Raw genomic sequence first — 72,089 nt, forward strand, 5'->3', positions numbered from 1 at the left:
GAACTGCATTGTCTTCATGTTGGATAGTACATTAAATTCATTCCACACTCTGTAGCATGCTGTGCATTAAAAAGTCCAGTGTGTTGGTGTCAGAGCGGAGACAACGCCGGATCCTCCACCACATGTGAGTCCATGAGAGGATCTTCTCAGAACCTGGTCTTCTCAAAACCAGATCTTCTCAGAACCGGACCTCGGAATCGTCAGAATTGTCTTCCTTCAGGCTGATTCCTATCTGGAAAGACTGAGGGGACATTTACACTGGAGGTGTGAGCTGCTTGAAAAGTGAACTATATTCAGTGTTAGACATTCGGCTAACAGCACAGACAAACCGCCATCACCTCCAACATAAAGACGAATAAACTGGAGAGTCTCCGTTTTCAGACATGCATCCTACACTGTTTTATGTTGAAATCCTATCAGCAACCTTTTTTTTTCCAGCACTGGAAGATCAGCTCTGACAGAATCCTACACTTCCCCCCCTCTCTTATTCTCACAAACAGAAACATCCAAGGAGCCCTTATACCTTCAGTCTGTGCTGGACACATTTGTTCGTTGAGTGTGGGCAGCAGAAGTGTTCAGCCTTCAGCTATCTGCTATTTACGGTCGCCGCTGGCAGGACTTGAGGCCGCGGCCCAGACTCCGATTGCTGCAGGTGCTCTGAGTGGGCGAGTTTGTTCTACCTGGCAGCGCAGCGCAGGCAAGCTGTCCGCTTGTATCTTTTGCCCTTGAGCTATTTCGGCCTCCAACTGTGGCCCCTCCTTCGTAGTCATGCCACACGTTTCTACTGTTAGTGTGTGTGTGTGTGTGTGTGTGTGTGTGGTCATGAAAAAGACAAGTCACAGTGAAATTAAATACTAACTGACTTTAACACGTGAATTATGAAGGTAACTGCTTTATACCAGAATCCAGATGGATCCAGATCCAGTAAGGTTGCTTACCGGGCTGCTTGTGTTCATCAGATCCACCCGTCGCTCCTCCACAGTCCAAATATGGTCACTTCCTTTTACCGGTTGCAAAAATCCAAGAAGGCGACAACCAAAACGCTGAACTGAATGCTTCTAAACCAGAGTTCACAGAAGCCTGCATGTCGATTTGAAAGAGTTATTCAAATACAAAATTATTTCGTTGCAAAAATGCAATTTTGAAAGAGGATTGTGAGGTTTGTTTTGACACAATGAGGCAAATTCCACAGCGATGTTGTGTCAGCAATCATAAAAAAATATGCAAACCATTTGTCAACTAACCACTAATAAAGCAGAAATGAATTACACAATCATACAAGCTGTGCATTAAACAGATCCTTGTCGGTTTTCACTTTTTGGAGCCGGTGTATTCTATAACAGGAGGCATCTAGAGGAACAAAGAGGGGACATTCCTCCCGTGATTCAACACATGAGTCATGTGTTGATATGATGCACATTACATCAGATGTCCACATGCCACAGGGCAGCATGACAATACGTTGCCACCAACTTCTTCTTCTATTGCTATTAAGTTACGCACTCTATTAAGCTCATTTACACTTAATGGGATCCTGAGGGAGAACGGCTGTTCTGGAATATGTTTGTAGTGGCTGTAAATATTTTTACTGACGCTTGGTTGATGTTCATCTGAAACTCAGAGACATAGCCTTCTCTGAGGCGACTGTTGCAGTTAATTTAAACGTTACTGTGCAATTTATTTGCAGAAAAAATGTGTTTTCTATGTATGTTTTGAAAATATGCATTACCAAGATCCTGCTTTTCTCAGCAGCTTCTAAGAGTGCAGGAGAAGTAAAGCAAACACGCAGCATAAAACAGGATTTGTATTATTATGACATGTACATGAGTCATGTTGTTGCAGAGAAGTTTTTTTTTTTTTCTTTCTTTCATTTAAACGGAGTAGACACTCACACGTGGGTCATGTGGTGCAGCAGGAAGAGCAAAGCCCCCCCCCTGGTGTAATAGTTTTTGTTTTTACATGATTGAGATTTGAGCCACTGGGGCTCCCGTCACTGCAGGCACAGTCTGGTAGAACTAGTCACATGTCACTTTAACGTACAGAAACCGGTGGCGATTATATAAGATAATACACTGTAAACCACAACTTGTTGTTTCAATGTAAAAATTTGAGTGACCAGCCTTAAAATATGTTAAGACAATAAGTTAACTCAAATACATATTGCTATTTGACTCAACTCATCAGTCCATATAACTTGAAACCTTTAGTTTTTAGTTTATAACTTAACCTTAAGTCAATACTACTTAAAGTCACTAGTTTATTAAACTTCAATGGCATTATTAGTAACTTAAATTTTTTTGTTGATGTAACTGTAAAAGTTAGTTAGTTGTACTTAAATGTATCCACTGCTATAATATAACTGCCAATCAAGATTACTTATGGCTACTTGAGGCATTCTTTGTGGATATTGACTGAAATATCAACTTTGGACGGATTGCCATGAAAGTCTGGTATTCATGGTGCCCTGAGGATGAATCCTACTGATTTTGGCAGGAGCCAGATGGGGTGTCATCCTGTGGGGGGCACCAGTGAGTTTATATGTTTTTATTTGTGGTTAAAAACGGTCACTTTTCTTTTGCGTAATTTAACCTTGATTTACTGGAAAACCAGGTTATTTATTCATGTATTCTTTGCTAATATCTCTATATCCTTTTTTCTTCTTTTGCGGCCCTAGCTAACTGTGCTAGGTCCGATGCTAGACTTTAATCTAGTCCCATCGTCAGGTTAACGTTTTAATTTCTGCATTTCCAAACCTGCAAACCTCATATACCAAATATTAAACGACCAGTTACTTCAGTGAAACCAACGGTGTGACTGAAGCTAGGCGTGGACGTGAGGTGAGACCAGTCGATTGCCCTCGAAACAACCCGAACAGCACAGCAGCAGGAGGACACATCCTAATATTGTTGTATCCACATGCAAACAGTAGATGTTTTTTTTTAAGTTGAGTTCGACATTTTCCAAGTCACTGTTTTTCTGCAGAGATCAAGGCTGGAAACTTAGTCGGTGGTCGGACCTTGGGGGGAGGGCTGATCTGGCGTCTATGTGATTGCATTATACATCGTTGCATTATTCAGCCCCGGGGATGTTGTGTTCTAAAACCGATAAAGATAAAGTTGGGGGAAAAAGAGGAAGCTGAAAGCTAAATTAACATTTCAGTTTTCAAAAAGCTGTCCAAAAAGATAAACAGACGTCTGAAATCCCTTCAGGTGCATCCTCATCCCTTAATTACGCCCTGTGGTTAGAGAAGCATGACAAACTTTCCTTACCCCCCCCTGTTTACGCTGATGTTGAGCTCGAAGACCAAGAAGTGACATGAATATTTTGTTTCAAAGTGAATGCTTTCTTCTTCAGCTCTGGATTCAATGAGTCATCTGAGGAGAATGTAGAGTTCTCAGTGCGTCCTTGTCAAGAATTCCTGATCCCATCTGGGTTTCTGACGCTGCTTCACCTCTTCTAAGTTGGTAACTACGTTACAATGCCTTAAACGAAGGCACCAATTGAGCCTTTCTATTTTTGCATGTGTTAAAATGTGAGTAGATGTACACTCTTTGCTGCTTTGAAAGAGCCACTCAAATGGTGCATGTGTGCAGATCGAAAAATGATTGTGAGGTTTTGAGTTTCATTTCTACATAGAAGTGAGATGTATATCTCTAAATCTGCTTCTTATTTGGCTCGTGTGTCGAGTTTTGACACAACAAGCCAAATTCTGCACAAACAAGTGTAAAGCAGTCACACATTGTTAATCCACATAATTTTTTTTTTTTAATTATTCAGCTGATCAAGATTAATATCTTGGCTGTTTTTTTTTGTTATAACTCTGACACATAGTAATACCACTCTCATGAATAAATACAGATGTACGTCCTCGGTCAGAATAACAAAAGCAACGTGTGAAGAGGAGAGAGAGAACACGGCGGGGCGTACGAGCATCACAGGAAGCCTGATGGCCAGCACCTGTCTAAACAGATGAAGATGAAATACAATATAATCATCCGCTCCAAGATTAATAGACTCCTCTTTTTTAAAAACCTTCATCTGACCAGGCAGGTCAGTCAAGAGCATGCTCTTGTTTGCCCCCTGGGTCCGTAACAACTGGCTGGGTGATTCACAGCTTCGTCCTTTAGGGTGAACTGGGTTTGCTCCGAGAAGCGAATGAGCTGTTCTGTCAAACAGTGAGTCTCCGTTTTCCATTTTGCAAATGGTGCTGTTTTCAATGCGCCCGTGTGTGTGTGTGTGTGTGTGTGTGTGTGTGTGTGTGTGCAGGACAAGCAGTAAGGAGGATTCAGCATTATATTACAGCTAGCTAGCTTGCTTGCTTTATTTATTTTAGCTTTTTTAAACGCAACAAATATTAAACTCACTGTTTTTTTTTGTTTTTTTTTCAAATTTGTTTGTTAATTTTGGAAGATGTTGAAGCTGTTCAATTTGGGGGTAATTGGCAAAGAAAATATAAAATACATAAATAAATACAGTATAAAAAAAATCCTACTGCTCAGATTTACCATAATGAACCCTCTTCTGGATGAAAAGTATGTATGAATATTGCTCTATATTCTACATTTCATAAAACACAGTAGTATTCTGGGCTTTGCCTAAATTCATCGGGATGTCTACATGTAAATTACTTATTACGTGAGTACTAAGTAACATAAATAACATAATTAGTTTATTAATGCATCCTGCAACACGACAGTATAACATAGGCGCTCAGTACCAGCAGGTTTACTTACTGTGTGTGATATATTTCACACCCGAATCCACAAGAAACCGACAGGAACTCGTCCTCTTGCTCGGCGGAACCTTTTGTCTGCCTCCATGTCTACACGGACAACAATAACAGACGGTACCTTCACTCACTGCGCTTCCGTTACCCATGACACCGGAGCGAAGTTCTGACAGCTGATTCTCCGATCAGTTTATATCCACTCTGCGCCCCCTCCTCCCCCCTCCTCCCCTAAAATAATCACTTTTGAAGTTATTTTCAGCCGGAGCTGCCTCCCGTCACCTCCGGCTGGACACCGCCGCCGTGAACAGAGGAGGGCGGCCGATTATGGTGTTAGCACGGGGCGCTAGCTCCGAGACAGCAGGTAAAAAAAACACACACACAAGCTAACACTGGCTAGCATCGGCGCTTCATTAACAACTCGCTTGTGTCTTCGCTAATTAAACATTTCTTTCGTGAACCCGAGCACACGAGCACACGAGCTGGGACTGAGCCAGAGACGAGACCGGGGTTTCTTTTAACGCTCGGGCGTTGCGTCTAGCTAGCTGTGATTAGCGGCGTTAGCGGCTTGATGTTTAAGATTGGTTAACGAGCTAAAAAAAAAAAGTACAGCGACGAGGCGGTGCCTTAACTTGTAAAAGTAGCGTTATTTAGCATTAGCACGAATCCGAAGGTGTTGTCATGAGAGAGCTACTACGCACTTCCCCTTTTGTTTGACACTTTAGTTAGCTGGACTCATTTAGTTACACCCCTTTTTACTGAACTGTATGTGTTAGTCCAAGTTACTGTTGTTGTTGTGAGTATTCTGCGTGACATGACATCCAGGTAATCTGTGTCGGTGACTGACAGCCGAGGCAGGTGGGCTTTTCAGCTCACTGACACCTGACACCTCCACCCTCTGCACCCCCCACCCCCACAGAAAAATGAGCTCACCCTGGTGCTGAGACTGGACACACAGACTGCAGAGAAGCCAGTGAACTGCTCCCCTAGAGAGGTTGAAAGTCCTCTGCACCACCAGCAGTATTACAGTAATTACAGTGGGATCAGCACGACTGAGTTATATTATATTAAGTAAGTGCAGGGTGTCAAGGTGAGGCTGTATGGGTGCTGCTGCAGCAGGGAAGCTGCTTGCAGATGTCTTTGATAGTTTCCTGAATTCATGTTTTTAGATGACGTTGGTTCTGTATTATGTTTCTTTTCAAGCTGCCCTTTTTTCTTGATTTGCACCATATTCATTATACAGTGAATGCCCAGGAAATATGTAAACAACAGCACAGGGAAGAAACCCACTCAGATGGCCGTTGCGTGGTGTCAATAGTTGCACTAAGAGGTGTTTACAAGGAGCGAATGCCTTCATCTCTTGAGTTTTGACAATGTCGTGCCGTGGATGAAACTTCCTGCAGCATTGATTGATAGGAAAGTTGGCAGAGGCTTTGGGATTAAGTACTCTTTTGGCTTCTTATTAATTGTCTCTTACATTAGAGTCTGTTGAATATCATTTAGCGGTGGCAATATGCCGCTCATGCTATCAGATGATTTGTCACGCTCGTCTCCGTAGGCTCCCCTCTGTCTGCTACAATCTCTCTTTTTTTTAGATAATTAAACAGAGTGCCATGGATAAGATCCTTTTTTGTTATGAACTTCTGATTTCCCCGTTGCACGCAATGGTCCTGTTGCTGATTAGCCCCTATTGAAAACCACAGGACACAAGACTCATCACTCAAATTAAGGCTGTTAGACAACTTGTCTTTCCACAATAGGGAGTCAATTGCAATCGGCTCTTCTAATCATTTTCAAGCACTCCATTATTCCACCTGAATCAGTGTGTTTTCTCCTTTCTGGGGTTCTGCCCATGTCTTTGCTTTTCTCCATGCGTTTAGTGAAAGGTATTATTATTTGACCTTTAAAATGATTATTATTACTATGACTCAGCAGGTGAACCACATGTGGCCTCACACGTCTTTCCACAACAGGGAGTCTGCACATGGCTCTTCTATTCAATGTCAATCACTCTCAGATACTCCCTGGGAATTAAATGGTGTCAGTTGTTAGTGTATTACTATAGGCAGTATAGGAAGGGGTAGACCTTGTAATTCCTTTGCATCTCACCCATTAAACACTTGCCTTCTTTGTCGTCCTCTGCCATTAGAGTCATTCTGTAGACAGCCTGGATTGGTGTGGGTTGAAAACTTGATGTGTTGTTACTAGCGTGATGTGAAAAGGTCTCACGATCCATCAGTGCTTGGCAGCAGCACTGAACTTTGGCCTTGTAAGCAATTCATCTTGAAAGACCCGTTTTTCATCCATTCATTATCTATATCCACTCAATCTCTGCAGTGTTGTGAGGCAGAAAAGGTAGCACTGCAGCGTTGCAGCTGTTTGGAGTTGCAAGTTCACCTTTTGGCCTCGTCTTTGGACTGTGAGAGTGAATTATGAAATGATTATCATGAAAGTGCCCTCCTCCTCTCTATTTCATTATTTTTGTTCCGTGTGATCATCAGGCGTTTGAGCAGCAGTGCGGCGGAGCACAGAGCAGCGTGGGGCAGACCGAGGCAGATCACAGCAGCGAAGCCATGCTTACGTTGGCCAGTAAGCTGAAGAGGGACGATGGGGGAAAGACGGGCCGCGCCTCCGGAGCCTCCGACTCCACCCACAGGGTCTCCATCCGGGACCGCCTCCTTACCAAAGGTAACCACTTTGTTCATCGGGTATTTCATCACTTTCTTTTATACAGAAGCGAAACGAGCTCAATGTTTGAAGACATTGCAGACTTGTGTTCATGCTCCTCTTCCTCCGTGGATGTTTTGACTTCTATTTCTTTTCCTCTGCTTCTACCTCCCTCTATTCATTCCATGGTTGTGTGTCTTCATCCTTGGTTTTTATTCGTAGGTGTCGCTCTTTGCCTTGAGGTGCAGCTTTCAAATGGTTGACCTTCTCAGCCTTTGTCATCGTGTTTGTTCGTGTCATTCTCTCTCCTTATGCTCACCATCATGTTTCCTTTATTCTGCGGTCTCATCTGTCTTAGCTTTATTATTATTTTAGCCAATTATTATGACCAGTGAAATTAAGGTTATAGTTTGAGTTTTATAGCGACCTGGTTGGTTTACCCAACAGCCCTTTTTTGTTTAGAGGGATTTTGTAGCCAACAAGTACAAGTACCTACTGATACTGAGTACAGATAATACTTAATAATACTGTTGCAGTTCTAACAATAACTTTGAAAACACGTTTTATTTTTGTCAGATAATCCTCCCTTTCTGACTGTAATAAATTCCCAAAAATATTTATTTGTTAGATTTCAACATTCAGCTTTGTGTTCCTGATACAAAATGATTTTGAAGTAGGAATGTTAGTAATATATCATACAAAATGTAAACTCTTTCATGAGATCAGGTAATGCATCATGCATCTGGTCTATTTGAACATTGCACTGAGTTGATATTCAGAATTCTACATAAATCTGGTCGAGCATTTGTCAAATGCCCTCCAGTACATCATCAGAGTGACTTCTCTTTCTCTCTCTCTAAGATTGCTATTACTTTATTGAAGTTATATTTTTCCCCTCGAGGTGCTGAGGCAGTTTGATAATCACAAAGTCAAGTTCTGAGGCAGGGAAGCGCTAAATGACCTGGCTGAGGACCAGCACTTTATACCAGTCAAGTGGAGGATCATCACAGGCTTGTTGTAACGCTGATGTTTGACTAAAATCAGTCCACCTTGCGAGAGCACAGCAGGAATTGTAAAAATATGAACAGGCACCTGACATTTGTCAAGTGTGCTGCGGGGAACGGCGCTTCTTCTGATAAAAGACAGTTATTGGTCTCAAACGGTAACATCTGGGTATCATCCATGTACCTAATTACCTCCAAGAATGTGTTTGTTCACATGACTCTGGGAAATTCTCAGCATGACAACAGCAGAGGGGCCGAGCTCATTAAACCAGCAGACGCATACAAGCAGTGAAACGAGTGTCATCGATGTGAAGACGAACCGAGGGAACCTGAGCTTTTAAACGTGACCCAGAGGCAACAGAAGCTCAACAACCCTCTACTCTTTAAATGTCCTTCTGTCGGTTCTCTTCTTTCCTTCCTCCCTTGTGTTACCCACCGATCAAGTCATTCTGTGTGTGTGTGTGTGTCTGATTCTCTGCTCCCTTTTTCATGATTATTTTATTCTCTCAACAGAAGTTGCAGAACTTGAATCCAATCTCCCTAGTAAGTACACTTTCCACTTCAATACACACTGATCTCCTTTTACTCCGACTCTCACTTTGCATTCCTCTGCATGTTTACATGAGTGTTTATTCTTCTCCTATTTAATAAACAATTTCTACCATCATTCTTTCTGTTTAAGTATGGAGGGTTGTTGCTTAATGAGGATCAGCTGGGCTTGATGTAGGGGATGGAGATTTAATCGGGATAAAAACACCCGCAGGAAGTTGATGGTGGTGAATTTCCGTTATCGGGATAATAAATACATACAGTTTTGCAGGGAGAGCTTATGATTTATGATTATCTTATTATTTTCATAATGTGTCTTGTGTCAGTCTCTCTTTGAGTGGAGGCTTGCAAACAAAAAAAACTTTTTAGCTGCAGGTTATTTCCAACAACACTTTTAATTGTATTTTAGTGGTACAAAGCTATTCAGCCAAACTATATTTCTTCACAGAAAATTGAAAAATCTCTTATTTTTCTACTGCTTTGGATGCAAGTATTCATGAAAGCGTCGTCAGTCAGAATTATTGACTGCTTTTCATTAGATTAGAAATATCTCCCTGTAAAGCATTTCATCAAGGCGTAACACACCAAGATGTTTTAGATTTCCTCCTCTACTTTAAATGTTGTACTAACCTGGAGATGAGCCTATTAACACATGCACTTTGAGCCTTGGATGATATCATGCTCATTTTCATGCTCATTACACTTCTGGCCTCAGGACTTATTCATTCAAACAGACTGAATCCCCCAAACTACTGATGAGTTCTTGCTTGAATTTAAATGACGGTGTATCAGATCTTTATAACTCCGTTATCTGTGTGCTTTAGCTGAAGTTTGTTGTTTGTGGTCTGACGATTTTGCACGAGGAACACGGAAGCCAGAGAAGTAAACGATATATCCGTAACACGCAATGTTGACGAGGAAGTAAGAAAGCTGACAGGGTGTATGCTGGGAAATATTTAGTTTCGTACGTCTTCTAGTGTTAATCGACACAATATGGGCGAAAACAAAAAGACTACAATTAACTACACTGGTGTGCACTTTTCTGTGTGTATATACTGTGTAGATGTACCTCTGATTCTCAGAAAAACATCCCAGACAAAATAGTGTTGCGGTTGTTGGCCAGACTTGAACCCGTAGGGACCCGAGGTGAACAGCTGGGTGAAGGACTGTGAATGAGGGGGTGCACTGTTAAAAGAAAGCATCCTGTTCCCATGACGATAATGCTCATCCCGCCTGCTCTTCACTCCCAACAACAACAACAATGGAGTAGAGTCCTGTGGGAAGAGGGAAGGGATTGATTTGCTTTGTGGTGTGAATGTGGACCTTTAAGAAACGGCTGGATTTGTACCGTTCTGGGCAGACAGGAGCTCTAATAGTCTGCTCTGAATGAGCAGCGGTGCTGTCAAAACACCTCCATTAGCCTCATGGAAGAAGTGCTCCATGAGCTGATTTGTTCTTAAATTGCATCTATGATTTTGATTGAATTTGATGTCTCATTTCAGGCCTAATTGGTGTAACTGATGTGCAAGCTTTATGGAGAAAGTTTGGAAAAAAAACAACTAAAAATTAACTTTCAGATGTGCAGAAATGATCATCACTTGCTCTATTGAACATGCAGCCCACGGTAGCTCATCTGCTCTGCCTGATTAATAGCAGTAACTGTTGCACTTTTCATTCGCTGTTTGCTTGGCATTCATTACGGGTCTTACAACGAACAATATGTTTTTTATAAACACTGTTTGTTAAGTGTGTGATTTTACACAACAAAACAGGAAGGTAATTAATTCAAGAGCTGATGTGATGTTTTTTTTTAAACCATGCTCATGTGTAAGACGTTTTTTATCAAACCAAACGCTCTCCTTATGTGACGTCGTTAGCGCAGTACCTGTTGTTGAACACCAGGGGGGAATGTGGTGCCACAGGGAGTCCCAAGGCATAAATCCTGCAGTCTTTGTGGACAGCATGAACACTATGTGGCTCAGGGAGGATTTAATAAAACTACAATATATTATTGATGTTTAATATTGTTATTTGGCACAAAGGCAAGTCATAAAAATTAAAGCTGGAGCTTCATGCAGCTGCTTCTGGCTTCAACCTTTTGACTCTTAAAAACTAATAACCTTCCCCTCCCTTTGTTCTTCAGGTACATGTAAAGCCAGTTTCCCCGATGAGGACAAGCTGCATCATTTTCACCTGGCTGTGTCTCCTGGTAAGAGAAAAATCATCTTCTGTTCTTACACAGATAACTGCTTTAATCACGTCACAACTGCTTCGTTTATGGGACGCTGCAGTGTTATTTCTTTTGTGATGGGCTCTGAATTTAGTGTTCAGTTTCAAATCAACAATAATACAAAAAAAAAACAATCAAAATATAATTTACACAGACTTCCAACTAATAATTTGAGTTTGAAAACGGAGTACGATGAAGCGAAAGCTTATCGGGTGTAAAATAAATCTCATTTGAATCCAATTTAAGGTGTTAACTACAACTGACATTATGAATTCTGATTAGAAGTTTATGCAGCACTTTAATGCTTCTGATGTGGCAAATCTTTGAGTGCTCCCAGGTATGCATTCCTGTTGATTTGCATAAATCATTTTTATTGTACAGAACAATTATAAGTTCCTGAACATATTCCACAATCAGCTGATGGATTTATTAGTAGTTTAGCTTTTAAAATCGTGACATCCAGTGGTTGCTTCATTGGCTTTCACACCACAAATGAACCGAACCAGATTCCGTGTGATAGTGGACCATCTTTTTGGCCTTGCTTCGGTTGTTTGATTTAGCTTTTAAAAGTGCGAAAGCACCCCTTCGCCATGCAGCCACTGCCTTCTCATTTTGTTCTTTACCAGGAAATTATGCAGGTTTGAGTGTTGTGGGCGAGTGTGTCGTGTATGATGGAGTGGGAGACTGAAAATGTAAGTAAGCCTGTGTGTGTGTCCCTCGAAAAGGCACTCCAGCTTTCTCTCTGTTTCCACATTATTCCTCGAGTCCAATCTGCTTGCTCAGCAGTCTTCCAATCAAAATGGACCACCTGTCAAATATTTACCAACCGAGCACGCTGGTGTGGGATATCCGAACTCTCTGGAGAACTCTCTTGTTCCGCTCAATTCGTGCTCTCTAAAAAAAAAAAGTAATAATCCTGTTAATAATCCCTTGTAGCACCAATAAAGTGTGACAGATTCTTACAATGGAGTCTAAACGGTTATTTATTTTGTAACCTTCCGTACTTATGTAAAATGGTATGCATGTAAAGAGCACGTGTTGCTGGACATTCATAGGAAAACGCATGAAAAATGAGGACTAGCTTTTCGTAAGATATCGTAAGAACTGTGTGTGTGTGTGTGTCTGTGTGTGTGTCTGTGTGTGTGTGTGTGTGTGTGTGTGTGTGTGTGTGTGTGTGTGTGTGTGTCTGTGTGTCTGTGTGTGTGTGTGTGTGTGTGTGTGTGTGTGTGTGTGTGTGTGTGTGTGTGTGTGTCTCGTCTCCAGTCTAGTTTTCAGAAAGTAAGCAAAATCTGCAGAGAAAAGCAAAGATCAGCTATTAGAGAGACATTTTGGTGTCATGTTCTTGAAGAGGAGTTGATGAGGAGATTGAGCTGTCAGAGAAAGACTTACTCCTCAATTATTCACAACCTCTGTCTCTCCTAACTCACCCCTCCTCCTCCTCCTCCTCCTCCTCCTGCTCCCACACATCCCACCTTTTTCACTTGCTTTTGCTTTACTCCCGTAGTGTTTCTCTTCCTCATACCTTCTCTCTATTAACCTTCCATTACATCTGGTGTTCAGCCTGAGTTCATCATGTTTAAACTAACTGTGAACTGTGCTACTCTGGATTGAAACCCAATACGGTACATTAACAAAACGCAAACAGGCATGTAACTATGCGTGGGAACACAAATAAAGACATAGGAGCCGTTGTGTGACCTGTGAGAAGGAAAGTCTTTCTTTGGTCCGGTCTCTTTCTAAAACACTAATCAGGTAAATACATTACTTTACATCTCTCAGAAGTAGTAGAGGGGGAAAATACCACCTTGGTTGCGTGTCTGCTGTCTAATTTCCTTTCAGATTTGTAGTATGAGAAGATATATAAGATGCAAAGGCCTCAGGATGCAGTTATGTCCAATATCTCTTATATCCAAACCAATGTGAGGTAAACTTCATATGGAGACTTACGCTCAAGGCTAAGTGCTTATTTCCTGTGCCTTTTTTCTTTTGTATTGTCTTCTCTTTTTATAATCTAAATCTTAAGAAGCTCTGTTTACTTTACATCATTCATGAATCATGCTCCAGGTAATTTAAAGATTTGATTGACTGCCGTTGGTCCCCAAAAAGGCCCGTGTCAATAACAGAAACATGTCTAGCTTTGGATGTTTTTCAAGCTTTCTTGTTGGACTTCAGTTGGAAAGTCTCTTTTAGTTACTCAGACTTGTCTTTTTCCCATCATGCAACAGCTCTGTGGCGAACCCGTTGCTCTAGACCCCTGTGTCTCTGAGGAATGGGGACAGCAGCAACACCCCGGGGTGAACACATTCGTTTTGATCATTATAAAATATGGTAATGACAAAATAAATAAATAAGTTGCATTGTCTGTGTTTCAGACACGTTTCTAGTTGATTGGCTTAAGGATCATTAATGTGTTGTTGTGCACATTCCTGCTTGCTTCCTCTTTCATAGTGGCCATTTTTTAGGGGCAGCAAGATGTCAAGTTGTGTTGTTGGAAAAAGTAATACATAATGGCAGAAAGTATAGTTGAGTGCTTTTTTTTTGCAACTCTAGATGGCTCTTTTATTGACAAAATAATAGCATGTAGTCACTTCCTCTCTCAACACTTTGTACAAGGACTGATTTGAATTGTTTTTCTTCTCAAATATACAACAAACAGGAAAAGAACATATAACATTTAGGTTACAAACATAAACATTTCTGGATGAAGCTCATCATGGCCACCGATCTAGATACACCATGGGATTGATCAAGAGTGTCATCGTCATCAAGAGAACCAATCTACTGTTGGCAACTTTAATGTTGTCACTGTTACTGTATCCTGAAAATAGCACAAAGACAGATAATATGTGGAGAAAAAAATAAAGGTTCTTCTTCCTCCTCTTTGTGCTCCTAATGCCATTTAGGAAAAACAACCAATCAGAGCCAGGAAGAGTCTCTAACCCAGCTGTCAATCGCCGCAAACTCCAATCAAACTGTCAAACTAGGCAGCTCTTATCAAATATGAATAAAGATGCTGTTATTGTATTGCTTTTGTTCGTCAGATCCACCCGTTGCTCCTCCTCAGTCCAAATATGGTCACTTCCATTCACTGGTTGCAAAAATCCAAGAGGTCGACGCCCACTTCTTATAACCAGTCTGTGCTTTCAAGTCAATGGTAGTAAACCAATGGCCTTGCTGCACCAGTTCCAGTATCCGCTTGATGGTTAGTAGGCAGAACGTCTTGCAATGCATCGGTTTAGGATGCTGAGATCCGTAATGGGTCTGAACTCTCCCGAGGTCTTGGGAACCAGGAAGTATGCGGAGTAAAACCCTAACTGTCTGGTGTGAGCGGGGGCAACAGACAGTTCTTGTCATTGGTCTATTGCATTTGAATGTTGTCTGGCTACGTAGATGCTTGGTCTACGTAGCGGGCAATTAGTTTACCCAACACTTCTAGGTTTCAGTTATGATGCCAGTGTCGGAGCTCGCTTTGTTGGAGGTGTTGTTGTTTTTTCAGATGGAGGATGGCCAATGAGGCTAGCTACCGAGGCTACGTGGTCATCAGGAGTTCAGCTCTGCGCAGTAGTGTGTCACAGCTGCATGGGAGAGACAGATTCACACAGCTCTGCCAGCTTTCAGTATCATTTGTATTGCAGAGTTCAGCCGTATTGGGATAAACATGCTGCGATAGTGGTTGGTGATTGGTTTCCAGTTGGGCTGTGGTGGTTTAGCTTTTTTCCTATTAAATCTGGGTTACAAACAACAAACACGAGAAAAAATAAAGATAACAAAGCCCCTCATAGGGCAACTTTATTATTCTTTCAATGACCTTATGTTTTCAGTAAACAGAAGCATCGTTGTTTGTTAGGGTTTTCTTTCCCAGATAAGCTGTCTGTGTTGTGTTTGTAATTATGGATGAGTATCTGAGAGCTCTGTCAGCAACAGTAATTATATGTCCATGCCAATCATGCCCAATACCTGTCACTTCATTTCCTCCTCCTTCCTACTTGGCAAATCACAATTATACTAATTTATCCGGGTATAATTGCTAATTCCTTCCTCACATGATTTGTCTTTGTCTGAGATCAAAGGTGTTTGTCTGAACAGCATCGAAGGCATATGATGAACTGAATGTAGATGCAAAAGTCTCATTGTAAGGTTATACACTAAATAAAAACACATACTTAACATTTTATTCCATTTTTGACAATAAATCTTCCGAAATGCCACACACTGGTTATTTTAACCAACTAAGCAGCATCTTTCTATTTGAACTTTTGTTTCCTGAATATATTATGTCTACAATCTGTTTTCCCTTTGAGGTTGTGTGTGTGTGTGTGTGTGTGTGTGTGTGTGTGTGTGTGTGTGTGTGTGTGTGTGTGTGTGTGTGTGTGTGTGTGTGTGTGTGTGTGTGTGTGTGTGTGTGTGTGTGTGTGTGTGTGTGTGTGTGTGTGTGTGTGTGTGTGTGTGTGTGTGTGTGTGTGTGTGTGTTCTTACAGTATGCAGGCCCAGTGTCCTGTGACAGTAAAGACTGATTGTTCCAGTGTACCGAAGACACCGTGAATTATTTATGATCTCTTACAGCCGCTGTTAGTCAGTCGAGGCTATCTCTCTTCTGCCTTCCTTTCCCTCTTTCAGTATGTTGCTTCTTTTTCCATTTTGTTATTTCTCTTTTGTCCCGTTTTTTTTCTCTATCCATCCATCCGTCGCCCGCTTTTGACACGTAGCCGCTTCATTCTTTATCCTCTTTTCTACTTGACGGTCCAGGCAGCGCTTCTCTGCCTCTTCTCATCCATAATACAGGGCAAACTGTTTGTATAGTCTAATTAAATCGGACCTGTCTTTGTTGCGGTGAATGGAGTCCGGGTGAGGTTTTAGAATAGCCCTTTTACGAAGGCCTTATCTCAGATTGCTCAGTGTTTGTGTACTCGGACGGAGGCAGAGAGTGAGAGCGAGAGAGCTGCTTTCCTTTATTCCAGCTTTGAAAGTGTCGAAAACCTTTTTTCAATGACGTTTAAGTGTTATTGATACCGTTTCAAAGCAGTGTTGAAATAACTGTGCTATTTGACAATTTGCATGGCATTATATTGTAAGGTACATGTGGTACATGTAAGACTGTTAGGTAGGCATGGGGACATTTACCCAGGCCAAAATAGTTGCAATATACGTTATAACATATGATTAAAACTCTTAAAATGGCACTGAAAAAGACTGGAATCACTTTGCATTTTGGTAAGAAACAGATATATTCATAATGTCACAGATAAGACGCATCTTTTTAGTGGAAAAACTTCTTGAATTAGATGATTATTAATCACGAGGTCTCCTTGCATAAATACATTTTTTAAAGGATAAACACATTTTTATGTTTTTATCTTGTGTTTTTTAAATCGGACTCTAATTTTCAAAGGTCTACCATGATATGGAGCTAGACAGCTTTTTCAAGTCACTCTTGATATTTGTGGTAATCCCGGTTTAGGAATTCACATTTCTGATCAAATCCTACATCATCCCATTCTTATTGCTGAGAAAAATTGAAATGCTGGCTGCTCTGTACATACAGTGATTTCCTCTTAATCTCTCTTTCTTGAGTTTAATCAGAAATTCAATTTGTTAGAGTTAATTAAGAAGTTTCTATTTCTAGTTTCGAGCTATCAGTCCACCAACAGGCATTTGAATCTGATTCTCTTCACCGCTGTCCTTTCCCGACCGTGTGGCCCTATAAGATCACAGCAGAAACCTAAATGTTATCCAACTAATTAATGAGACCTCATGCTTTAAACGGATCCTATATCCTGAATGAGCCTTTAATTGGCTTAAGAGGCTGCATGCAGGGAGAGATGGGGAGAGATGGGGAGAGAGGACATGCATTGATTGGACAGCTTACAAAGGTAGATAGATGTATAACCTGGCAATTCACTAAGAAATGTCTAATTAGTGAGGTGTGCGTAGGAGTGATGTTTTCTGCTTGCATGTAGCCATTACAAGATGGATATAGAGGATTAAACCAGGGATATGTTTGACCTACAGAATGTGGTCTGAAAGGTCACACATCAGGGCCTTTAGTCCCCTGAGATACCTTCCTAGATTGAGGAACGTTTCTTCCCGTCAGTCCTCTCATTTCCTCTCTGGTCACACGCTCGGTGATCTCGTGGAGCTGGTCGATCTCCGCTGAGCTCAGACACAACCTGCCTTCGTGGCAGTGAAACCAGCGTTTTGCCCCACGGGAGGCCCTCCAGCAAGTTAAACCCTGGTGCAACCTTTTCTCATGTTGTAATGCCATCTAGTAGCAAACTATGCCAGTACACATTTTGGATGGATCACCTCGTAACTAATTCTCATGTAAATATTGCAGAGCTGGATTGTCATTAGTCAAATTGGACTTCATGGCTCTTTTTCATCTGATCACTGGTACATTCAGCAGCACACCCCTTCCATTTTTAAACGCAGTGCTATTTTTCAGTTGGATCATGAATCTTATTCCCACATCGGGTTCATTAATTTTGCTTTTTTTATTTCGCAGTGAAGAAAATACGATACTTTGCTGTTAATGGATGCACTTTCTGTTCTGTCCATGTTGCAAGAAGAACCTGTGTACTCTGTATTTGTGGATGTGTGAGAACATGAAATTAAAGTGGCGATTTACCCATCTGTTGACAAATCTGCTCCTTTGGCTATTTTCCAGTAAAAAAAAAGGCTACATAGATTAATGCAGAATGTCGATGACACATGTCTAAACCCTGAGCAGTAGTGTATGACACACTGTTTGAAGGCCCTCTTTCTACAGGGAATTGCAAATTTATGTTTTTCATTAAAGTACGTTAAATCCCCCCCGTCTCAGCTCCAAGCAGGTCCTCTTAAATATCCCCAACAAAGCAAACAATTCATGGCTACAGCTTAATTTTTTATTTCCTCCATTGAAAATGTCAACACACGCCCACCATCTGAAACCATACAGGATTGGTCTACACAGATTGATTATCAATCTATTAGCTAAGCGTCTAAAATTAATTATAAAAAGTATGGTGAGGTGATGCATCGACGGCACATATCAGAGAGTTTGTAGTTTGAAGAATAAACTCATAGAATTGCTTTTAATTAAAGTCCCAGTCGGCACTGAAGCTGACACTACCCTCTATTTTTTCGCTCTTACTTTATCGGCAATGATATGTTGTAGTTTCTTTCTTTTGACAAATGCACTTATTGTAAGTCGCTTTGTATGCTTTTTTGGGGGGTTAGTGTTGGGGTTAGGTTTATGGTTAGTGTTGGGGTTAGTGTTGGGGTTGGGGTTAGTGTTGGGGTTAGGTTTATGGTTAGTGTTGGGGTTACTGTTGGGGTTGGGGTTAGGGTTATGGTTAGTGTTGGGGTTAGGTTTATGGTTAGTGTTGGGGTTACTGTTGGGGTTGGGGTTAGGGTTATGGTTAGTGTTGGGGTTAGGTTTATGGTTAGTGTTGGGGTTAGTGTTGGGGTTAGTGTTGGGGTTAGGTTTATGGTTAGTGTTGGGGTTACTGTTGGGGTTGGGGTTAGGGTCTGGCTGTATCTCGGGAACAGTAAGTCGTAGAGACACAGGCTGAAGACTGGCACTTTCAGAAGGGTCGAATTAGGTCAGAAGCCACAACTCCCGAGTCTCAACGACCCAACCTTTCCGACATATTAATTAAAAAATGTAATGGGGAGGACCCCCAGACCCCCCGCCTAAACAGGACCCCCCACATATCAAATGCTGCTGACGCACTTCATCTTAAAACAACATTGTTAGCATTATTGACTTGTTTAAATACTTTTGTCAGTCCTAAATCTTTTGACTTGATTTATTTTATTACTTACTTACTTACTTACTTACTTACTTACTTACTTGCTTGCTTTTTGGGGGGCTAAAAGCATCAACCCCTCCGCTTTTGTTCCCTCTCAATCTGGTTACCGGCTCTGCGTCCAATGAAGCGGAAGACAACGCAGAGCTGGGGATGAGGCTGAAGGCCGGTTGCTGTCGTGGCCTCCGCCTGGCTGAACTCATTTCAGGAATGATTTGCTTCAACTGATATGAGCTGCTTGGATTAATGTTGAGTCTTTTTGTTCCTGATTGAGGAAGGGGTCAAAACAAGCTCCTGAGAGCTTAGCAGATCCACGTAACGTGCCCTCTGACAGATTTAAACATTTTAACACCGGTGCTGCTGCTCATTTCTGTGGCCTGCACGCTGTTTTCGTGGCTCTGCTTGATCTCAGAGGAGGAGCACCGATAAATCCACCACACCTCGAACTCAACAGGAAGTTGTGAACGCACATTTTCCCCAGCAGACTAATTAAATGAGCTTGCTCGCGTGTTAAAGACTACTTTTCATGGCTAACATGTTACCATAAACTCTTGACCATAAACTCGTGTTCCCATTTTCCTTCATTTTTATAAATGTGATAATTGGATTCTCAATCAAAGAAATCAACAATAGTAAACATTTAATTACATCGTGACCTGTTTTCTTCTCCGTTCTCCCTCATTGCCGCCTTGTTTCTCCGTCCTGCTTCCTGTGATTTTGCATATCTATATTGGATGCGCTTGTCCCTATAATGATTTTGTAATGTATGTGTGTCTTTGGTTGAAGTAGGGATGCAATAAATACTGTATATATATATATATAATATTATAATTATAATAAATATAATTGTGACACATAATGTAATTATTGCACCTGGTGAAAAGTGTTAAAGGGATTCAATGTGATGTGTGTAGATAATAAAATCCTTCCTCCATGTTCTTCCAGATGAGGGCTACTACCAAAGTGGAAGGTTTCAATTTGAAATAGACGTCCCTGAAGCCTATAACATGGTGGTAAGTAGTTCCATTATTTCTCATTATTTGGTCATAATTGCCCATCTGTGTGTTTTGTATGGATGCATGCCAGCCTGCATATGTTTGTCAGTATCATGCTATCTTCATGCTAAAGGCGAAGCCAATTTGATCACGTTGCATTACTTCCATGTAGACACATTTACATTTAGGGCATTTAGCAGACGCTTTTATCCAAAGTGACTTCCAATAAGTACATTGTTGGAAGAAAGTGCAACAGTATATCTACCAGACACCAGCAACGTTTAGTCAGTCATGGTTGAAAGTGCTTTTGCTGCTTTGTACACGCTGTGAAAGTCCAGCTACACAAGGACACCAAACACTGTCTCGTCTGAATAGCAATAGCTGTGATTTCATTGCAGTAAAGTGATGAAAAGGATGCCGAAATAACAACGCAATGACAACCATTTGTAAAAAGTCTGAAGATGGTTTGCTAGGTCTGTCTGCAAGACGATATGCACACACCTTTTAAAATGCTTGTTTTCTGAATGGAGTCTGGTTCGATCGGAGGTAGGCTATGCTAACACTGTAGCTGCTCCATCAACACTTAAAATAAGCTCATCTAGACATTTAAATATGGCAGCAACCTTGTTGTTTGTACCTTACACAGTCTCTGGTTTCTCCACATAGTCTGGTCTGGTCTCAGGAGGAGAATCTCAAAACTGATAGGCTTTCACGACACAGTGTCACACAAATTTCACGCTCGAGTTGGAACATTTAAACTCACGCAAATGGCCCACATTTTGCGTATTCGCCTAATTTGCATCGTGTCATTTCCGCCGGCCGTTGCAAAGTCACGTCCCTCCTGGTCTTTGCAATGATCAATAACTCACAAGGACAAATAAGTGGTGCCCTCAAATTATCAACTGCTGGCATCAACAACAACAAAATTACCATTAATTCAAATTTCTGTGTGTGTGTGTGTGTGTGTGTGTGTGTGTGTGTGTGTGTGTGTTGGTGTCTTCATCCCTGTAAATGTACGTTAACCTTGTATCTTAATCATTTACACACACACATACACTGTTTCCTCTACATGCAGCCATCTGTGGCAATTTATGACGCCTGTCACATAATGATGATTTATAATAAACATTCAATCACAAAAGGTTAATCGATTCATAGTCAGGCGTTCGAGTGGAGGACTGCTCCGGTGGCTGATATCAGGGAAGAGCAGTGTGTCCAGACAGAAACATTCATCAGCGTTCCTCATCATTATATTTACCTGTAATGAAATCATGTCGGATCCATAATAGTGTTAAATTGCACAACGACAGAGTGCTACAGGAATGAGTCATTGGTGAGATACCTGAAATAAGGTTAACACAAACTGAGACTATTCAACATTCTGTTCTACAGTATTTAATAAAATGCTCGCTAACAAGGGGCCATAAGAGACTTCAAAGCATCGTCATGCCGACTAACCTCGGAGTGTTTACTCACTCTCCTGTGACCGTGTTGTAGTTTGTTTATAGCCCGAATTAGTTTTATTTCTGCCGATTTGCATTCATGCTTCAAAAGTCAAACAAGGTGTTTATTTGCGGAGATTATCTCGCCGAACAAAATGTGTAAGTACCGTAAGCCACGCCGCTTACTTTCTGCAATAATAGAATGGAAAAATTCCATTGGCTTTTTGTTGGTCTACAAAAATACGTGATCCCCCGAGCACTCTATAGTTGAAACAAGCCATTTACTGTGATAATAATTATAGAGTAATTTTCCCAGCAGGGGAGTCGGAGTAACCACATCTTGCTGCATTTCATTGACTTCTCTTTTTTACATGAGGACCGTTGTTCGAATGGGTTTCCATCCATCAAATTCACCAAAAATCACGATATGATATACATGCTTTCCCAGAGTGAGTCTAACTGCAGTAGGTTTCACACAAATGAAGGTCGGAGTGTGAACGACAAGAAATACATTTCACTAAAGAGGCATGGAGGCTAACAATAGAACCTTTTCTCTCATTATTATTTTCACCATTCTCTTTTCTCTCTCTATCGCCGCCACGCTCTCAGTGTGGCGAAGAGAATGAAATACTATCACGTGATGATGAACAGATATTAATGTTAAACATTATGAGCCTTGAGTTTTGAGGGCTTGTCTATTTCACTGCTCACAACCGAGGAATCCCACAAAAACAGATAAAATGGGGTAAATATAGCATTCGAGTCGCATCATCGCCACAGATATTGTAGTTTACCTTATAATTATTTCCTTATTTCACGGCCTCGTTCCCTTTTCAAGGCCATTTATTGTTTTGTGTGTGCGTCTTTACTGAACAAAAATAGCTTTGATTGATTTTCAATAGCACATAATAGAAGATACCAATGAATTGGATTGGAGAGTATTTATTTTTATATGTAACCATGGAGACTCTTCAAGTACTTACATTTGTCTGTCAATTGTGAACCGTTTTGCTACTTGAGGAGGATTATTTTAACTTTAAACGTAAATCTGTTTTATATTGAAATAGCAATTTAAGCAGCAAATGCTTAAACAGTCTATTTAAACCTTCTGCAAAGACTATCGTATACAGATGATCAGACTAAGGTATGTATATGTTATTAAAAAAAGTGTTCTTTTTTAAGTAAATAAAAATGTCTGTCCCTTTTCTTGCTCATTTTCAGCCTCCTAAAGTGAGATGTCTGACCAGAATATGGCACCCGAACATCACAGAGAACGGAGAGATCTGTTTGAGGTAACGATGCAGACGCCTTCTTTCAAGTCCTATTTTATTTATGATACATTATTGTTCTCCGTGCTAATAAATGCATGCAAGCCAAATAAAGACTTTGTAACCGTTGGCATCACGAAACAATGCACACTGATGAGCTGCCGTGAAGTGTCTTCGATAGCATGCAAGTATCGTAAATGACCTGTGTGTTTCTTTTTCATTTTTATTTTAGCTTATTGCGGGAACACTCTATCGATGGCACAGGCTGGGCCCCTACTAGAACATTAAAGGTAAATACATTGCCTTCAATGAAAGAAAATGTAATCTCTGAACCCGTTGACTCATGGTCTGATGACAGGGAGAAGGATGGTTATTATTTGTCATAAAAGAAGGGTCGGGTGAATGTGAGACTTTGGAAAGTGCTCATAATTAGAGGGTGTGAAGATAGAAATCTGTTTCCACTCTTTCCAGTCTCTATGCCCTTTCTCTCTAATAAAGGCAAAAAGGTCCCATGATAATTACGAAAAAGAACACAAAAGGCCCTGGTGTCACACTCCTTGACATGAAGCCTTCTACGCTACACTTACAAAATGAGGGTGAAGGATGTGTTTCTGCAGGCTGATGAAAACACTGTGGATTCCTCGCAGGACCCAATGAAAACTCGTCTGTGGAGCCTTGTGAGGAAAACTTCACAATGAAAGGCTTTTCAGTTCCATGAAAAAGAGGGTCGAGACTTCTTTGGGCTTTACCTTTCACTGTTACTGAGGTTTAAAGGTTCCGGATTTGACTGAAATGATGTTTGATGGCGGCTATGGTGGAGGTAGGATGTAGTTGTGGGGTGAAGCCTTTCATGCTTAGTTTTGACTAACATTCTGATCCAGTCGACGGTCTGTGTTTTTCTCTGCAGGGGCGCAGGCCTAGATCAACATTCATCTCAGTCACTGCACTGGGATGTGATTGTAATTATGCAAATACGTGAATTAATGCATATGGGGTGGAAGTGCCTTAACAAGCGAATGGATGAGTTGGCATTGGCCTACCCTCCTACCTCCAGTACCAGATTCTGTAGAGGTCCAGATCGGGGGAGTCAAACATATATGGGCCGAGAGCCAGCAGGTGTCCAATCAGTCTTAAATAAATGTGGTTATAGGTCATTATGCAGTGATTTTACTGGCCCAGCGCGCTATGTGAGTTTAACACCTCTGGTCTGGAGGGTCATCCACTAAATCTTCTACTTCCTCTTGAGTTTGCTGCCAAAGCTTCTACTTACTGTCAAGATTTGTCTTTTCCTTCAGGGTTCTCTTCCCATTTTGCTCTTTTAGGTTTTATAAGTCGGTATCTCTTCATTTTTTATCCACAGCAAAAACCTCAACTGATCTGTGAGAGCACTTGATCAGGAAAGTCCACGTCCACACTTTCCACTATGGAAGACTGTGAGATTGTTTCAAGCCCTGCTTCACAGGCCAAGATCAACTCTCCACATCAGGCATTCAGTCTCTCAAACATCAGTATACCAATGACGGCTAAGGATTGGTATGAAAGTAGAGGATAGACGATGTTATGTAGCGTGTATGTTTATGAGGTTATCTGTTCATTCCTGGAAAATGATTTGCTTGAGCGAACAACCACTTGGTTTGACTCACGGCCAAAACACACTTGTGTGGTTTACTGTCAACGGTGAGACTCTGACAAGAATGAGATGGTAGGCGACGCAAGATGGAGGAAATGGAGCCACACATAATCAGACATTCTATCCTCGAGTAGAAGTACAAATACTTTGAGTTCAAAAGAACTGGTAAAAGTAGAAGTACTGTTTCAACTTAGGGAGTTGGCTCTGAAATGTACTCCCTATGAGTATCCCTATAAAGGACATTTCTACTAGCCATTTTTATTGTTGCAAGGTTAACTGGAACTTGCGTCATACTAATAAGAAAAAAATAATTGCTAATTCCCTTCCAATGCATTAAAACGAAAGTAACAAGCCTGTTTTGAAAATGTGAGGAGTCAAAAGTACAGATATTTGTTTTAAAATGTAGGGAGTAGAAGTGTACATTTGTCAGCAAAATAAATACTCAAGTAAAGTACAGATACCTGAAAATTCTATAGATTTAAAATGGGCCTTTTATTGACTGGAAAACCATACATCTAGGTATTGATTTCCAATGTATTCTGCCATAACTAAGAGCAAAATACTCTCTTCTTGCATGCATTGAGAGGGTATCCATCTTATTCTTTTCTTCCCTGACATGTTTACACCGTATGCAGACGATGTGGTGGTGACCGTGACAGGCGTGTAGAAACCATCACATCAGCTGTTCAGTGTCCGTTACCAAGCTGCGATTATCCCAACTTCTTGGAAGGGGTTTTGTAGTGGACGTAAACATGCAGGCCTTGTCTTTCATTTACCTTCTGCTGATTACTTTCATGGGGGGCTTGAATGTGTGCCTACACATGCTCTCTTATAATTACTTTTCCTTTCATCACAAACACACACACACACATGTCGTCCCTTTTTCTGCTGTTTTATTCTCTTTGGCCGATCCTGCGGAGCATCTCCAGCGCAATACACTGGTGATACATACAGAAATAAAAAAAAAATAGCAAGTCATGTCAAATATAACAGTATTTTCATCATTTAAGAATGAATCGTAAAATGCGTATTTGATGATTATATATATAACTCACCCTCGGCGTGTCTTTTATAACCCTCTTAGATGTGCGTTCTTGTTGTTTTCAGTGCTTCTCTTCTTCAGCCTTGATTCCAAGCACTGCAAGGAAAGCAGCTTTGCATACAGAATACGTGCTTACCTTTCCTTATGTTCGTATTCATTATAGCAATAATAACCAGCGAGCACGTAGTCGGGCTTAAGACTCTCTGGCATTAAAGCGAAGGCGTTCTTGGCACGGATGCATTTGTGCAACGTTTCACTACAAACATACATGAAGTAACAGCCGCCGTATCGGCTCTCTGTGAAAGATAACGAAGTGGAGACGTTTCAAACTGTTGCTGGTTTCCTGGTGCGACAAAGAGATTCTGCAGCTCGAAGAGATGAGTTCCTTTTAACGAAGCCTTTTCAAGGCAGGACTGCTGTGTGTCGTTATTCCGCCTCGCTGTATGGAGATAGAATTGGGTGGACAGTGTTGTGAGGGACTACACACACACACATATACACACACACACACACACTCATGTAACCTGTAGAGATGCACAATATTCAACAAGCCCACGGTTCGGCTCGCTTTGTACATCAGGGAGAAGAAAATCCAAAATGTTTTCAATGTGTTTGGACTTGAAACTCTAAACAGAATGATTGATTGATATTTATTTTATTATATGAAGAAATCACACTGATCGTATACGTTATAAGGGCAGGCTAATTAATGGTCAGACCTGTGTTCAGAATGTCTTTAATAAGCTGTATTTAATCGTGTTGCAATGGTTCATGTTCCGTTTGTACGTCATTGAATGTAAAAAAGCAAAGCCATCATCTAGATGCAGCAGTGACAAAGTTCATACTTACATGTGTAAGCATGTACTTTTCATATGTTAATAATGTTGGTAAATTCAACTTTTTAAAACTCATCCAACCTCAATTGATCCATAACTTATAGACAGATTAAAAAAGCTTTTTTGTCTCAAATCTGACTAGTGATGAATCGATGGCATACACTGACATGATCCTTTTGTTGAGCAATAAGGAGTTCACCTCCGATGGAAAGTACAGTGACCTTTCGATGCTGCTCATATATGTGTTTTTTTGGCTATTCGGTCTCGAGTCGTCGGATGTTTGTAACTCGTGGTCCAAGTTTAAATCCAGTCCATCGCTGTTTACTTAAACGCAGATGTGTGTGTCGTGGTGTGAGAGCGGTCAGACTCGGGGCTCCTGTGTGTCACAAACGTGTGTGAGGAAAAAGAGAGTGCAAAAGCTGTGTGTCAGGAAGCATTGCGTTAGTGTTAGAGCGGGTGATGACGTCCCTCTTCTGTCACCACTTTCAGACAGCAAGCGCCCACTGCGTCCGCTGTTTGCCGCTGCATTTAGTTTGTTCCACTTATTCAACGTTCATCGCGTGACCATGGCAACCGCAGAAACGGGGAAGAGAAGCTATGCCGGAGCTGATCTTACTGGCTTGAATTATACACCTGCCTGCAGAGAGCAGACGGCTCTATTAAGAGAATGCAGAACTTTTCCTCTATTTGAAGTCGCAGTCTGCTCTCTTTAGCTTTGTGAGGTTTTTTTTACCAAAAGTTTTAACTTGTATTTGCAATATTATTAAATAATACTTGAAGACGCCATCTTCAGGCTACCAAGACCCCCCTGCTGTGAAATAAGTGCAGTGTCCCAAAACCCTTCATACTGATTCTTAGCTGATTTTTAGTTTAGCTCTGTAGTATTCACACGGAGAAATGAGAGAAAATAAAGTGGAATCAAACCAGACGGCAATGCAATCAGAGGTTGTGTTGTCTTAATTTCACTGCAACCTTCTACATGGAAGAACAAACTTTGAAAATGCACAACTCAGTTTCTTAAATAGTATACCAGCCATTGCACGACGCCTCTAGTAACAGGCTGGCGCTAATTATAGCTGATAGTGTGGTTTCAGTTCACCGGGGATGAAACGGATGGAATGTTTGTTTTCTCTCAGTTTGTAAATGAAATCTATTGGTGTTGCCCCGGAGACGGGGAGCAGGACGTTCTGCTCGTTCAAAGCTTCACGCAATTATGTAAATCAAATCAACAGGTGTGTGTATTGATTAACCTTTTGTGAATGAATGTTTATTATGAATCATCATTATGTGACAGGCGTCATAAACCGCCACAGATGGCTGCATGTAGAGGAAAACTGTGTGTTTTCATTCATATTTAAACTGATGCAGTTTGATTTGATCATTCATGTCTTGTTCTCTCTTCTTTCCCAGGACGTTGTCTGGGGATTGAACTCCTTGTTTACTGTAAGTTTTGCTTGTTTTTACTTCATTAATGTGGCTTTGTTGTTGGAAATTAAATTATCTAAAGATAAATATAGATAAAAATGTAGATTTGTCCTCACAGTTGGACGATTGTGCTGATTTTATGGAAAATGAAAACCATGTTTATGCACAGAGTTTCCTGTTGTTAAATAAGACCAGAGAGTTTTCTCTTTGAACAAAGTTGCTTTCTGTATGTAGGTTACACCAGTGAGCATGAACCACTTCTTCTATTAATCACTCTTCACAGCTGTAATGCCACCATCATCTCCGACTTGGGGGAAATTATCTTTCTCCGTATGAAGAAGAATTAGAGATGATAATGTGAAAATTAAAAATGTGATTGAACATTATACTCCTGGTTCTGGATGTCCCCGAGTGCCAGGTCACGAGTGTAATGGATGTGATATTCTTCAGAAAGACAACTAATCAGATTCCAGGTTATACTTGATCATTGAGAACATTATATTATAGGCTAGAAGTGATTTGATTCCGTTAATATGGACACAAACACACCTTTAAATCAAATGGAAACGTTTAAAATAAACAATCATGGATCATTTAAAGCAGAAATCTTCAACAGGGGGTCCGCGACTCCTAGGGGGTCTGCAGGGGATCCCCCAAATTAGGCACTACAGATTATTATTGGCTCGGTTTAATAAAAAGTCCCTCCTACGGGTCACTATCAGCCTTGAAGACCTCTGATTAAAACAGTATGCAAGCAGCTGAGAGTAATCTTACCTCTTAGGCCATCCTCCTTTTTATCTCTAATAACATGCTGCCTCTTGCCTCGCTCGTTGTGCATGGCATCGCTACGGCAACGGCATAATTATGATGTTTTGTTTGTTGCAGTCGGAGAATCCGGGGTGACATTGCGAACAGCAAACAGTGCTGTCGTGGGCGATATCTCCCTCAGCAGCTTTTTTTTTTTTAGTATTATTATTGTAAAATAAATTGTGACAGAAGTGTAAAGTTCTCTTCATCCATGATCCTTCACAACTTTTGTCTCTCCTTGCCTCTGCTGCAGGACCTGTTGAACTTCGATGACCCGTTGAACATCGACGCAGCAGAACATCATCTGAGAGACAAGGTGACGTTTTACCGACATTGATCGCATCTTTAATTCTGTTTTATCGTCGGACATAAATGCATTGACATGCAGACGGTTCTCTCGTGAAGCCTCCCTGTCGTGTCTCAGATATGCTCATCGTCTCCATAATCACATTCATATCCCAGATTCTGTCGACACCCTGCGTTAAAAATGCATTTGGACAAGACGTACAGCTGCTGCTGGAGCTACATTTCCACGCTGCAGCTTCCTGTTCTGCTCTTTTATGTGGGATTATGTCATAGCCAGTCGACAGTGCTTTATCTGGTGGGCTGAAGACAAAAAGCAAACGGCCCCCTCTGAATGTCTGTGACGTTATTATTATTTATATTTTTATATACTTATTACTTACGTACTTATTCATGCAGAAGTATTTAATTGTGTGCCTTAACGGTAGATGGCAGCCTCTACAATTTGCCGAATCAGTACCCTAAAGCGGAATTCCCACACACCTCACTACTGTGTGTGTGTGTGTGTGTGTGTGTGTGTGTGTGTGTGTGTGTGTGTGTGTGTGTGTGTGTGTGTGTGTGTGTGTGTGTGTGTGTGTGTGTGTGTGTGTGTGTGTGTGTGTGTGTGTGTGTGTGTGTGTGTGTACTGTAACTTTAGTTATGCTTCATCTAGCCCTTGCTATCCAGTGTTTTTTGCACAGACAACCTTCCTCTAGGGTAAAACAAACTAGTATTTATATAGCTCTTTTCCAATCTATTATCGATATAATGACATTGTGATATGAGAATAAACATCATATTAGATTTTGGACTTTGGAATATGGCATATGTGGAGTATTGTTTTGGTTTTAAAGGCTGCATTCATTCATTTTTCAAACATACCAGACTCTTACAGCTGTTCTATTATTGGCCTTTCCCACTTACTCATTATATCCACATTACTGATGGTTATTTATTAAAAGCATATTGTGTAAATAAAATCAAAACTGCCCTTCTTTATCATAACAATATTCATATAGCCATATTTGGTAAAAATATTAGATTTTCACCATATCACCCACAAAAACATAAACTAATAGAATAATTCCCATACAAGGTGCCATCCAGCTCATCAGCAGCTAATCTGAATACTCATTCACACACCGACACACACACACACACACACACACACACACACACACACACACACACGGCATGAACTCTTCCATTGGCTTCTCTATCAGTACATCAGGAAGTGTCCTGAAGTGTGTTATGTTTAGCCGGACTAAAGTCTGCTGCTGACCAGGGTAATAGTTGAGATGAACTGAAAGTTTTTCTTTTTTAAGTACAACCTTTGACCTTTGGCACTTTGAACGCCCCTTTCTTGTGATGCATCGGGGTGCACCCAGCAGTGCACGATAATGGCCGACCTGTGACCCTATTAGATGAAAGACTCTCTCTCTCTCTCTGTGTGTGTGTGTGTGTGTGTGTGTGTGTGTGTGTGTGTGTGTGTGTGTGTGTGTGTGTGTGTGTGTGTGTGTGTGTGTGTGTGTGTGTGTGTGTGTGTGTGTGTGTGTGTGTGTGTGTGTGTGTGTGTGTGTGTGTGTGTGTGTGTGTATAGAGGAAGTTGGTGGCCAAGAAATGACTTCTGGTTTGTTGCAGGGGTTATGATTGGTCAGTTGAGTTCATCCACTTCCATGAGGTTTCCTGTGGTTTTACAAAGGAATGAGCCAAAGCCTCTTACGTGTTGGTGCATTCCTGCAGGAGATTTAGGTTTGTGAAAAACATTGACTTTGCACCTGCATGGGATATTTCAGTCACCATCACTCAAATAAAAAGAAGGACAAATGACCTCCTTCGGCTCTTCACCTGGCAGCGATGATGGAAAATCAATTAATTTGTGTCAGAAAAGTAAATGTATGGCTCAGTTATGAAGTGAGTCATGGAGGAGTAAACGTGAGCTGGTTTCGTGTCTTACTGAAAGGCTTCCACGCTCTTCACGTTTACTTACCTTTTTATTTTTCAGACGCATGTTCATGCGGAGGTGTTTCGTTGCGGGGTCATGAACTTATCCATCAGTCACCTAACGAATATGGCTGATGTGCTAATTGCTTATTCCATGAAGTGATGGAAGGAAGGTAACCCCCCATGCCTGATGAGGATTATTAATTATACTTTTTGTTTACGACAGACCTAAACAGGAGAGGGTGCTGTATGGAAGTATTTCTGTGCCATCTGAGTTTGAATATGAATTTCTAAGATTGAAATTTTTCAGTATCAAAATCAGACCTTGAATTTTTTTAGACTGAATTTTTTGACGTTGAATTTTTTTAGATCTGATTATTTTTTTTAATTTGAGTTTTTTTCACGCAGATTTTTTTGAGATGTTGATTTTGTTTACACTGAATTTTTTTCAAATTCAGAGGCAAAAAAAAATTCAGTGCTAGATGGTTTTTAAAATTCAAAGTCTGATTTTGATACTGAAAAATTTCAATCTTAGAAATTCATATTCAAACTCTGATGGCACAGAAATACTTCCATAGTGCTGCCTCTGTTTTACCTCTGGATGTTACATGATGTGTATCTACATTCCTCATACAGACGACATGATTGCATTTATGTCAAGTAGCTTTTAACTCTCATGATCATCAGAACTGTTGGTGTGATTTATGAGGACGTTTTTTAATTAGATCAGAGGGCTCGTTAAATTAGAAAAACTATTAAACAGATGCTATGAGGAGAAAGGCAATTTGATTTGGTGGGATGGACCGAAAAGCAGAAATGTTTGACATTTTTAGTTGCTTTATTGGAGTTTTTTCTTCTTCTTTAAGCATGACGTCGTCACTGAAGTTGATTTCCAGAAAGTGCAAGCATCCATTTAATTCCTTACAGCATCAACAGGGCAGGTATACAAGCTCCACCCACACATGCTCGTTTACAGGACGCAGTATCCTCACACAACTCAAGATGTAGTCGAGAGACGTTATTCCTGCATATCCTGAACCATGCATGATTGAAGATCGTATCGATGCTCCTTTGTTTTCAGTTTACAACATGTAATAATTAAGCAGTTTAAAGGAGAACATGTTATCGAAGCATTTTAAATGGCTTAAGTGAGCTGTTGTGGTTCTCTGGAGTCACAACAACTGAAAACACAGTCAGCCATCCGTGACCCGCTCCCACTGAGTCACAGCCTGCTGTAATCAACTTCAGCTTCAGAGTGGGTGAAGCCGTGGGTGTGTGCGTGCGTATCAGCACACGTGTGTGTGTGTGTGTGTGTGTGTGTGTGTGTGTGTGTGTGTGTGTGTGTGTGTGTGTGTGTGTGTGTGTGTGTGTGTGTGTGTGTGTGTGTGTGTGTGTGTGTGTGTGTGTGTGTGTGTGTGTGTGTGTTGAAGCTTTTGAAGTGGAACTCCTGTGGCTGCTCTCTGAATACATTTGCTGGGTAAAGTGGCTGAAAGGAAGCACCCTCATGGGCAATTTAGAAAGTGTGTGTGTGTGTGTGTGTGTGTGTGTGTGTGTGTGTGTGTGTGTGTGTGTGTGTGTGTGTGTGTGTGTGTGTGTGTGTGTGTGTGTGTGTGTGTGTGTGTGTGTGTGTGTGTGTGTGTGTTGTGTGTGTGTGTGTACCATTATGAGTGGCTATTTCTTTTTCTACACCTGTATAACAAAGACAGTTTGTATGGACAGTATTATGCTAATCGACCATAAAGAGTCTGCAGCTCCAGCATTAGCTGCATTTACATCAATATGTGATTAATACCGGATTCTGAAACATCAGTTGCCATTGCAGACTGTCATGTTGAGGTGAGAGTAAATCATCTGATTGATGTGCTCCCTGGGTTTCACCATTTAGTTTTCAGCTTTATGTAGACTGTTGACGAATACCAACAAGGCTTCTCTTTGGCATGAAAACAAATGTGTGAAACACATAAAATTGAAAATGTACCTTTTCACAAAATGAGTGTGGCTGGCTTTCCTCTGCATACTTACTGAATACAAAAAGCTACAAAAGATGAAAATGAGTAGCGGATTCTGGGAATAGGGCTTCAGAAAGTTTGGGTCAAATAAAAAAGTACAGGCACAAGTTGTGATAAACTGTAGCAAATAAACTGTAACACATTGCATCTGTCATCTACAACACATCACAATAGTGCTTTTGTTATGGAGGGAAAGAACAGAGGAAAATGTGTCTTTTTGAAATGGTCTGAAAATGAGAAATCTTATTCTGAGGTTTGGTTGCAGACATGGAAAGAGTCTGAACGCTCATTATTTAAATGTCACATGTTGATAGAATGGCAGCAGACCGACCTGCCAGAAAGCCTGCACTTATTTATATTATATATCGTCCCCAATGTATCTGGGACATATTGCAAGAGATTTTTTTCTGCATACCGTAATACGATATTTGCTGCTACTGAAGCACAGAGGGCAGGACTCCACGGTTCCCATTGTCGCCCTCTGAATCTATTGATTGTTACTCATCAATAGGAGACACCACCTTTCTCTCACATTCTCACGCTTCCTCAGATATCTCCAGTGGCGTAGCCTCTTTAATCAATTGTCAAGCATAAATACACAAACAACTAGGGGGCCAAAGGTCAGGTCACATGAGATCCTGGTGGAAAACAAACCGTTTGCTCTGCCCATCAATCTAGGTTTAGGGTGATACGTTGGGTTCGCTGTTACAGGTGACTGGACATCGAGTTTCGTACCCGTTTTCTTTAAAGGAGCGACTGTGTTACGGTGTTTTCACGCCAAATGTGAAGCAAATTTCTATTTCCGATTACCTCGGAGAGGCTTTCGCTTCACATCTTCGCTGGAGTTGAAATCATTCAGCTAAGGCACAGATAACGTCTTGAGTCCTTCAGGATTGTATGTGTTCAGTAAGGAGCACCATTATAAAGTGCTGTTCTGTCAGATTAGTGTCAACGCGGCAGGGAGGCTGGAGAGACAACAGCGATGTTTGGATTGAATGCTGAGTCGTGAATTCCTCGCAGGTAGAGAATATTGGCAGAATTATTTTAAATTGAAGTTACTTTCCTTTCGTCTTGTTGCCCTGACGACACCAAAATACACACACCACACCTTTACGAGGTGGAGGAAAATCCAAACAAATTGATTCCCTTGAAAGACTGGGTCAAGGTATCGGATACGCAAATGGTGCCATGCAAAGTAAGGAGGAAGGTGAAGGTGAAGGTGAAGCCTCCTCTCCTTTCATTCTCTCTCCACCACTCTCTGCTAAATGCAGGATTCAGGTCTAAGACGGAGCTTTCCTCAAGGTTGTGGTTCCTTATCGTTGAGGGTTATTCATCACACTCGTTATCCTGTTTCTTCACGCTCTTTTATCTGACGCTATCTCACTTCTTCTCTTCCCCGGTACTTATGTGATTTGTCCATCAATCTTTGGACTCGGCTACTGTTTGACTTCAAACCTACTCTTCATTAACGATCCGTCTGCAGATACAGATGATTTACTGCGAGTTCACTGTTATTCTTTAACACTTTCAGTGCCAAAAGACGCCGGAGAATCTTTCAGAAAGTACTTCCAATTGTGGATTCATTATGCAACGTTAAAAATAGCATGTATACTGAAATGTTTTATGTACCGTTTCACCTGTAGCCCATATTTGTGTCCCAGCCACCTATTCAGTGTAGTTCAAAATACTTCATACAAATAGGCAATCTTTCTTGTACTTGTTTTGTGTGCAGGCAAACATCTCAAATGCCTTGCTGAAGGTTTAAAGGAACAGTTCTCCCACAAAATGATCATTTGTATTTAAATTCTTCATCCCGTGTTCCCTTGAATTCTAGAAAGAAAAACTAAAATACCCCAACAGTTGACAGAGAATTACAAAATTAAGATCCTGAATTAATTCATTGAAATGGTGGCCATGTATATCAAACATCCGTTTAAAAACTCATAAACATAGCTGCACGAGTGTGTACTGTGTTTATACAAAAGTGTTTTAAATAATACGGTTTTTATTTAAAAAATAATGTAAATACTTTATTTTGGGACAATTTAAATATAACATGAAGAATGTTCATTAAACAAAATTTGAAGACGTAGAGAAAACCCCACAATTTTACAAATAAACAAATAGTAAATTATTTAAATTCCATTTAAAATGAAATGGAGATGATTTTAGAACTACGGTTAACACCATCTTCAGCAGCAAATAAATGAAAATGTTACAATACTCTCAATAAAAGAGGTGTGGAGTGTAGTTTTCATCATAGTTGAGACTCCACTGAGCTTTTTTTAACGACGCCATCTGTATTTATAGATAACCTAAATCCATAGTATTTGCTCTGGATATTCTGAACAGTCATACCATGACTCATTCTCCGAGCTCTTTCTTTAGCTCCTTCATCATCAGCGCTGGATGACGTGAGAGGAATCCGTGTGATGCGTCGCTTTGAATCAGAAGCGTCATCACGTCGCCACTTTCCCTTATTAAATGTACGCCACATGTGGAGAGGAAAGCGTTGGCATTTGCTGCAGAGCCCAGCAAACCCCGCTGGAGTTCACTTTTCTAGAGCTGCGCCCGGATGTGACGGACATTTTTAATTACAGAATTCTAGAAAAAACAAACAAATCCTCAGCGAATCCAAGTGTAAAGACGCCTGTCGAGTGTTCTTGTGGCCTCCAGGCCTCGTCATCTCTTCCCCATTCCATTTGTTCTCTTGCCTGTTTACTCATCTTCCCCGTCTGCAGTCTGTTTACCATACGCATGCAGGGGCTTTCCTTTGCTGAGTTAGCAACTTTTGAGCAGATCTTTTGAGCGGTAACCCTCTGTACCCGCGGGCGTTTCATTTGCATTCCCTTCAGATGGCGATGTACATATTTTGAGTACCTGCACAGATCGCTGCAGGAGAGGGGGATTTAATTGCCTTCTGCGGGTGAAATAGAGCCAGAAAAAGTGAGCCGATGCCAAACAAAGTTTTTAATCGACTGCAGAGTGTTCGCTAATGAACGACGAAGTAATTTGCTGCCTCAGCCAATTTTCTGCTGCAAAAAAGAAAATGGCAGGGAGGGGGAGGGGAGGTAAATTTATGTTAATTAATTTAGTAAATTTGTATGGAATGGTATTATAAGGGTTGTTTACACTCATTCTTCATATGCATGTTGGTTTAGCTTCCCTCCCTCTCTGGTGTCAGCCTGTAAACCTGCTACTCCTGGCTCAGCTGTGTCTACGTGTTTCTCTTAAGTCTTTGTTTGTTGTGGATTTTCCACAAAAGATGCCAGAAAAACAGGCGAGTGGATGAGCAGTGACAGACGGACACTTTATCCCATGAGACCGGTGGATAACGTGTCATTCTATGAAGCCGACTGTGTTTCAAAAAGTGTCGGGTCTCATCTTAGCACATTGATATCGGCAATGATCGTCATGGTGACGCTCAAGATTCTGTCTGTTTCCTATGGTGCCAAGAAGATGAATTTCGGGGATCCTCTAACTTTTGCTCTAGACTGGGTGGGGACCCATGGGCGGGTCGCAGGAGATTTTATTAAGGTGGCCAAATACATTTGCAGAATTTCTTCCAGTCTTATTAAATCTGCAGTACACCTTTGAGCCACACGAGGGAACTCGAATATTCATTTTGTTCTGATAATGGTTTGTCATCTTTCTTAAAAGTGGGTCCCCAGAATGGGGGGAAAAAACGTTGAGGAGACACTGCTCGAGTGCTTCAGCAGGGTCAAAGGTTTTTTCTTCTTGTTTTCCCAGAAGATTGGATGGATTTCCATAACATTTGGTTTTGACATTCATGCTCCCCTGGGGATGAACTGTATTCACTGTTACTACGTGGAACTAATTTTGTGTTGATCTGGCGGTAGTGCTTCCGAGCACCAGACTCCCATTTAGAAAACTTAGCATTTTACTGCAGCAGGCTCTGTCCTCGTTCTCCCGGCAGTACGGTCTGGACCTCCAGCTCTTCGGTGTCAGCGTTGGCTCACAATGATGGTTTAAAAAACATGGAAATATTTGAATCACTGACATTAAAACTGTCACGTTTTACATAAAGCCACTGCACCAAACCAGAATAGCATTAAGCAGGTGGAGATACCCACACAGTCCCATAAACCCACCGCTTTGTGCTTTGAGCTGTACTTAAAATAGGCCCTTGGGGGGGAGAGATCCCTCAGCTGCAATAAGGTCAATCCATCATCCTGCTGGACTCAAACTGCTGTCATCACGGCTGAATGTTTTTGTCGCTGGCGGCCTCTCAGCATTCCTGTTCGTCATCTATGTTTACACACACGCATGGCGTCTTTCCATCTTTCTCCTCCCGCCGCCTGGTTTTTCTCACGTTCTCCGGTTCCCCACAGAAGCTCCCGGCAGCGTGTTGGAGCTGTGGCGTGAATCAGTAAACCGACGTCGGCGTGGGACACTCGTTTGTGATGAAGCACGCTATTCATTCAGCGACAAGCAAGCTCGTTAAATATTAAAGAGTGTTTTCAGTGAAGTGAAGAGTAAATTGATTTGTGGGCGAAGCCATACAGCTGACATGCATGTTGTCTCTCACAGGCAGCAACATCCAAGTCCATGTCTTAAACTTGCATTCTCTGTGCTGGCCACCAGGGGGCGACTCCTCTCTGGTTGTATAGAAGTCTATGAGAAAATGGTCCTACTTCTCTCTGCTGGCCACTAGGGGGCGACTCCTCTCTGGTTGTATAGAAGTCTATGAGAAAATGGTCCTACTTCTCTCTGCTGGCCACCAGGGGGCGACTCCTCTCTGGTTGTATAGAAGTCTATGAGAAAATGGTCCTACTTCTCTCTGCTGGCCACCAGGGGGCGACTCCTCTCTGGTTGTATAGAAGTCTATGAGAAAATGGTCCTACTTCTCTCTTGATGTATTATCTCAGTAAACATTGTAAACATGAGTTTATGGTCTCAATCTCTAGTTTCAAGTCTTCTTCAATCCAGCATGATGTTCATTTAGTACATTATGGTCCATTTAGAGTCCACCAGACCAGAAAGCAGGGGATGCTTTAGGGGGCGGGGCTACACTGTGATTGACAGGTCCATTTGGAGTCCAACAGACCAGAAACTACTTCCACTGCAAATCAGAAGTCTGTGCTCAGCCATACTGCAGAGCCAGAGTTCCACATTCAGAAGCTACATGAGTCTTTTTAAACGTTCTGTACATGACTACGGGAACATTGATGTAGCCGAAGCCATCGTCATAAATCCCAGAGAAGAATGTTCCCTCAGCTGCAGACAGTTTGCCCCCAATTACAACAGTTGCTATAATTTACAAAGTGTCAAACTACAGTGCAGCTTTGTAAAGTCCTGTTTCTTTTATCTCAAAGAATAAAGGAATTCACAGACGAAAGCTCCTGCTGCTGCTGCTCAACTGAATATTGTCCAAATCCATGGTTTTCTTTGTGTGCATTCTGCTTGATTTGTTAACGAATAGTTTGAACAAAATCTGGAGGATGTAGGAGGCAAAGACACGAAGGCTTGAAACGGGAGGTCACACAGAGCTCAGGTCAGATTTAACCAGGAGCGATGGGTCAGAGGAGTGACGGAGGGGTGTTTACAGGATGGAGGGGTGGAGGGGATGGAAGGAAGCCAACACAGTCTGATAGAGAGCAGAGGAAAAACATGGAGAGGACACACAAGACCAGAAGGGATTTGGCCAAGGAGAGACCACTCCAATGAGGTGGTTCTTCTCTTTGAGAGTAGATTTAAGATTATGATGGATCATAAATCCTCATAAAATTATCAACATGAAAGTGTGAGTGTAAAATAACACAAATCTTCACACTTTAGCATGTAACTTATGGTTAAATCGACTCGCCAAAAAGACCAAATATTAAATTCCCTGTGTGTCTGTGATGATGTGCTTTTTTATTAATGTTCCCATCTAACTCTCACACTCTCTGTGTCTCCACTCCAGGAGGATTTTCGGAATAAGGTTCAAGATTACATCAAGCACTACGCCAGATGATGAAAGCACCGGGCTTCCTACATCAGCCTGCACCAACCAACCAAACTGCTCTACCTTGCCTCCGCTTATCTCGGCCAACAACGTGTGAAATCAACAGCTGGCTCTTTGACTCTCACCGCACCCCTCCGCCCCGACGCCACGGCCCCCCACGCGCCGCTCTTCACCCCCCGTTTGCAATAAACTCAACGCTAGAGGAACGAAATTTTAAAAAAAAATAGAAGAAAGAGGGAAAAAAGACTTGCATACAAAAGAAAAATCCTCTTGGAAGTATCCGAATCGCGACGACCACGATGTCTGTTCACGGTGGCGAGATCACCGAGTGCTGCCGCCGCCACGGAAACGAGCCATGGCAACGACCGGCGAGGGATGTGATGACTCACCGGCGCAGCACAAGAAAAAGAAGAAAAAAAGAAATGAATTCTGGTTCAGCTTTTAAAAAAAACAACTAAAAAAAAAATATATAAAATTGGCGAATCAAGAGGAAAGAATACGTGTTGCTATCAGCTCTCTGTTCCAGTGCCTGCTGTGTGTTTGTGTCACTAACGAGAAAATGCATGTGAGTTCACATATAAACACACCGTGTCACTTCCTGTAGTCCGAGGTCAACACACACACACACACACACACACACTCAAGTCGCCCCACTAGACAGCATGTGAATGACCACATCGTCCCGTTGTCACTCTCCTCGCATGTGAACGCTCGCACTTCCTGCTTCGCGTCTTCAGCTCCAGTGGGATGAAGTACGACCACAGCCAAATGTTCTCAGCTCCTCCTCCTCCTCAGCATCCTCCTCCTCATCTCCTCAGCATCCTCTTCTTTCACAACCACATATCTTTTTCCATCGAGGACGTTGAGGTTCGTTCGTGCTACAGCGCAATGCTATGAAACATTGACTGAGTTCAAAGGACTGATTCAATTATCTACCCATAACGAATACATGGAACTGTTTTTTTCTAATGGTCCCAGAATGTGTGTTCTCAGTGCTCTCGTCCAGCCAGCAGGTTTTAAAGCTCTAAAAACCCCACAAACAGCAGACAGACACCGTTGGTGAACGTAGCATTTAGCACTTAAAGAAGTTATGTTCAGTTTTGTCGTCCCTAAAATTCTGGGATTAGGTCAAAAGTCGTACACCGTTGACAACATGAATGTGAACACATTTCACCAATAAAGTCACCATTTATGTATGAATTACTTTCCCCACGTGACCTTGATTTCAAGAAGAAACTGCCCTCTGGGGGGTAAATTTAGCAACAGCTAAACGGTATCAAATCACAGGTTTACAAACTCTCACACCTCGTGCAGTTTAATCCAAGTTTCCTCCTCAAGAATTCAACAGAACACGGGGTTGCGTTGGCTGATACAGATGGTCACATTGTGGGTGAAATATTCCTTTGAATCTTAAAGTCAGCGCTTTAAATTCACAGATATTGTTTCAATTCATTGTCATTGCGCTGTCGTACGGAATAAATTATGTTTTGCTTTCCTAAGACGTTATGACTTCATTGTATTGACGTCTCATTCTCCAACTCCTTCCTCTTTGCGTTTGTATCGACTGTTTTCTCCGCTGTCAGGCAGTAAGAAAGCAAGCTAACTAGCTAGCGAGCAGGCTAGCGAGCTAACACACTAGTGAGTGAGCTAGCTAGCTAGCTAGCTAACTAGTGAGTTGTTTTTATCAGGTGTCTGTTTTCCTGACGTTCACACAACGTGGACGACGTCGGAGGTCTGAAAGTTAACACGTTTGTATGCTCACCAGTGGATTAGCTCGCTCGCTAATGCTTGCTAGCTCACTCGTTAGCATGCTAGCAAAGTCGAGCGAGTGCTGCTTTGGCCATTAGCGCGTGTGTTCATTATGTGTGTGTGAGAGGGAGAGGGTTAGCCAGTGAGTGTGCGGTGGTCTGTGTGTGTGTAGCTGTGCGTTTGTTTGTGCGATGTCCGAACATCAACACTTCTCAAGTTCAGAAGTTCAGCTTTGTGTTCACGCGTCTGCATGAGGCCACGTGATCCGCCGGTGGTGCATTTATTAAAGGATGATTGAGATTTTATGATGACTGTGTGTGTGTGTGTGTGTGTGTGTGTGTGTGTGTGTGTGTGTGTGTGTGTGTGTGTGTGTGTGTGTGTTGGGCAGTTAAAAAGTACGACGTGTTGAAATGACTTGTTAGCATGCTCTGGTTCCCTCTATGCTCCCCTTTTTGTTGTTGTTTTGTTATTCTGGCCCAGAGTTCAACAGCTCAAATTAAAGATTGTTTTATTTCCGAGTTCCAGTAAACACACCTGAACTGCCCCCTGCTAGAATCACAGAGCCGGTGATACGACGGAGCCTCGTTGAAAGCAGATGTGAATGTGGGCGTTGGTCCACTCAAATCTTCAAGGCTAATGTAACCGCCTAAATAATAGGGAGCCGTCCTGTGTGATCGCCATGGCGATTCATGGTCACGGTAGTTTCCCCCGGGATGCGGTAGCCCAATACTTGTACTTAATCTTAGCCTTACTAATGCTGTGATTTGCCATACATCCTTTGGTTTGGCAGTTAGCAGCTTCTTTTCTCTTTTTTTTTTTTTCCCAGAATGCTTTTGGGGCTAATGTCTCTGCTTGGGCTGACTCGTCTTTGGGCCAGAGGAGAAGATTAACAATGATGTGTTGTTCTTCAAATCCTCAACCTTTACTTTCTCAGATTGTATATCCATTTTTTAAGATATATTAAAGAGAATATAAATAAAAAAACAGTAATGTGTCTTGTTTCTTTTGTCATACATACGGCCTCTCTAGGGACGAGCCCCTCGTCAAACGCCCGTTAAATATTTTTTGTGATCAGTTTTTCGTTGTTTTTTTACTTTTATGTAAATTTTACAGATATTTCTAATGTACTTTTGTTGCCTTGGTGCTGTTTGTAGCTATAACTCTGTTATATTTAGCTAGGAGGGTACATTCAGCACACAATTTTCAACTCCCATCGACAACTGTCAGCCATTTGACACACACACACACGTCAGTCACCCACACAGCTTTTTATTATGCATGGGTTTGGAGGAAACTCAATCATGCTATACACGCACCCTGTGGCATCACAAGTGTGTGTGTGTGTGTGTGTGTGTGTGTGTGTGTGCGTGTGTGTGTGTGTGTGTGTGTGTGTGTGTGTGTGTGTGTGTGTGTGTGTGTCTGTGTCTGTGTGTGTGTGTGTGTGTGTGTGTGTGTGTATGTATGTGTGAGTGCAATGACAGCTGACAGCCACGACCAGATAACGAGATGGTTGAATGCTTGAAATCACATTTCTGTGTTTCTTTGGCTGTCCGGGATACGACACCTCTCTTTTTTTTTTTTCTTCTTTTTTTTTTTTAAATCCAGCCTCAATTAACTTAAAGTACATATTTCCATTAAGCGCCTCGGGGAGGAGGGTCAGAAAATAATGAGGAGCTAAACAAATCGTGTCTCCGCTGAGTTCCTTTAGACAGCAGCTTGCCAGCCACATTAAGGAAGAGATTAATGGGTTTAAATGATGGGTCATTTGTCACACAAATTGGCTGCAGTCTAACACTGTTGCCTGGGAGCCGTGTGATTGGACTAAATATGTGTTGCATCTGTTTCTGTTCGCTGGAAAATGTAATCCACTGCTGCTGTGAAACTGAAAATAGATTTTCCTCGGGACGAGACATTTTTTTTTAAAAGGAACATAAAAGCACATAAGAAACTTTTAAATAAAAATGTCCATATTCTAAGGTAAGAATGGAGATTTCTGAGCTGAAAAATGGAATAAAACCAGCTCAGATTATCTTCTGCTGCTGAATGAAACTGTAAATTGGTGTCATTTCCCATCGCTGTCTCACTGTGATCGACAGTCAGCTATCAGGCCGCCTCCTCCTCATCTCCTGACCCCCGAATCATATCCTGCAATCTCACGGGCAATCAAAGGGAAATGTATTCACATTGTGTCTTTCTGATTGGGTTTCATTAGGACTGGAACACAGAAGAATTTCCAAAGAAAGGATGATGTAAAACTTAACATAATATAAAGAAAAATCACACTTGGGTGGCTGCACATCTCTTTACAACAGCTATCCATATAAATGTTACATATGGGGACACTCATTTTAAAATGTGCAGGTAATCATCATTATCATGGATTTTAGGTTTACATTTTGGACAAACAAACTGCAGGTTTTTAACCTATAAAAACTCATTTATATTTCCAGAGCAACACAGACCGTCGCTCTCTTTTAGCTCTGTTTTTGGTCTCCACCGTCTCCTGAGGGAAATATCTAAATGTCCCACTATGTTGGCCAGCTAGTTGCTCGCTGTGTCCGTGTGCTGTTTGGTGCTGAGCAGGTGAACGGTGGCTTTTCAGAGCTTTTTCCGTCGCAGTGTGGCCCAAAAAAAAAAAAAAAAAAGCCATTATAGTGAACCAAACAATAACGGACAGCTCTGCTGTAAAGCTCTGTAAGGCTGAGGGGAGCTGCAGCTCCAAGTAGTCAGTCCACACATTGCCATTTGACAGGGTGTGCGTGTGTGTGTTTGTGTGAGTGAGAGTGTGTGATAACTGAGTGTGTTTATCTTGAGTGAAACTGAAAATATTGCCAAAGTTGGAGTTTTAAGACACCTTGCTCATCCCTTCTCCTTTCTTTCCACCTTTCTGACACACACACACACACACACACACACACACACACACACACACACACAGAAAGACACTTTAACCCCCCCTCTCTTTTTAATTTGTCACAATCTTTCAATCCCCAGATGCTCAGTGAAACCATTGTAGCAGCGAAGGTAATCACAGAATGTAATTTGTCTTTGTCATCGTCATCATCCAGTCTGATTCCTGTGTGTGTGTGTGTGTGTGTGTGTGTGTGTGTGTGTGTGTGTGTGTGTGTGTGTGTGTGTGTGTGTGTGTGTGTGTGTGATAGGCTGAAGGGTCGTATCCAGATTGCTTTCCTTTCTTTCTTTTTTTTGAAGTAGACCCAGAGTTGGTGGATCGGCGGGTTCATTATCTCCTGAGTTTCTGCTGACGGGCAGATCCTGTGATTATACAGGTTCCATACTTCCAATGTTCTTTTCTCTTCTTTCTTTCTACTAGTAATGACAGGAGCATTGCTCCTCGGCTCTTTCATTTCATTTTTTTCTTTTCCTCCTCTCTACAATTACTCAATTACCATTTGCTGTCATCACAACTTGTACAGTACAGTTAAATACTGTTGTCTAAATATACTGTATGTGAAAATGTGTTTCATCCAGCGACTCTTTTTTTTATCATCCAGGGAGCATCAAGACACAAAAGGATGAGCCAGGTTTGGGTTTGTAGTCGTTCTCATTCTGTAGTTTCAGTCGTATTCTTCGATGTTTTTCCCTCAATGTTTAGTTTCTTTGACTTTGTTGACGTACAAAATGATTAGTAACCATGATAACGGGATAAGGAGGAAGGGGCGGGACTTCACCTCCACATGTCAGTCATCCCTGAAGCCAGACAGTTACAGTCGGATCAGGTATCAAAGCTTCATCTTTGATCCTTAAATCCCTGTGTGTGTGTGTGTGTGTGTGTGTGTGTGTGCGTGTGTGTGTGTGTGTGTGTGTGTGTGTGTGTGTGTGTTTGTTGTGGTGACCTGGTGGGCGTTCGATACCAGCTGCTTACTCCTCTCAGCTCATCCGCCACGCTGGATGATTCTCCCAGTTTTCCGAGCTGCAGCTCATTCCTGCAGCTTTTCCACAAACCCTTCCTCTGGCATGTGAGTTGGATTCGTAGACATACATTGTATTGCTGTATAAACACACACTTATTATGCAACAGCTAACTCATCAAAATGTGGTTTCCCTTTATATCTGCATGCTTTAAAGGATGTCAGGGAGGAATGCACGTCTTTCTAAAGCTCTGTTTGTTCCAGTTTGAGAAACTTAATAGACTTGTTTTGATCTACGTGAAACACTTCCAACCAGTTCTGTATCAGCGATTGGGTTTAGATTTAAAGTAAGTGGGCGTAACCTAAAATAAATAACACGTTAGGTCTAAATCAAGTCTGTCAGCTCGAGTTGATGGAGATGCAGCGAAAAAGAGAATCTGGAATTGTATTTATTTATTTATTTTTTTTGTCCAGGAGGGAGTTTGAAATGAATGACATTCCAAAATAGAAAAAAAGGTAAAAATCCAAACCTCTTTTTGATGCCGCCGTGTGTGTGTGTGTGTGTGTGTGTGTGTGTGTGTGTGTGTGTGTGTGTGTGTGTGTGTGTGTGTGTGTGTGTGTGTGTGTGTGTGTGTGTGTGTGTGTGTGGGCGTGTGCAGGCTAACGTGTGTCCATGTGTGCGTTCTGCAGCCTCCGACACAAAGGCGCCGCTCCACTTCCCGTGTTCCGCTTCAGAAGCTGCCCACGTGCTCGCTGCAGCCGTGGGCGGCGTTTCATTGTTCTGTGAGATTAGCTTGGCAGGCGGCAAACACTGATGCATTTAGTCATGCCAACTTTTTTACAGAGGCACAAACAACGAGTACATTACTGTAATTAAAGAAAGCCGGCCGTCTCAACTCCCGTTCGCCTCGTTGAATCGGAGCGACGTTAGCGTGACATCGGCCTTGTTGTGGCGTTTTTACTGTGGTTTCACGCTGGAAGTCCCAAAACTGATGTTTGTCTTTAATACGAATGCAAACCAGAGTGATTTCCATGGTGATAGAAATATACACTTTTATGAACAAGCAGAAAAAAAGAGCCAGCTGTGCTTATACATATTATTATTTTGCAACTTCCAAACACTTCCGTGTGCACCGTAAAGCAATTATGCATATGTATGTATCACATTATTCACGCCTACGACAGCGTTGTGCACATAAAAGAGTGTTCACATCCATCAGCTGTTTAAACCTCGGAGACCCACTTCAGGATTTTACAGGGGGGTCGGAGATGCTGCATGGAAGTGGCGAACATCACCTGAAAGCCTTTGCAACGAGGGCATTTCTATAAAGGGGAAACTGAATATACTTAGAACCCATTTTCATTAACGTCCCAGTCGGCAAGTCCGGCGGATGGAGGGCCCTCTGTCAGATTTTGAATGTTTCCAACTCTCAGGCTCCTCCCCCACGACCACCGAGCTCCTCCCCCTCGACTCCGTGCCCTTTGAAATCCCACCTTTGAAACGCGGGTCCGATGTTGACTCTGGTTTTATCACGGGCACCGTCGCCATCTTTCTTTTTTTCCTTCTTTTCCACCGGTGTTTTCTTCTCCTTGGTTGTTTTGGACCTCCTCGTTTCGGTTTTTAACGAGGAATTGGAAGCTTGTTGCTACTTCCCTACACCTCCCCCCTGTGATAGTGGAACGACCCGAGGGGGGAGGGGCTCTGTGTGCACGAACACAGCCCTGCGTGCTGATTGGACAGGATGATCCTCTGTCGATTTTTAAAAAAACAAACAACAGGCTCTATGTGCACGTAGAGGCGTGGGTTTTTTTTTTATAAAACCGGATGATTTATGTTGTTCTATCGAAGCATAGTGTCGGCTTCAGTGAATATGATCAAAAAAATGTTGCCGACTTTAACATATATGGAGGTGAAAGGTCAAGGGAACTCTTCTCTTCTATGTTGTTTTGAGTTCCCAACAAGCATAACTTTTGGACTTTCCGACATTTAATAATACGTGTAAATGTGTAGAATGTGTTTACAGTCAGCCATCATTATGAAGCTCTAACCAGGCCGGTCGGCCCCACGGCATCTAGAACCTACCGTGACCTCAATGCAGTTAGCTACTAAGACGATGTCTTTGTTAATAGCTTCACACCAGAATCCACGTGGATCCAGATAAAAGGTTTGACACAAGAAAATCACGATGCTTCACTGCATCATAACGTGAACTGAAACGATTCCCCGCTCTGAAATCTAAGAGCAAAGAGGTAAATATGTGTTTACGTCAGCTGCATCCTACGCCCGTGACCTCTTGAGCAATTTCTGAGGATGCAAACGTTCGCTCGCTAATTAGTTTCAAAAGGCAAAGTATTCTCAATTGGCTCCCACTGACATCCTCCCACTGTACTGGTGAAGCTGGGGACGCTGGAATCAGTGGGGATGATGATGTTTCAGAGAGAACATGAAGCTGTTGAAGTCAGCGGAGAGAATGTTATCCATGTCGGGTGTTTACTGAGTTCACACACATGAAGGATTAGTTACTGTATACTTTATTACTATATTACTTTATAGATAGAAACAGAAAAACATTACTTCTTTTATTTTCTTGTAAACAACATTTACAAATCAGATCTTTACCTTAACCAACAGTCTTTTTTCCTTTTGTTTTTTTGCACTGTTCATTGACTGCCATTTTAAATTTAGATTTGTTTTCCTTTTCTGGCCTCCAACTCAATCAGTCTCAGTTCAACCAATGGGATTGAGACCCCCCCCCCCCCCCCCCCCCCGAAGCCCCCTCTGTCTCCTGAGAGTGCCGAGCGTGAGACTGGTCTGATGGAACTGTTCATCCTGACCTGGCAACATAGAATGTATGGATTTATTTATTTTTTTTCATATTGTTTGACATAACATACCAAGCTGATATGGAAATGTGTGGAAAAAATCAACCAAACGATTTCACAAGGATGAGACTTGTATTTATTATCATTTTATTGAGTGAACACAGAGCAGATAATCTACTTTTTTTGGGCAGCTCTGGTCGAGGTCTCGTCTCCCAGAATGCACGTTGGCAGATTGAAATGTTGATGGGGTTCCGCTGGGGAACCGAGCCTGAAATACACCCGAGGCACTAGGGAACGGGAGGAATTCTGACGCATCATATTAATGGCGGGACATCTGCGAATGGCATTATAGCGCCTGTTATTAACCTGTGGGGACATCGGGGGGGGGGGGGGGGGGGGGGGGGTTCCATCTCCATCTCCAGCATTCATTCTCTTCAATTCAGACCTGACAGCCAGTGACATGATGATTTCCCATGAAGTGCTATATTATTATCGTTATATGGTCATCATGGAGTTTCATGCTCGATTGATTTTTTCTTCTGGAACACGCCCACATCTACAAACCGACCAATCACAATATGACAAAAAAAATGATACAGAATATATCAGCGCAAAGTAAACGAAGTAAAAGTAGAATATAACCGACGATATTTAGTGCAGGAATCACTTTTGATGATGTCATAAAAAGCCGACAGCGTTTATTTTCTCTTCCCCGATATATAAACTTGGTGTTAAAACTGCGAGAGAAACACGTAAAAGTGGGAGATTACCAATCTGCAGATTATTAAAACAAGACACGGTTTATCCGGATGAGGAAATGACATCCTTATAAATGTCTAATGTGGTAACGTAATGCGCATTTAATCCATTTGTCTTCGTTTCACTTCATCTCCCATGCTCCGCCCTGCAGCACAATCACTCTGCATGCCAATTTAGCATTATTCCTCTAAACGATGTCGCCTGTGGTAAAAGGGTTTAAAGCCGTGTCTGTGTGCATGTGGTGGTTGGCTTCTCCCCCTTCTAAAGGTTTGCACCTAATGAATGTAAACCGGAGGGACGTCGAGACATAATCGCTGCTTTAGTGTTCAGCCTGGAAAGCAGCAATTAGCCGAGCGATAAAGAAATAAAGCGGAGAGTGATGTAACGCCGAGAAGTTGAAGATAAAAGTTTCAGTGCCAGAGAGACTCTGTGTGTTTAAATGGGTCAAGTCGCTTTGAGGATTCAGAAGTGAGATTTCTCTGGAGGATTCCTCGGATGCAAATCAATACTTTACGGAGAAGAGAAGAAAACTCATTTAAACTGGGAAAAGGTGGCTCTAGTTTCTCTGCAGAACACACGTCGGTGCTGAAACTCATCGTGGAAAAGAAACTTTAGAAAAGAAGCTGCAGGTGTTCCTGATGAGGATTAGTAAGCTTATGAATATGAACGAGGTGAAGACGCTGCTGTTAAAGTGTAATCAGAGCTGTGAGAGCTGAGGATGATAGCGATGTGTTGTGTGAAATGAATAAATAACTCATAAAGCTCAAATTTATGAACTAACCTCTGATTAAATTTACATTTTTCATTCATATTTCCTTTTTATTCTTTATCCATCAGTCTTGTTTGTACAGTTGCAATATTAACACAGTATTTTATGCTTTAAAGATCGTTTATTTGTGTTTTCTAGTGATCGACCAGGATGCACAAATAAATAATTAATTTATGCCTAATGTGTCACTTCTAATGATAAAGCATCCGCAGCTTGTTCACTGTTGTATCACGCTGAAATAATGACAACATGTAATATCTACACAACAAAACAGGCAAAGAAATACTTTGGGGAAATATGTTGGACTTTTCTTTGAGCCTGACCTCTCTGACCTCTCTGACCTCTCTGACCTCTCTGACCTCAGGCCTCGCCGTCCTCGGTTATTATTCAATAATGAACAACATCATCGCTGCTGTCCTCGCAGTCGGCATCTCCTCCGGTCGCCTTCCTCCTCCATAAATAATTCAGCAGGAGTCCGGTCTTCAATACGATGAGTTAGTGTAGGTTGAAAAGGTTATTGCTGACAGCAAACCCTCTTAAACACATGTTTTAAAAGGTATTTATGTTATTGTAGCATTTGTGCAGCATATATAGTGTTTCTACTATGGAAATATCTTGTCAGCAGCAGTTTGGGGCGATCTAATGACCATTTTATTTAGTTTTCAGCTGTTTTATATGATCTCAGTCAGGTGGGAATTTTGTGTTTGTGCCAGACAAAAAGGTTTCCCCCCCGTCGATGTCAGAATGCAGCATGCTGTGTGCACCATGATATCAAAAGCACTGTGGCTGTGACAGCTGGGGATTAAGCTAACCAATTAACACCAGCGTGTCTTCATGGACAGCTGCCATGTCTGGAAACGCCGACTCTAGTTATGTTTTTATGAACATTAAAAGGTGTAAATGAACACCAAATGAACATATCGGTGCTCTTTCTACCCGTTTAACAATGGAGGCCACGGTGAGACTGGAGCCAAAACGGATGCTTCTTCTTTTAGTATTAGTTAATAGTGCAAAGACTAACTGTAACAGCAGGTTGTCCAGTCTTATCCAAGAAGGGCCGCTGTGGGTCCAGGTTTTTGTGCTAGTCCAGCACTGCCTCACCTGATCCAACTCATCAAGGTCTCCATGGTTAGTTCAGTTGAATAAGGTGTCTGAGTGCTAAAACAAAAGCCTGCACCTACAGATCTGGTCTACAGTGTGCATCTATTTCAGAGTCAACAGTGTGTTAACTGCTCCTGAAACATATGACTCATTACATTTCCATGCAATAGGCTGTGTAGGTTCACATGGAACATTTTTTTAAAGTTACGTGTACAAATCTGTTGATGAAGACCTAATTGGAAAAACCCCAGAACAATAAATAATGAATAGGACGGCGTACGGCAGGCCTTGCAGAACCGAACACTTTGAATATTTAATAATTAGACCTGTGCTCTGAAAGGACTGGACTGACACCGGAGAGTGAAATGTCAGAATTCAGACGTGTTGTTACCATAATGAACTTCATTTGAAACCAGGAGGCAACCTGCGGGTCTGAAAAGTGAAGCCAATGCTGAAGTGCCTTAAACTTGCATTCTCTCTGCTGGCCACCAGGGGGCGACTCCTCTCTGGTTGTATAGAAGTCTATGAGAAAATGGTCCTACTTCTCTCTTGATGTATTATCTCAGTAAACATTGTAAACATGAGTTTATGGTCTTCAATTCAGCATGATGTTCATTTAGTCCATTATGGTCCATAAAGATAATAAAGCAGGGGATGCTTTAGGGGGCGGGGCTACCTGGTGATTCTGTCTTGGATGTCTCAAATGACTTACGACTTGCACTCTCAAATGATGACACTCGATTCAGTCTATTCTCAAATGACTTCAGACTTTTCTTGGACTCGTCTCAAAGGATTTTAAGCTCGGTTTAGACTTGTTTCGAATGATTTGAGACTTTACTTGGACTCAAATTACTCTTGAACTAAACATGTCTCACAATGTTTTGACACTTGATGAGCTAGAGCACTGTGGTCAGCAGATGTAACGTTGCTGGATTTCCCCAGGGCGAGACTCCAAGCCAGAGGTGACCGAGCCTTTGCGGTGGCTGCACCTTGGCTCTGGAATGGCCTGCCTTTGCACATTAGATCTGGGCCCTCAAGGCTTTTAAACCCTTAGTGAAGACTCACCTTTTCTCCTTGGCTTTTAATTCTGGCTGACCACTGTATGTTTATGTGTTCTCTTGTATTGTATTGTATTATGTTTGATTGCTACTATTTATTGTCCACTTTTCTCGACCGTTGGTTGTTTTAAAAGCCTTATAAATAAAAATTGAGTTGAGTTTCTCGGATGACTGGAGACTTTCCTTGGACACTTGACTTCATGACAGGGGACTTGACTTGGAATCATCTCAAATGACTTGACCCTTTGTAGTTTGACTTGTCTTCCCCTTCCAACACAAAGACATAATGCTGTTAGACTGCAGGCGAAGTGAAAGTGATGTGACTGAATTATGAGATATGTCGATAATTGCTCAGGTCACGGGAAGGGTTGCGACACACAACCAGGAGGCCTATGTTTTCCTTTACACTGAACTAAATATAGTTCCTTCACACTTCAGCGAACGTCACGGGGGCTTGAACCCGGTGCATCCGCTACGACTCCGTGCCGTGTGCTAAGCCACGCATACGTTATTGCAGGATCCGTCATCCATATTTAACGCATGGCAACAGAAAAACATAAGTGCCGATCCTCCAGACACATTAATCAGACGTTTTTATTCAACTTTTCTTCGTGATCACAGTTCAAAATCCAACCGTCAGAAGTCACTCCAACAGAAAATTGGACGTTTCATAGCAAACGTTGCCCTTTCTTTTGTTTTCCAAAGAGCTTTTGGCACAAAGTACAAGTCATGATGCGGAAAGTGTGGGTGAGCTTTCGAGTGTGTTCTTGCTGACAGGCGGGTTGCAGGTCAATGAATCTATAAAGGAAAGAGAGCATTCAAAAATATCAATGAGGAAGCAGCACACTCTTCCACGCTGGGAGATCATAAATCAATACAAAGCTAAAGTCCGTGATACACAAACTGTGCTTCAGGCGGCGCTCAGCAGAGATGCAATGCGTTGCTTTATGTTCTCTTTGTACGTAGATTACTGAGCTTGTTTCCACTCTTGCAACAATGGATGCAATCAATTTGGAAATAACTGGGATGTTGTCTCTTTTTGACATAGTAACCGACATGGATAACAGGAAGAATGTGAGGTTTATTTTGGTTAATTTACTGTCTGATGTCACCGATCTTCTGTTCTCTCATTTTAGTTACCGTGGCGATGGAGGACGGAAGCCGCAAAACACATCCCCCCCGTCCAAATTGGGCCTCGACCCCTGCGGAGCAACTCTGTATACTCTTTCACCTGCGCTGATCTTTAGCTGTATCGATCGCCATGGAAACGTGTTTGTTTACCGCTCAGAGGACGCTGAAGTGCAGGTATGCCAAGCGATGGAGGACACAGGTATGCCAAGCGATGGAGGACACGATGTCTGATACGAGCAGAGGAAAGGAAATGATCATAAGCCGTCTGCATGATTGAGAGTATATATATATCCTTCAAATACAAATCTTTGCATGACATGGAAACACAACATTTGCATCTGAGACGGATTAATTTAGTGTTCTATGGTTTGTTGTCTTGATCGTGATACAAAGACATTTCAACAATCCACTGACAGACTTTACAGTATATGTACACACAAACACACAACAGCTGATGTACTGGGCTGGCCCAGTAACTGTCCCTTTGGAGCCCAACATTAGTGTCAAGCCGGTCTCCTGGGTTATATGTTCATGACTCGTTATGTATTCCTTTTCTCCAGAAAGTGAGTTTCCATGTGGTCTCTCCTGGTCCATGTCAGATTCAGGTGTGCAGTTCTGCAGCTGTGCAACCCAAGAACTGATTTCAATCCATGTGAGACTATTGGTGCAACAAAAGGCGTCACTGAAGTAGGATCTGGTTTTAGGTTCCTGATCCAGGTCCAAACTGAAGTGATTCTGGTCCAACAGTGGGGTGAATATGAAGCGACCTCAGTATGAAGTACCTCATGTCTTGAGTTTTTGTGACTCCCCCCGGGTCGCCCTCCCCCCTCCCTCCCCTTCACTACACAATCCCCTCGCTGCGTTTGCTCCTCCACACCACCAGGGCCGTCATGAGGAGGGTGACCAGGATGGGCACGACGATGAAGGGCCCCAGGATGCGGTTGGGCGGGTCCCTGAGGAGCCGGCCGGACAGCGAGCAGTCGTGGAAGTAGTGCTTGTGGACTCGGATGAAGAACTCGTCCACCAGCCGGTTGGGCCAGAAGCAGTCCATCTTCAGTGCCACCAGGAACGTGCAGTTGGTCAGCTCGCCGTAGAGTCTGCGTGAGACAAGAGAGCACGCTAGTTAGCGAGACATGCTAACAGTTACTTTCTTAGCTCAGAGACGAAAAAATGCTGTTTAAGTAAAATCCTTACACTTTCTTTTGGTTCTGGAGAAGCTAAACAAAGACAGCATCCTTCCAATGTCTTTCAGTGTTGAGTATCTCTCTACAAGGTTAATTTCACCAAGCCCTAGTTACGGTTGCTAGGTGATGATTGGACTCTTCGGGGGAGGGGTTTAATGGAACGGTCGACATGGATCGATTTAAAAAATGCATGCGGTGATAATTGTTGTTGTTTTTTCTAATCAACAAAGACAATGTAAAGATTGTAGGGTTTCAGTCTGCATAACAATATGAGAATGTATTGATTTTTTTAAAGATCTTCTATAAGATAACGGACAGACTTGTGAACTGAGGATGTAGGAATCAAGCATGTAGATAAAGAAACCCAATGAGAACGTTCTTCTCTAAAATAAATGGCTTCATACATCAATAAAACAACAATAAAGGACTTAAAGAAATGAGAAAAATGCCTTTTTAACCATTAAGCCCCCCCCCCCCCCCCCCACACACACACACACACACAAAAAAAACGTATTAAAAAACTATATACAAATCTAATATCTTTTTCTTCTTAGAAAACAATATATCTTGCATGCTTACATCAGCTAGTACCAATCAATTTCAAATCACCAATCGTGACATCCATCATTCAATCTGCAACTACGGCTCTTTTTAACGTGCCGATCCTGTTTCACTCCTGAAATGCTGATTCAGCTCGACTTTAGGCGTGACCTTTGGAAATAAATAAAATGTGTAACTGGGAGCCGGGCGATGAGGAGACTCTTGTATCAGATTGTCCAGGTGGCTCGGGAGGCAAAACACTTGTCTTTCACTGTTAGAGACGCGGCGAGAGTGAGGGGTGGCACTCGTAGACTTATGTTTAAACCTAGTGTGTGTGTGTGTGTGTGTGTGTGTGTGTGTGTGTGTGTGTGTGTGTGTCTCTCTCGCTGCTCCAGGATGAGTCGATCATCATAATTAAGGTAATGACCCGTGATTATGACTGAGGACACTGACGATACTGTATCTGCACATATTAAGGGCACGACCCACGTGGGTCTACTTTCTTAGAATCAGGCAGAAACTCACACACACACACGCACGCACACACACACACACACACACACACACACACACACACACACACACACACACACACACACACACACACACACACACACACTCACTCATACATACACACACCTATACATATGCACAGTCCATAGCACTGCTGTGCTATTTTATCAGAAAAATACCCCGATTTTTTATGAAGGGGCAAACAAGTTTAAGACTGTTTTCATGTGGATTCCTTGCATATTCAAAAAGAGATCAATGTTCACTTTAGTGTGAACAGTTGCCTACTTGCACATCTAGCAGACTCAAAATAACATTTGCATTCATTTAGAGTTTCTGACCACCCGAGTTTGATGTTTGCTCCCCTTTTTTTGCTTCATTTTGGTCTCCACCACTTCCTGAGGGAAACATGTTTAGCCTTTTAAAAAATGCTGGGCATATATATATATATATATATATATATATATATATATATATATATATATATACTCTGATCTGCTCTGATCTTCGCAGCTCAGATTTAATATGTTTATTATTCCAACATCTATTTGATGAAGCATCCCAACATGGAGTCTTTGGATGTTTTGTAGATGTAAATAGCTTGGGGCTGGTTGGCATGGGACCAGAGTCTGGGTGGGTTCTTCTTTCCTCCTGCTTTTATTTCTTTTACTCCTTGAAGTTTCACAAATCATCCGTGGAGGAGAAAAAAAAAAAAGAATGCCGGTCCCGCTGCTGGTCTAATGAGCACCGAGGTTTTCCGGGGATGTTTACGAGTCACAGCGGGGTCGGGGCAGAGGCGGCACACAAAGACACGGAGTCTGTTAGTAGTTCAGAGCAGAGTGGATCGGCCGCTGTGACATCAAGTTTTTATGCATCTCTAATGCTGGTTTTTAAAGAAATCATATTTGGAAGTTTTTGCTCTATCTGGCTGTTCAGTCGCCAGGTTGGCACTGTACGTTTCTGCAAATAAAAACATATAAGTGTGTGAATGCATGCTTGTGATTGGAGGAAAGTTTACCCATAGCATACAGTAGAGGGTGGAGCCTTTGTGCTTGTTTTTGTTGTTGTGTTTCCTGTGGAAATCAATAAACAGCACCAACTGTCGAGAGGTGACGAGGTGCCTGCCGGCTGCTGAAGGTGCAGTAACATTCCAGATGTGCAGTTCCGGAAAATTCAAGTCTGCTGCCAGAAAACAATCTTGTTTGGTTTATTGGAAAGAAGGGGTATTTACTTTTTCCCCAAAGGGTCAATGAAGGGCTGCATTTGGGGTGATGATGTCATAGTTGCAAGATGACATATGCAACTGTGTGTGTTTACATGTCTGCTAACTCCAGTGTAAACACACCTGTGGCATTAGGTTAGGTTATATGCCTTATTATACACTCAGAACAACTGAAGTAGTTCAAGTGTCATTGGTCATGTGACTCATGTGCGTTGCTAGCCATGTACGTGGCAACCTTCAGCTCTGAAAAATGAAGCCCATGCTGAAGTGCCCTAAACTTGCATTCTCTCTGCTGGCCATCAGGGGGCGACTCCTCTGGTTGCAAAAAGAAGTCTGATTGTATGGAAGTCTATGAGAAAATAATCCTACATCTTACTTGATTTATTGCCTCAGTAAACATTGGAAACACCAAATATGGTCACTGCCAACATGGCCAAATTCAAACTGTAGTCTACAAATCAATGGGTGATGTCTCCATGACTACGTCAGCTTCTTAAGTAAAGTTTCCTGTGACGCCGGGAAGTTTATTTTGCATGTAACGAGTGTATAGCGTTGCCTTGGAGGGGAACGTTCCATTCAAAGCGTAGGTGTTTTTACCTCACTGAGGTGAGGCTGTGCTGATATAACCGTCTGTTTGCGTACTTACACCTGCTGACGTGAGTGCACTTCTGTCGGGTTCGTCTCTTTGCCAGCAGAGTCGTCTGACTGCCTTGGCGGCCGAGGCCGTGTGCGACTGTGTGCCCACGGCTCTCACGTCGAGTGTTTTTTTGTTGTTGTTTTTTAAATCTAACAAGTGTGTGGGAGATGAAGTGAACCGTACGGGTGTTAAAAGGGGACGATGAAGAGTTCGAACCTGCGAAATGTGACGTTTTGGATTTCACAGCCTGCCGACGCTCGTGTGTGAAAAGTGAATATTCGGATGCGATTTTCCGGCTGGTTTCATGAAGGTGTAAAAGGAGTGATACGTGTGCAAGCAGAACATCATAATCAGCTCATAATGTGTATAGACAGGAGGAGATGGAGGTACGGAATGAGATGCAGACATGCATGATGGATGCAGAGTGAGAGACTCGCAGCCTGATTGGCTGTTTATTTATGAAAAGATGTAAAAGACGTGGGACCGAGGGAGCTGGATTTGGCTGTTTTAGGTAGTCGGATCTGTTGACTGAAGAGTCACAGTGTGAATAAATAAAACCTGGATGATGAATAAATAAAAGCAACACGGAGCAAAGCTGCTCCAGCGACTTGAGGAATGAGTCGGGACAGTTCCTTCAGAGCCAGGTGTGTCACATGGACAGGTATGCATGTAGACGCATGGGCTTTTACTTATTCAGTTATTGCTAAATATATGACACAAATGATGATTTTCACGTAGAATGCTATAAATAACAAAGTTGCCCGAGAATGTCTTGGTGTTTTGGTGCCTTTTAGATATCCACAAATGTCAAAATCCACACCGACACACACGCTTGAGCTAATTATATTTCCTGCAGAAACATTTCATTCAGTTTGAAATCGTGTTTTCGAAAATGTCTGATATCATGTTTTCGTCTTCTATCCTCTGCCGGCTTTTAAAACGTCCTATTTTTCTGAAAAGTGGAAATTGTGGATGGGGGAAACCCACTTAAAGCTTTACATTGATGTCTTGTTTGCACTTCTGACAACCTCGGAGTCATATTATATTTAAGAGCGGTTCATATTTAGCAGCGTTTAAACCTCGCTTTGAGTGGCGAACGTCTCCAGGGCTCGTGCTGTTCAGGCCAACTTCAACTTCAATACCAGCAAAGAAAATAAATAAAAAATGAAATAAAAAGTCGCCCTGCAAAAAAAAAAAACACAACTTTTTGTTGCAAATACCCAGAGGTCACAAATCTGGTGGCTTTTTTTTTTTTACATGATATTTCTCCTGTTTACTGCCAGCATGTCATAATACCCAATCATAATAGTGAAATAACACCTATATATTTTTGTGTCAGGTGGTGGAACCTCCAGTTCCTCCGTATGAAGTATGAAATATGTAATGGACTCAGAGAACCAAGGTTAAAATACTGACAGAAAATCTAATTTCAGAGGTGAAGGCCTGTTGACACTGAATTATTATTCCAGCCTGGTCCTGCTAGCCTGTCTCATAAATACTAGTTGTATTTTTAAATTAAGCGTATTGATAAGGAAGCCTGATGCTGACTCAGCTCTTAATGTGAGAGATTTCTTTGATTATAATCCACACAGGCTGGGAGAGTGAACAAACACAGGACTTTCACACAGGAGGCCGGGGTTGCTGAGCTGTTTTGGTGACTCATGTTAGTGATAGTTTGTGACGGGTTTTCCGTAGTTATGGTCTCTCGTTTTACTTATTAAAGGCCAAACATGATCGTTCCAGTGGTTTTGTTGGATTTTGACATTAATTGCGACTCTAGCATCATGGTTTGACGAACTAGGTGTAGAAAGTAACCACAAAAGGGTTGGAATGAGCTGATGCCATCCTGAAAACAAAATCTACAATATTTAATCAGAAGTAGAACCGAAAGAACACAGAAGAAAAAGTGTTGCATCCTTTTGTTGCAAAGAAACTAACTAGAAGTCAGCTCATCCGTTCATATAGTGCAGATAAATGACATAACACTGCAGACAGGCATGATCAACAGAGCTGGTGTCTCACATTTCTTCATTGTGACCGAGGAGAACATCAGATTAGAAAAACAGGACATGAAGCATCAAAGAAATGCAGCCGAAGCTGAGACGGGGGGGGAAAAAAAACCCTGCAGAGAGAAATCTCTGAACAAGCTATCATCATATTACACACAGATATGAATCAATGCTGATTTTCTTCCATATCTAAATTTCTAAACGAGACCCAGCGTGACTTTTCACCTCCCCGGTCCAATTTGAAGTCACAATAATCTCATTTCAGCACTTTGGTCTCGAAAAGCTCCTCTTGAGGAAAGTCATCCTACTTGTGGAGATCACCTCGGAGCAGAGAAGGGAGAGAAACAAAAGCAAAGAGAAATGCCAAACTGTCACTACCGAGCTCAGACAAAATGTTCCTTTTATTTCTACTTTGTTATTCTGCTAACCTCCTGCATCTCTTCTCCACTGGGGCGAACATCTGAATGTGTGTGTGCTGAACTCCGACATGAGAGCAAAAGTAATAACATATTTTACAGTTTGAAATATGCTTTTTTTTCCTCCACATTTCTCAAATTTCCCAAAGCTAACCATCAAAACACACACACACACACACACACTTTGACCGTCTATATATTCTGTAATGCAGTAGAAGCATGCATTACAGTTTAAAGATGGATGGTTCTTATGAATCCTTATTAAGGTCTAATTCTCTCCCGTTGCCCTTCGTCACTCTTCTTCAGACTCTCAGTTTAAAAATAGCCCTGCTTCGTGGTTTTACCGGGGCTTTTATATTTCTGCGTGTGATTGTTGGAGGGTGCTCTGGTCGGTCAGTCATGCATGCCTGTCAGCCGTCTGTAATAATTTAAAAACCCTTTCTGTGAGTGAGCTCACATCCGATTTCTGGCCAACGTGGCCCACAACAATCCAGAGAGCTCAGCAGTGTCGAAAGCTAATTGAAGTTCCCTTTCTGTGATTAAGCGGCTGATTGGTGGATGATTCGGAGCAGGTCGCTGCTGTAAGGCCCGGATTGACGCGCAGCTGTTATGCAAGGCATGTGCATGTTTGCTTCGGCTAGGGAGGTTTTTTCATTTGTATTAAAGTTTGATAAAAAGCAGCCACTCGAATTTGAAGAACTTCAAACTGGCTGGCGTTCACTTCCTTCCACATTCATGCTCCTCTTACGGGACAGTTAGAGCCATCAATCAACCCATCCTGCATGTCTTTGGACTGTGGGAGGAAGCTGGAGAACCCGCTTACATGGGGAGAACATGCAAACTCTACACAGAAGGAGCTCTCGCTGTGAGACGACAATGCTGCCCACTACACCGCCGTGCATCACCTAAAAGACGTTAAAAATGTAAAAAATGAAGAAAAATGTCCTAACCTTCAATCTTAATAAGACAGTCTGCTCATACAGTCTGCTTCTTTTTTGCATCCTATATTTTCTTCCACCATGCTGTGTCTGAGTGATCATTTCTTCAGCCAGCAGCAGCTTAAAGTCAAAATGCTGCAGCCTCTTCTTCTCTGGTTCCCCAGAGACCTGTGGTCTGACCTGGACTCGATCATATATTAGTCATATAAAAGCATGTTGAAGAACGTCCTAAAAAGTCAGTATAGTATGTAGAAAAAAATTTGCAGGAAAAAGATATAAAAAAGGCATAATATAGTATGTCTAAACAAATCCTAAAAAAGTTTTTAAAAAATCCTCATTTAGTATATAAAACGAAGTCATTGTAAGTAATATAATATAATAATAATATAATATTATAACATGTCGAAAACCCGGACATATTCCTCCAGGACTTCGTAGTACTTCTGTGATTCCTCCTGCAGGCTCCAGAGCTTCAAAATGCTCTTCACTTCCTAATGGCAAAGGATTATCTTTTAATCGTTAGAATGCTTTTAGGGAACACTTCTGAAGCTGAAAATGGTTTCAAAGATGGATTTTTACAATAATCTTTATCATAAGATGCTTTTGGGGATCTGGGCAGTATTGCTTTTTAGAGCTGGAAACAAGTCAATGATATTACTGTAATGTCACACAGGAAAGTTTATTCATTTATATGTTTCATATATATTACTTTAATTATTATATTTCTATGCCCTATTTTGTTATTGATTTTATAAGAGGGGAGGCTATTATAAGCCTGGTTTTCAAGCTTCTCCTTGCACTGTTTCACTGTTTTGTCTCTTCTGTTTTGCTATTTAATTGTGGTAAATAAATCAAATCAAATCAAATCAAAGCTGATTATTAAAGAATCAAGGAAGCATGTATGCAAATTACAGGAATATAAATGATCTAAATAATTGCTTTTTGTAACTTATTTTTAAGCTAAAAATGATCTTCCTGGATAATTTGCATAATGCTGGAGGATGTGTGTGTGTGTGTGTGTGTGTGTGTGTGTGTGTGTGTGTGTGTGTGTGTGTGTTGGAGGCTACGCTAGCCAAGCTAAACACAGTAAAGTGAGATGATGAGGATGAGTGTATACGGCCTACAGCGTCTTCCTGTGAGGTTGGAGATGGATCGACTTAAGCATCCTTAATATCCACATACATATTTACATATTTAAACGTAGCGGATTATCTCAAGTGTTGATGCTAAATTATTGAGAACGAAATGAAGGGCAGCTATACATTTTTTCCCCCATCAAATGCAGATTAGTGTTGTTGTGTATAAATATATGTACATTAGCCGACAGTAGCTAATGTTAGCATACATTAGCCGCTAGTCAGGGCTGCCAACTCTGTCACATTCTCTCGACCTCCATGTCCAATTTCTCACAGATTGAAAAAGAAATGTCTGATGATAATGTTGCACCTCTTTTTAATTAAATGGGAAATGTACACAAAGTATGTATGTATGTAAATATAGAGTATGTAGCCATGTTTAAGCTCTAATAAAATCAGAGATGTATTTGATGTTCTGCTCATGTCGTTATGTTGTGTATCATCATAACGATGGTCGTTGGATGAAGCCCCAAGAAAGTTTCTGTTATGATGGCTGCAGAAAAGATAAAAGTCTCAGACACCTAATAATAGCAGTGGTGCCCATCGGCTTGAAGCAATTAAACTGTTACTTTTCTTTGTTCAGAGATGCCGCTGGCCCAGAGTAATTGGACATGACAGCTGAGGACCAAATCCTTTATCCTTCCCTATTTTTCTCTCCAGCTGTTTTAGAATTATTCTATTACTGCTTCTTTAATGTGTAACCGCGGTGTATACGGTTTCTTCGGCCTCTCAAAAGGGAGCCTTTACAAACCATCAGCTTTACAAACGCACACTAAATCTGTGCACATCCTCCCGGCGTCGGCAGCGACCTCGGTGGCATGTGTATTATTGAACAGCCTGTGGTACTCTGACCGCATATAGCGGCTCCAGGGCACCAACAGCTATGAAAACTTAATTGAGAGATTTAACGGCCGAGTGAGAAAAAAAGCAAGATGGAAGTGAAAGATGAAAAATAAAACTAGTTCACACTGTGTGTCAAGGCAAATTAATATGACCATATACCTCCATTATGTGAGCAAACAGTGTGATAGCAGCCTCCTGAATCAGAACATTCATGTTCAGGCGGAAATTTGCAGGTTCTGAAAAGTGAAGCCAAAGTTGAGGTGCCTTAAACTTGCAGTCTCGCTGCTGGCCATCGGGGGGCAACTCCTCTGGTAGAAGTCAGATTGCATAGAAGTCAATGAGAAGATCCACCCGTCGCTCCTCCGCAGTCCAAATATGGTTAGTTCCGTTCACTAGTTGCAATTTTTCCAAGATGGCGATGGCCAAAATGCTGAACTTGAGGCTGACGTCACCATGACGACGTCCTCTTCTTCTATACAGCCTATGGGCGTGTCCTGATTATAAGTAACCTCGAGTTGGAAATATACAATTGAGGAAAAATTAAAAATGAACACACTGACGTGTTTTCTGCTAGTTATTAGCAACACACTGAGATGCTAATTTTTGATGCAAATGTATCAAATGATATTATAATTAATTACATGTGCATGTTTTGTTCCTGTGCCCTGGAGACAAGTGGCAGATGAGTATTTCAAATGCAGACCCCGAGAGCTTTAATTTTTAAAAAGCTCAAATTGAACCTTGACGGTAAAATGTTGTCGTTCTGTCTCCAGCTGGACGTCCTTCCATCTACAAAGGTTCTCTTCTTTGAATTATCATGCGACTAATCTCAGGATCAAATGCATCCACCCAGCAGGTTTATTAGCAAAGCCCCCATGTTTTCCACAGCAGAGCCAGTATCAAAATAATTTGATTCGCCTCGATTGAAGATCACCTTGCTAATAGAGCGACTGGAACCCAGACAGCTGGGAGAATATACAAAAAAATGCACTGTTGTGTCTCCGAGCTGAGTGTCTATATGTTGGTGGCTGATTTAGCCTCCTTTAAGTGTAAAATGACACGTTTGTTGCTGGAAATAAATAAACCAGCCTGACAGTTGTTATTTATACTGATTCATCGCCTTGCACATCCAGCGGTAAATGTTTGTACTGGCTCTAAGCTGACAGCTGGTGATGCTGAGTCATGCATAATTACATGTAAACAACTGTCGGTTAAAACAGCTATGAGTCTTGGCACCTGTCAGAGGGGGAGCCAGGGTGTATCTGCTCTGAGGTTGTCAAATGTATAAATACAATCTTAATATCACACTTACTGAAGAATTTATACAAAAGTCTATATATTATGGAATGTCACATTATACTATTAATGATATAACATTACCTGTTATAACTTTGGGGGTTTTGGGGCTTTTTGGGATGATTTTGGAGTGTTTGTACAACACACACACACACACACACACACACACACACACACACACACACACACACACACTCCTCACACTGCTGTACAACAACTATACACCAAACTCTGTGCTTTGAGAAAAGTAAACGACTTTCTCCCACAGTCTATATCTTTGGAAGAAAATGTATTTTGCAGGGTACTGCACTGTAGAAAATACAAATATTATCTCACACAATAAGAGAAGATGCTTTAAACCAGTTTCGATAGACGCAGTATTTTTTAATCTGCAGTCCCTCGACAGATAAACACAAACACTGCACAGTACAGCACACATCGAATATAATGTACTGTGAATTCATATTCAAGTGTCTCATATGTACACAGGATGAAAAACACTTCAGATGTTAAAGTGTCTCGTAGACATGTCTACGATTTAAACAATAACAGCTGAGTTGACATGCCATGGCTTATATCATGAGGAATATGTTGCATGTGTGATGTATTGTACAATACTAGAAATTATAAAACTTCATTGGACTCTTGGATGAGTTTTGAATACGCCTGAAGCTATTTTTTGTTATTTAACAGGGACAACACATCGTATTTAACATTGCTGTACATTTTCCAGAGTTAGCCAAGTTGCTAGTTTACATTTGTAGTGCCTGACCAGATGTTACAATAGGGTTCCTAAAAATGAAAACGAAGCAAGGAGGGGAAGACAAGGAACACATAGTAACCAGGGTACAAGCAACACTGTAAACTCTGTCTAACAGAGGCCCCAACACCCAGCCCTGTGGCACTCTTAATTCATGATTTATACAAACACAAAGGCAGCAGTGTGTCAAGTATGATTGAATACTATTTAGTAAGAATATTTATAATTTCTTAGTGCAAAATACTGGCTGAATGATTCATATTAAAGACCTTACAGAGATCAAAACACACTGCTCCTTGACTCAAATTAACCTTGCAGCTTGTTTTGTTTTTTCCCAAACCTACTATGGCATAGTTGGTTCTGGCCCAAGGCTTCATGAAAGGGTTTCACAAGAGGCAGTTCTCATGAGAACAGAAACAATGCTGCTCATGAGACTAGAACAACCCGGTCAATGGTCAGACCTAATGGAGACTTCTTTAATTGGGATTCCCTTCCAAGGTGGCTGATATTGGGGGAGGAGCTACAAGCTTATAGAGGGGCAGCATGATATTATACCCAGGTCATTCAGCATACGGGATTGTAATGTTTAAATACAAAATGTTTGGTTGAATTGTACCAAACGATTCCAATAACTTGCACTCGAATCTAACAGCGCCCGTGATAACCTGTGGCGCCGGACGTCTAATACAGCGAGCACAAAGATAATATTTATACTGTACATGCACAAAAGATCCCTGTTGATGCCAAAGAGCACACAGCTTTTGTCCTCTACACTAACTATCTCTGCCTATCCCTGGCGTTTTCCCCATCCACTCTCTTTCTCCGTTGCCTCTCACCCAGGATCTAATCAACCGTTGGAAGATGACCAAAACGCTGAACGAACCGTATAGATCTCCAGCCAGAAACCCAATGCTTTTTTTGGGCGACAACAATGCATCCCAGTGTGGAGCAATCTTCCGTTCTGTTGACTTGCAGTGGATCAAAGAGGACGGATAAAGGTCATATTTGTTGTTGTGCGCTGATCGTTCGGCTATAGGCCTTTTTTGGGGAACACGTTCCAATCACGTTTAGATGTTTAAGTCTCTGCATTACAACTGACAAATAGAAAGAAATAGCCGATTCAACACCATATGCACAATTAAAAATGGGAAATGTTTGTATTTGTGGTGAATGTTAATCTGTTTGCGTTTGTGTGTGGCCGTGTGTCTCCCTCTCTCTCTCTCTCCTTGTGTTTGTCGAACCGACTCACTCGACTGTGTCCTCCCAGCTACACCAGTGTCTCTGGTCCAGTTCCTGCATGTCCAGTCTGAATTTGGCCAAACAGAACTCCTCGATGGCGAACTCGTAGTGGGGGCCGCAACCCAGGGCCGACACACACTGAGACACTGGGGAGGAAAGAGAAACGGGGGATGAGTGTAGAAGAAAATGCGTTACCTTACACTTATTTTGATCTTTTTTCTTTCTCTTGAACTCATCACCTATTTGATTGTGGTTAATTTTTGTTATCCTTATGAGAAGACCTTGGTCTTTCCCGCCCCATGAATGGCCCCTGTTGTGACATAGAGAAACCCACCTGCCCTGAGAGCAGCCACACCTTTGTCTTTCTCAGGGAGTCTCTTCCTCTTGGAAGAGACGTGTATTTAATCAATGCAAATCCACTCATCACACCTTCCTCCTTGTTCTGTCTATACACTCTCTGATTTGCCTCACTCATGTCACTCATGACGTTTTTCCACTGTCAGTGATTAAACCTCATCTGAACCAGCCACAGAATTGGACCTGAAGAGTTTTCTTCCACAAGAGATAAGGGCAGAAGTTCGCAGTCGTGTGTGTGTCTCTTCATGGTTAGAACAGGGTGAAAGCACAGGACAGCTTATGACCTGAAATGTTGTCGCCTGTCACTATAAACTAAGACCCCCCCCCCCCCCAGGACACGGAAAGACCATCTGCGACAATTTTGTCTAATAGGTTGCATCGTCTGAATGAACTGTACAATATTTAGTCAAGATACATTCTTTAAAATAATTTGAGAAACACTTTTTCTTGCTGGTCATACAAGACAGGCCTTTCAGGGTTCACATAAATCATTGCCTTACAAGACACCAAAACACACACGCACACACACACACACACACACACAGACAGTGGAAATGGTGTGCAGAACAGGAACATTTACAGTGAATTATTCCTGGATATTTCTCCACTTTTGTTGAGTGCTTTAGATGTTGAAAAGGACACTTTGGACGATTAACTCAAGAACTGTCTGTGCTGGCTGAGAGACGAGGTCAAAAGATCTACATGCAGCCAAAAAAAGACACGATGAAATGTGACTGTGATGCCTCATGGAGGTAAAAAAAACCACAGCGATGAAATGATAAAGATGTTCAACCGTGTTTTGGTTAAATTCATGATATTATCTGATGGAAAGTTTCATAAAAAATGTTCAATCAGATAACGGCAGTTTGACATTTTGTGGAAAGCATTTATGGGCTTTCTTCCTGAAGGTAGATAAGATGATCGACCACTCTCATATGTTTTAGCAAACTATGAAGTTCACTGTAGTGAAGACCAACTTAATCCAGATCCAGTCAAGACCGAGTCCTAGAGCAAATTGAGTCCTGTTGAGATTCAATGCGCATTGACAAAACACACATAGTATGTCTGGTGTAGGAAATATCTGTATCTGTGTTTCTATAAATACATGACACACAAAATCATGATGTGATTTCGATGCAAGTAAATAAACAATACTGATATATTTCCGACACAGATGTCACATTAATATACTTCACTAGCCCGTCACACATAAACTCCCTCTTCAGCCTTCTTTCATGGTTTCATCCTGATTCTCTTTTTCCCTGCAGCCTCCACACACTTTGAATGCCTCGCCTCTTTCTCCCTTAATCCCACAGCTCCGTCTCTCTTTTCCCCTCGTTTCCTTTATAACCTGCTGTTTCTAATACGACTTGTCTCAGTGAATCCGCATACATTCATATTGATCTCCATTCATCCCTCCGTTGGCAGCTTCCTTCTTGATCTCCTCAAACTTCTCCCTCGCTCTCTTTCCAGCCCTCTGAGAGTTATGGGGAAAAGTGGAACAATAACTTCGGCTCTTTGAGTTTGTCTCACTCCTTCAGAGACATTTAAGACAACGGTATTATGCATGCAGATTTTATTACTGCATGAATGTTATGGTGCAGAAAGAAACAAAAACAAAACAGCATAAATTGTAAGTTAATAAATACAAACGAATAAGACATTTGTATTCCCACAGAACTCGACTTGTGCTGCGAGGCGGGCGGATGAAAAGGATTACATGGCTGCACAGCGGCGATCAGACGATGCGATCAAAGATTTAAAAGATTCAAATCCTTTGTGTTTGGAAGAGCGAGAGAGGCGCAGACAGAGAGAGAGAGAGGCGATGCAGATCTCTCTCTCACAAGTGCAACCTAAAACGGTGGTCTGTCATTGTTATGGTTAAGCTTTGGTGTGGTTAAGGCTACTGGGATACTTGACTGAAGAGGCAAAGGTTAGATTCCCCATCGTTGAATAACAACATGTGAACTGGGATCGTGTGATTGTTGGGCACTTTGTAAACGCAACCGATCACAATCTGTTGATGCTATTGCTTCTGTTAATACTACCACTACTCTTAATGCTGCTACTACTACTATACTACTACCAACACCAAATGCAGTTGGAACCCAAGATCCTGGGCTGCACCAGATTTCTGCCTAAAAGCCTATTAAGGCAGATACAACTGAATTGAATAACATAAACCAACTCTATTACCAGAAAAAAGCTGGATGCTGGACCATTCTGTAAATAAATGCTCTTCTTTCTACACAATCTATTTGTTGCTACAGTATGGGAGAGATTGTAAATGAACCAAGTACAGTTAGGCTAAAAAATCGTGGTTCATTTTTTTAAAGGTGCAAAATAAATGGCATTCAGTGCATTAATATAGCAGCAACAAACTATTAATTATGTACAAATATAGTGGTAGTAATTTCTACCTGAGCAGAGAATGAAGGCACTCTCCCTCTGCGTGTGTTGTAATCCAAGTTTCTCCACTCTTGTTTTCAGAACTGTGACGTGAATGTTGGCTAGCTCACTGCTGCCCGGTTAGCACTGTTAGCTGCAAGCCGCCGGCTCAGCCAAGGCCATGTTTAGAACCACCGAAAGGCAAAAGAAGTACTCTCAATCTCATATTACGCACCTTTGAAAATTAGTCTGTTGACTCCCTTACTTCCCACTTTGCTACATAAAGGACACACTGGAGTGAAATTTAAGTTTTTGATCCATCGACAGCATTCTTTCTAAATATCCTCGTCTCGACCTGGAAAACAGTTGATTCCAGGAACTCACACAGCAGCTAACTTCTTCTTCTTCTATTCAAACAAACTTAGCCGGTAAATGTGTGTAGAAAATATGCTGTTGAGCGTGTTTTTGATCTCAAATTCAGTTTGAGACGTTTCTCTGGTTGTAACGCAGTCAGAGATTGATATCAAACTCAGCAGCAGCATGTTGCCGCCACAAGACAGAAAAGACGTTCTGCAAAATGTCTCGCTTGACCCATTTAAATATAGACAAAAGGATTTAAACACCATATATTATGAATCAAACTATACATATAGTATACAAACTTGCTCAAAGGTGACCACACGCTTACATATTTTATCCTTAAACCGTTAAAAAAATAAATAAATAAACTTTGCTTTGTACATTTTTAGAAGACCATACAAAATAATACAATAAACTGTAAAAAAATAAAACAACTGACTGCAGGACCCTGAGGCCAGCTCTGAGTATTCCCATTATAAATCCATGTGAGTGGGCTAATTGAACCATGCTAATAATTGCTCTGTTGCATGCACGGTGATTTGTTAGAAAGCCTGAATTCCATAATCATGACAACCGTCCGTGCACTACAATCGAGGGATCAATTCTTCCCCAAAACGAACAAATAAAGATAGTGAAACTTTAATCCTCAGAATTGTAAACATCTTTTACTTGGAAACCGCAACAAGAATTTGTAGAATTAAATCTGAAAATAATGAGATATTTGTCTGGCATATTCCTGATAAGTTGTTTTCTAACCAAGGATTACGTTTCAACAAAATTGATTTGTTGGAAAATGTACATATTGCACATAATTATGGATTAATATTCTCTACAGATAGCTCTGCCTTTTCAGGTGAATATTTTCTTGCAAAAAGTCAGTATTCAACCGGTTATCTTATCACACGTTTTAATAAAGGCTGCCGGTTAACAGCAGCAGCGGCATAGCTAGAAGCTTTTCCATTAGGTTGCATTCAAACAAAAACAACGTGGTTCAGTAAAAGTGCAGCAACAGAAGATGCCTGCGGCTCCCCGTTGTGCTGACATCATACTTTTATCCATCAGAAGTCAAACAGGAAATCACATTACAACCTTCTCCACCTAATCGTTCCTTCTGTGACTTTACAAAAGTGAAATGTCGTTACAGTCGGAGAAAGATGACTTTTCCTTTCTCCCCCTCCTGAACATTTCCCATCACTTAAACACAAGTGGATGTCATATGTCACACCATGAATGTGGAGGAAAGGTCGCGATTGGCAGAAGATTTTCTCATTTCCTCCTGCAAATATCGATTTGGAGCCGTTGTTCAAAATAATACAGCGAGGCCGCCTGTCAACCTGACATTAACTCTGCTGTCTGCTGCTGCTGTTACAAATACCTGCACCGAAAAGACTGTAAATGTATTAAACTCAAGAGTTTGTCTTGTTTTATTTTAGTTGAAAGGCCTTTTTTTATGGTAACGACAGCTATTCGTCTACAAGTTCAACTTTGAACAATTAAAAAATACTGTTGAAATGATATGGAAATGCAAAATGTTGAATTGATTTGATATAAATGTAGGATGTAATTCAGATATTATGAGGTCCGGACATGGGCGTCGCCACCATATATTGAGGTGGGGTCGGTTAGGGTTGGGGTTGGAGTTGGGGTTGTTGTTAGGGTTCTGGTTCTGGTTCTGGTTAGGGTTGGGGTTGGAGTTGGGGTTGTTGTTAGGGTTCTGGTTCTGGTTCTGGTTAGGGTTGGGGTTGGAGTTGGGGTTGTTGTTAGGGTTCTGGTTCTGGTTCTGGTTAGGGTTGGGGTTGGAGTTGGGGTTGTTGTTAGGGTTCTGGTTCTGGTTCTGGTTAGGGTTGGGGTTGGAGTTGGGGTTGTTGTTAGGGTTCTGGTTCTGGTTCTGGTTAGGGTTGGGGTTGGAGTTGGGGTTGTTGTTAGGGTTCTGGTTCTGGTTCTGGTTAGGGTTGGGGTTGGAGTTGGGGTTGTTGTTAGGGTTCTGGTTCTGGTTAGGGTTGGGATTAGGGTTGGAGTTGGGGTAAGGGAACCAGACCCCCGACCTAAACAGGACCCCCCCACATATCAAATGCTGCTGATGCACCTGGGTTTGGACCTCCTGCATCATTTTCATCAATTTCATTGGAGCTGATGTTCACATCACCCTTTTTGGATCACAATCTCGCTGTAATATCATATATATTACACGTTATCTATGTAACAAAACAAAAACCAAAAAGCTGGTCTATATAAACCGGACTGAACCGGACTCGACCCGCGTCTGTAAACACAAACAAGTCGACCCGTCGGGTGAAATAATCTACATAGAACAAGAAAAAGCACTTGAAGCCGATGGCGCACTCAGCAGACGACGGATGACCTTTGACCTGGCGCATGCTGCCTCCTGTCTCCTCTCTGCGGGGAGTCTCCCAGAATGCACTGCTCTCTCAGCAGCTAAGGGGGTAAATTATGTGCGGTTATGTGTTGTGTACGTGTGTGTGTGTGTGTGTCCGATGGAACTGGACGATTTATCTATTTATAGTATGGTTTGCTCTCTCATCATCATCATCATCATCATCATCATCATCATCATCCAGGATGCTCAACAAACTAAACTAAGAGCTTCACAGAGACCAACAGTGCTGCGTACAAACATGTATTTCCTCTCACACGTTGCCCTCTTGAACGCCTCAAAGCCCATATTTACATATTGCGCACACACACACACACACACACACACACACACACACACACACACACACACACACACACACACACACACACACGCACACACACACACACACACACACACAAACAGCTTTTTTGACAGCTGTTGCTCGGCTGCCGTTCCATCACACCGCCAGCTATTACTGGTAATCATATCTGGAGCTTTTCCAAAGCAGCGGCGCCCGAGGTTATGTGTGACTTTAAACGCCGCCGAGACGCTCGGAAACACACGGAGACGAGCACAGGATGTTCAACACGCAAGCTGCCGCCGTGGGGGGGGGCTGCCATGAAAGATTCAGGTACATGCGTATTAAAAGTGAGCACGGAGGGACGGAGTGAGGGTCTAAATAAAGATGGGGGGGGGGGATCTCTGGAACTGGACTCTGCATTCTTTCAATCATGTACTTTTTTTTTAGACGTCTTTATTTTAACATTCAAACTTTTTTCTCATGAGAACCGAAACATAAGATGGAACGAAGCTCAAGTCTGTCTGGTGTTTTTTTGTTCTGCACGAACCAATTTGGGTGTTTTTTTCCAACTAAGGTTATGTTAAAAGACAAATATGTTAATTATAGACGCGGCTGGGAAGCAGCTCATTAACCAGCTGTTTTTATTCTGCTCACCCTCACAGATCTCCAATTAGGGCCGGGACTATGATCTGATTGTAGTCGCAGCGTGTATTTGCAATGGAAAATAGTTTTAATTACAAGCCGGAGTCGATCCGACCCACAACTGCAACCAAATATGCAGTGAAATAATAAGTTATTTATGAATTTCTAACGTGTTCCTTTGCAGTAAACACATCGGGGGATGCTCGATAAAAAGAGATGAAAGCTCACGTTAAAGTGCAGCTTGATGATGCTGTGATGAAGCAGACATACTAAGACTAAAAGGAGGGACTTTCTTATTCCTGGGATTATTTTCCACGTCCATCCTGTGACTTTAATCATCGCCAACAACCTCTTTCACTTTCACCCCAGATCCCATTCCAATGTTGAGTATTTATTTCCCCTGCCGACTGTTACACACCTTGAGAGATAGGCCCCAATTTAAATCTTATATATATAATAAGACGTTCACATTGCACCTGTGATATAGAACTCCTTCTCATTTCCAGTTCCACCCTGATTCCCAACAACGCAGTGTAACGATACTACCATCCCATCATTACATATTTTTTTTTTCTATTTTTATCTCAACATACTGCAAAAGAAAAAACAATCATAAATCAGATTCATTCAGAAAGTGAATTCATTGAGAAGGAGCAGATGCTTATAAATCCTGCCTATTTTTCATTCACTTTCCAATCTCAATGTCACAGACTGACAATCATCAACATGATGAAATGATTACAGCAGATTGGACCTATAGTTTTCCTTCGTCATTCCAGATATACATATAAATGTCAACATCAACGTCCCGTCATCCCATAACTATCAATTATGTGAATCTTCTACTGACATGGCTGGAATCTGGGACAAACAGTTTTAAATTCCTTATTTGAGAGACGAAGGCCATAACTCAAGAATTCAGGCATTCAACCACGAGGCGATAATTCTAGTTTAAAATAAATAAATCCTTTTAAAAAAGTATTCCAACAACATCACATAGTCAACAAAAAAACACTGTCGTAAAATATTGCACAAATCATTCCAGCACAATTCTTTACCTT

General features: G+C 41.7%; 2 protein-coding genes across 2 annotated transcripts in view; one reads left to right on the top strand and one right to left on the bottom strand.

The window, feature by feature from the left end:
• The first annotated feature begins 4,863 nt into the window (after window positions 1-4,863).
• Window positions 4,864-41,321, top strand: ube2f (ubiquitin-conjugating enzyme E2F (putative)). Its single transcript, XM_084022904.1, has 10 exons — window positions 4,864-5,090; window positions 7,228-7,414; window positions 8,911-8,940; window positions 11,090-11,155; window positions 19,912-19,979; window positions 22,625-22,695; window positions 22,904-22,961; window positions 27,590-27,622; window positions 28,665-28,727; window positions 38,573-41,321. Exons 2-10 carry the CDS (start codon window positions 7,300-7,302, stop codon window positions 38,621-38,623), a joined length of 555 nt encoding a protein of 184 aa, XP_083879030.1. The 5' UTR covers window positions 4,864-5,090; window positions 7,228-7,299; the 3' UTR covers window positions 38,624-41,321.
• A 10,754-nt stretch (window positions 41,322-52,075) lies between these two features.
• The window catches only part of ramp1 (receptor activity modifying protein 1), a 38,821-nt gene continuing 18,807 nt past the window's right edge, over window positions 52,076-72,089 (bottom strand). The window contains exons 2-3 of the mRNA XM_084022700.1: window positions 64,614-64,749; window positions 52,076-52,970 (exon numbers count right to left, since the gene is read on the bottom strand). Coding sequence (XP_083878826.1) covers window positions 52,715-52,970; window positions 64,614-64,749 — 392 coding nt within the window. The 3' untranslated portion in view covers window positions 52,076-52,714. The remainder of the gene's footprint in view (window positions 52,971-64,613; window positions 64,750-72,089) is intronic.

Source organism: Eutrigla gurnardus, assembly GCF_963514095.1.
Source record: "Eutrigla gurnardus genome assembly, chromosome: 12".
Classification (NCBI taxonomy): domain Eukaryota; kingdom Metazoa; phylum Chordata; class Actinopteri; order Perciformes; family Triglidae; genus Eutrigla; species Eutrigla gurnardus.

Excerpts from the sequence above, each read along its gene's own strand:
- ube2f (XM_084022904.1), top strand. The coding sequence starts at position 7,300 with ATGCTTACGTTGGCCAGTAAGCTGAAGAGGGACGATGGGGGAAAGACG. Across the intron at positions 11,156-19,911 it reads TCACCTGGCTGTGTCTCCTG|ATGAGGGCTACTACCAAAGT; the intron begins GTAAGAGAAAAA and ends ATGTTCTTCCAG. Across the intron at positions 27,623-28,664 it reads GATTGAACTCCTTGTTTACT|GACCTGTTGAACTTCGATGA; the intron begins GTAAGTTTTGCT and ends CCTCTGCTGCAG.